General features: G+C 41.1%; 3 protein-coding genes across 4 annotated transcripts; all 3 read left to right on the top strand.

Moving 5' to 3' along the window:
* The first annotated feature begins 7,804 nt into the window (after positions 1-7,804).
* On the top strand, positions 7,805-37,231 carry SNX6 (sorting nexin 6). Of its 2 annotated transcripts, none has more exons than XM_055715486.1 (14): positions 7,805-7,911; positions 8,070-8,117; positions 13,489-13,593; positions 14,422-14,532; positions 16,086-16,207; positions 18,175-18,298; positions 19,607-19,702; positions 21,012-21,117; positions 24,145-24,220; positions 25,512-25,551; positions 26,732-26,818; positions 27,761-27,920; positions 28,964-29,049; positions 35,386-37,231. In XM_055715486.1, the coding sequence occupies exons 1-14, from the start codon at positions 7,906-7,908 to the stop codon at positions 35,437-35,439; spliced, it is 1,221 nt and encodes a 406-aa protein (XP_055571461.1). In that variant the 5' UTR covers positions 7,805-7,905; the 3' UTR covers positions 35,440-37,231. The 2 variants fall into 2 exon arrangements, with proteins under 2 accessions (XP_055571461.1, XP_055571460.1); XM_055715485.1 differs by having other exon boundaries at positions 7,850-7,911; positions 8,067-8,117.
* Positions 37,232-37,439: 208 nt separating this feature from the next.
* On the top strand, positions 37,440-43,200 carry EAPP (E2F associated phosphoprotein). The gene is made up of 6 exons (XM_055715487.1): positions 37,440-37,588; positions 38,118-38,299; positions 39,545-39,643; positions 40,006-40,129; positions 40,980-41,099; positions 42,601-43,200. The coding sequence occupies exons 1-6, from the start codon at positions 37,515-37,517 to the stop codon at positions 42,863-42,865; spliced, it is 864 nt and encodes a 287-aa protein (XP_055571462.1). The 5' UTR covers positions 37,440-37,514; the 3' UTR covers positions 42,866-43,200.
* A 2,789-nt stretch (positions 43,201-45,989) lies between these two features.
* SPTSSA (serine palmitoyltransferase small subunit A) lies at positions 45,990-50,610 on the top strand. Its single transcript, XM_055715490.1, has 2 exons — positions 45,990-46,299; positions 48,753-50,610. Exons 1-2 carry the CDS (start codon positions 46,197-46,199, stop codon positions 48,854-48,856), a joined length of 207 nt encoding a protein of 68 aa, XP_055571465.1. The 5' UTR covers positions 45,990-46,196; the 3' UTR covers positions 48,857-50,610.
* Positions 50,611-60,948: the final 10,338 nt, after the last annotated feature.

The raw sequence follows: 60,948 nt of genomic DNA, 5'->3' as shown, positions 1-60,948 counted from the left end.
AATGGAGATCCAAATGCTATTCCATTAGCCTTCGTTCCAGATTATAGCCTGGCCAGTCAACATCATAATGTTGTGCTGGCTAGAGGCTGATGGACAAGTGCTTCCATTATCTGTAGCCACGCATGCTTTGTGCAGACCTCCGTTGTGATGCAAGCTATTGCAACTGAATTTGTGCTGAGACAGCCTCAGTGTGTTTGCCCGATGGTGTGTCCTGTCCATCAGTGAAACCCACCACACTACTCTAAAACACCAAAGCGGGAGCCACATGAATTTTTCCTGGTGCACTTACTTGGTTTTCACAGCAGGGTACTTTATAGTAATGTACCTGTGGGCTCATCTTTGCTGAAGCACAGGTTGAAATAATCCATTAGTAATGCCACAAGAGGTTTCTTGATGCGTTTAAGCCAATCTAAAACTGCAGCATTGCTGAAAAGTTGAGTGCTACCCTTCATACTCTCTCTACGGTCCTATCATGCTGGCTCAAGTGAGGGGGCTGGAAACTGATCCTGCAAGAAAAGCAGGTAAATTGGGTCAGCTCCCTCAACTGCTGGCCCCTGGGGCGGCACTGAGGGAGCACTGGGGCACAGAGGGATTAGGGGCATAGGGAAGGTGTGACTTCCCCTCCAGCAGCAGCACAGCCTTTGATGGGCTTAATCAAACTGTGCTCTACAGTTGTTTCATGTTAAGCATCTCCAGATCCAGAGAGATGGTGCGATGAACCAGACAGAACGAGCCTGTCTGGAAGCATGGGCTGCAGCTCAAGCTCTGGCAGTCACACTGTGGGAATCAGCTATTCAGTGCAGCCATTACAATTGCCCTGCACATCCTGGCTGTTTTGCAGTGAGCACCATCAGTCAAACTAAGCTGCCTCAGGAGATGTTAACTCAAAAGCAGACAGCTGGAAGCAAAATTGCAGTGAAGCCTAACAGTGAGTGCTCTGTGTGGCTGCATCTTAACCCATGGCTCTTATCTGCATCTCCATAGCGGTTGAGTCAGGAAAAGAGAACTGAGAGGGTGATATGCTTGGCCCGCCAGCGTCTATGTGGCCTAAATTTTTTTTTTCCTGACTGCCCCTCAAGTCAATCCTAAGGTCTTTGGCTCTGAAGATACTACAGGGAAAGCAACACATTTGGATGCAGCATAGAATTCTTTTTGGCTGGACCGCTGGGCAAACAGGTATTTGAAGCGGTGAATGAAACACAGGATGTGTCTTAGGCTGGCTGCTGCCATGCAGCTATGCTGTAATGTGAGTATCACGATGTATTTCACCAGGAGATGGAAGCAGCTTTGTTTTTGAGTCAGTCATCAGCATGTTTGCAGAGCTGCCCATGCCATTAAATAATGCCTCAGCTGATTGTTGTTTTAATGCTGATTGATGGCACCTATTGAACTCAGCTTTTTCTCTAGTAAACCTATCAGAAAGAGCGTGTTTTGTGGTTGTTTATTTTTTCTTGCTTATATTTGATCATTTTGAATGGGACCTGTTTGGTCAGAAATTCTTCAGGATGCTGGTCAGGTAATGCTCACCTGGTAAGTGTAGGAAAACAAAGGACACCCAGTTATTTTTTTGGTAACCCTTTGAAAGTTAGTCTTAGGCAGACCAGGTTAACAGTCATCACATTCTCTCATGCTGCAAGTGATGCTCCAGTACTACTGGCGTTCACAGGATATGCCAGGAGACATCCAAGTTTTTCAGGGGAGAACTTAGAAGAGTGTAGCTACCTGCCAGATATGAAGGAGGGCAACAATGAAATTCAAGTCAGCAAGAAGCCAGCGAGGAACATGTTAGGAGAGCAGAAGACTGAATTTAAGACTGAGTGTAAGGGGCAAAAATGGAAGGAGCTGGGAGTGATTACAGAGAGGAATTTGAAGGCTTGGGAGTGAGGGGAGAGGTGTCATTTTGCCACTAGCTGGAGAAAACAGTTGCCCTCAGGCAAGACCAAAGGAAATTGGGGCATGGAACAGAGTGGTCAACAAAGAGAATGGAAAAGACAGGTTGGAAGGGGAATGAGAGATTAGGAAGGAAAAACACTAAATATTAAAAAAGAAGGAAAAATAATTGAAAAGAAAACAAAAAGTATTAGGAGAAAAAGAAATAAGGTAACAGGGAGCAAAAGACAAAGAATAATGACTAATAGTCCCCAACAATAGGTATCTACTGAATTAGGCAGAAAGTGTCATTCAGTCTGTTCTGGCAAAATAAGCAGCGTTGTGCAGTCCTTCCTGATACCCATTATTGTACCAGTGACAAGACATGACAAGAGCTGCTTTGTCTGCCCTGCCTGGTGCTGCCCTGCTGGAGCAGAGTTGGCCTTTGAGGAATGACGTGTATGAGGTCAGTGTTACCAAATCTGCTTTTTATGCTTCTTGCTCACACTTTCATCAACAAAGCCTTATTTATACTTAAGCTTTTTTCCTGAATGTATTTTACTCTTCCCTAGCCCTGACAAGAATCATCAGTGGTAGCCTTGATGAAAACACTACTGTAAATGGACTTCTGGTATTTTTACCTCAGACTCGTCAAGATCTGATGTGAAAAGAGTAATAAAACTGCTTTGGAGAAGTCTCCCATAATGCTCCTACCATTGCAGTTACTGATTGGTAAGAGTTAAGACTCTGCTGTTAGGCTGATATACCAAAGCATTCCTACTGCCCTCCACAACCCAGGTATTAAACCAGGCAGCTCTAAAATTAAAAACCTTAGAAGCATTGTGGCAAAAGAATTCTCCCTTGTTTCAGCTATGACGTCAACAAAAAGTTTTTTCTGTTGCTGCTATAATAATAAATTCTGTTATAGTAACTTAAAGGATTTTGTGCCAGTACTTGGTGTAAGTAAACCCCTTAGACTGGAGCAACGGCCAGGCCAGAAATTCTGGCTTTCTCTTACAGAAAGACATATTAAGAATTGAGAAAGAATGATAAAAAAGGATTATCTCAGAATATTCTCTGAAGTTCTACATATTTCAGCTGGCTTATAAAGGAGAAGGATCTGGAGTTTAGGAAAAGAGATAAGTTCAATGGCTTTAAATCTGGAGTAGGCAGCTGAAAAGCTGATCTGTCTGTGATTTTATTTATAAACATTTATATGCATCCCCATGTGCCAGGGAAGGAGAGGGCTTCTTCACAGATTCTTTCCTAGACGATCCTATAGGAGCTATGGGAGATGCAGTCTCCTTGTGCACCCATTTACAATGAAGTATTTGTGTAGAATGATTGCCTACAATCTGTTATAGAAATATAATGATTAGGTTAACAACAGTATGCAATCCAAAGAAGAAAAAAACCCTCAGAAGGTTCAGAGCTCAGAAGAAGTGATTTTTATCTCTATTTACTTTATAACATATTCTTTCCCTTACAGTTTCTTGGCATTAGTTCATGGCACTGGTGAAAAACGAGGCTTTGGATAGTTCAACTTTCTGCATCAGTGTAGCTGTGTATGGGCATTAAGTCATTCAAGGCAGGCAAGGACAGAATGTGTCTAGAATGCCACGTAAATGAATTTTAAAAAGGCAAAAAAAAAAAAAAAAAAATTTCTAGTTCTTTCCTAGGGAAGAAGTGTGCTAAATTGCATTACAATGTATGTGCATACATATAGTCAGCATCTGGTACAAGGAGGCCAGGATTTTTAAAACTGCAGAGTGAGGCTTTTCAGGGTCCCTGCAGTCTGAATAGAAACCCACACATCCTTATTATTTGCATGTGGCCCCATTATGCTTTGGAATTCACAGAAGTCTACTCCACAGTGAGAAACAGATAATTTTTTTTCTGATGGAAATTATTGCTGTTCGGAGTGGCTAAAAGTTACTAGGCACATACTGTACTGAGCTATATTTCACTTTCTTTTCTAGAATATTATACCTTTTTTCCCTCTTTGTTCTTTTAATCCTACAGCTCACATCCTCTTTGTGTTCCTAAAGGAATATGATCACCCTGATAGTATTTTGTGCTGTAAAGTGATCTGTCTCCATAACAAGTAAAAAGCCTCTATTGCTGAGGGTTTCAGACTGATTTTATAATAAAGTTTTGAAGCCTTTTTCTCCTTCGGACTTAATCATCTGAAAACATTGCACTTAAAAGCTCTAGTTTCCCACATAAATAAAAGGTAAATATTATTTCATTTTTTAAAAATGTAATTATCTGCTTTGCCGCAAAAAAAGCCTTGCAATATAGCTTGCATGATATTGTTCCTTGATACAGATTCAGTTAGCAGCAGTACAGAAAATTTAAATGAAGTATGTAAAGGAATATAAAATATTTTCATCTCAAAGATGAAACAAAAGGGAATCAGTCTGGCGCTGATATGGGAAAGCTGGTCCTCGTGAGCAGAGTTTGTCTGCGAGATGTTGTATTTCAGCTCCACACGAACAATATATGAGGTTGAAGGAAACTGAGAGTAATTAGGTTTACAGAAGGAAGTCAAGAGACTTCTCAAAAATGAAAAGTGGGTGAAGAATAGTTCTTCACACTTTTTAAAAATACGTATCAGCTAACAAAATATCAGAACTACAGCACTTGCATACATTAAGTGCTTGCATTCATTGAATCATTCCATTAGTCACACAGTATAGGTAGTACTATATGACATGATGCCTTGGAGTGGAAAGTCTTTAGATCTCGGCAGTGATTCCCTGATAAAAGACAAATATTTCTTAAATTGTGTGGCTTCTACATTTCCAGGGCTATCACACCCAAACACAAAGAAAATGTGACTGGTTGGGTAAACCTCAGCCGAAACGCGTTCCTAAAAATACGTATACAGCACCATCTACTGCCATTATGAGTTTTTGCAGGGGAATGTTAAAAAATCTGAAGACCTGTGGGTGACAATAGTGCAGCAGTTTTCCCATAATTAATTTATACATACGGCTCTGTAAACTCAGAATAACGATGACCCTTGCCTCAAGAGTCAGCAGCTAGGAATGAGATAGAATAAAGCACGGTAGCTGAAAAGATGATAGGGAGGAAAAAAATGAGTGAAAAAATGAGTAGCTCAGTGACTTGGAGTATATCCTCAAGCAAAAATGAGCTGTCATTGGTAAAGGGAATAATTTCTCAAGATGTCATTTCAGAGCCCCAAGACTTTCCTTTCTTCTGGCTTCAGACTCCTGCATCCTCCTCTGGGCTACAGCTTATCGGAGACAATGCAACTCACCCATCCCAGCAGTTTTCCCTCTCTTTATCCCACATAATTTTTCTGCTGGTGAAGCAGGTTGACTGGGATCAAGGTCTGCTAAAGACCTGATTTTTTAATATATATACATATATAAAATATATAAAAATATATTTATATATATAAAGTGCCTATCACCATATTGATAAACATTCTTTGGAACCGCCCTTGACAGCAAGAGTGTCTTGTCTACTCGAGCTGGTGTCAAGTAGACAGCCAGGTGTGTGGAGGAGGGGAGGAATGTGATGGTACCAAAGGGCTTCAGATTGCCCCAGTGATGACGTGTAATTTCATTCTTGCTGGGTTATATTTAGTTCATTGACCTCATTTATTATTGTTATGCAGACATAAAGGACAGTGTGCAAACACTGTGCAAAAAAACTCGTAGGTAGGGTGAGCTCAGCTGTCAAAGGAAGCTGAATGCGATCCTGCAGCCTCTCAGCCAGGTTATTAAACTGAGTCTTGACAGAAGAGCACTAAGAGGTAGTGCTCTTCTCCCACCTACTAGCTAGGATGTCCCCATGGCATATATGATCCATCTCTCACTTGCTGAGGCAGAAACAGTGTGCAGCAAGCTTTGGTCTGCCAGTGGGGAGGGGCATGGGATGAAAGTAGGGCAAGATGTGGAGCTGGGATAAGTTGATCAGGGCAGGACAAAAGATGAGTATTGTGGATAGTATTGGTTTTTAATGATTTGGTATCATTTGGTACAGACCACCTTTACAGCCACAGTACTGCTGTTGTGTTGCGATATGTCCCTCATCAGCCTCCATGTCAACTAAAACATGACCAAATTGCTCCCAGAGCCACACTGGAAAACAATATAACCTCACTTTTTGTAGATGCACCTGAGACAGTCATCCTGACAGATTCATGCCAGTCAGCTGGACTGCTTAGCTGTCTCTTGGAAAAGGGAATTAATTATCTTTTTATTACTTGTGAAGCCTTTTCTCAACTCTTTGACTTGGGATCTTTGGTCCTACAAAAATGTACTAACAATAAACATTAAAAAAGCGTGCTTGTTCTGTCACTGATTTTAGTTTTTCCAGAAAAAAAGATGTTTGCCAGATGAAGTGATAGTATGGTACTGAGCCCAGACTGTGAGCAGAACAGGATGCTAACACATGCAGGTGAACACCAGGAAATCAGTTCCCTGTGCGACTTTGTCTTTACCCCTTCAGCATGACAAGATCAGTGCTTAAACAGAGGCCACATACACTTCCTCAGTACCTTTTAAAATATTTTTACTTCTCTTGACCTGAGTAGTAGGTCAGTACTTTGGATGATGTTGCATGCGTCTGTATCAAGACAGAAACAGACAGCGTATGTGAAAATGGTTTAGAGAACAGGTTTTTTAGTTGTTTACAGTTTGCATATTCAAAGGCTTCTCTCTGCACCTGTACTAAGAGCAGTTTCCAAGAGGCAATTTCCATTTCCAAATTGCAAAGCACACTGAAGCAGTACAGAGCCCACAAAGCTTTCTCTTCACTTACCTTGAGGCTGCGTGAGTACCGTTTCTCAACGTATAGTTTCCTGATCGGCTGAGCCCTGTCTAAATCCACAATGCTATTGTGGCAAGTGGTGGTCCTGTCCCAATAGCGGTTGTGTAACTATGGGCTTGGCTGGATTATGGAGTGGACTCTGATGGAAACCAATAATTTGTTACAGGATTAATTTGCAGCTGGATCAACATCCTCATCTGTCTGACTGTATGCCCATGGGAGCGCTAATGTCCACACCTGCCACCATCTCTTGGCAATGGCACACACTTAGATCAGTTTACAATGATCATGAAACCCCACCCTGAGGCTGTTTCTTGGCTGTTCTAGCTCTGATCCAAACCAAAACGCAGTCCCAGGCACGGACTCCCCACCCTCCACGCGTATGTTCAGTTTAGCTTGTAGATGCTGGTGTTTTCTGCTGTCATTAGACAAAAGGGCCTCTAATGCCTCCATTTCTTGATCTGAGTGAAAGGCAGTCATCAATCTGAGTCAGGTAGCTGCCCATAAATCAAAGGCACATTAGAAACCACTTAATTTCTAGCACTGTGTGATTGTGTAGTGTCTTTCACACACGCTTGGCGAAGGGCTGGTGCTGCGAAGTGCGTCTCTGACAGGAACGATGGGACGAGGCGCAGGCCAGCACGGAAGCCATCGGTTGTGATTAAGGCCCAGGGCCGGCAGAGCATCTGTCCCCGTTACGCGCATTTTCGGAGGTTTTGCACACTCGCTCTCGGCGTGCCAGGCGCCCGAGCTCTGCTTGTGCAAAGCTCTCGCTTGTGCACAGCGCTCGGGGGAAGCGCTCCCCGCCGAAGCGCGGCCGCGCTGTGCCCGCCAGGGCCGCGCTGCTCGCCAGACCCGGCAGCGAAGCCCCAGGAGCGCGGCCGCCGCAGCACGGGCCAGCGCACACCCCGGCAGCAACGGGGGAAACCGAGGCGGCCGCCACCTCCCCGCCGGCGGGCGGCTCCCCCCTGCCCGCCGAGAGCCCCGGGCCGGCGGCCGCCCCCTCCCCGCCGCTGCCCCGCCCGCGCGCTCCCTCAGCGGCCCCCGCCCCGGGGCGGGGGTTAGGCGCGCGCGGCCCGCGCCCTCCGCTCCCTCGCGAGAGGTGCAGCTCCCCGCCACCGCCACCGCCCCGCGCGCCCGGGCGCCCCGCCCCACCCCGCCCCCGCGCGCCGCAGCCCCGCCTCGGCGCTGGGCTCCGGGCGGGCCGGCGGGCGCAGAGCGCTGCGAGCAGCCATGATGGTGGGTCTCGGGGCGGCCGCGGTGCCGGGGCGGGGCGGGCGTGTGCGGCCGGGTCGCTAACCTGTGCGCTTTGTCTCCCCCCCTCCCCCTCTGCCCGCCGGCCGTGCCCCTCCGCGCCCCCGCGGCCCGCTCCGCCTCCTCCCCTTCGCCCCCAGCAGGAAGGCTCGGACGACGGCCCAGATTTCCTCTCGGAGGAGGACCGAGGGGTGAGTGCCGCGGGGAGGCGTCGGGGACCCGGGCGCCGGGGCTGGGTGGGGAGGGCAGGGCTGGCCCCCTCCGGCGGAGGCCCCTCAGCCGCGGCCGGGCCCGAGCCCGCCGCGGGAGCCGGGATGCCGGGCGGCGGCGGGCACTTGGGCTGCGGGCCCCTTGCCCGCTAAGGTGGAAGTAGCGCAGCCTCTGGAACTCCTGCCGGCCTGAGGGGGCTCTGCCCTGGGTCTTTCATTGTTCTGTCACCCAAGTTTTGGAAGGGCAGTTCCCTCGGGCTCCGGAGGGGCTGCGTGTGCGCCCCCCGTGCCCCTCCCCGCACGGGTGGGACCCCCGCCCCGGCGGGGCTGTGGGGCTGGCGGGTCGGCCAGCCGTGCGGGGAGCACCGGGTTCCATCTTTGATGGAGGGCCAGGGCCTAGGTGGAACTGCTGCTCTCCCTCCTCTCCTGGGGCCTGGAGGCTCTCCCATAGATAACAATGGGACGTCTACATGGCAGGCACACGCTGCATAATAAACTCTTTATTGCAAAGAAGTTCTCTTGTTGGGACAGGATGCCACAAATTATGTTGCTTGCTGAGAAAACCTTTTTCTCTGCCCTGCTGTTTGTGGCCTTCAGTTGTCATCTGGCTGCTGCATCCATCTTTAACTTGCCTGCCTCACTTAAGCAACAAATCAGCTAATCTTGTATAACTTACTCAGACCAATTACCCCCATCAGTTAGTTTCTTCAGAAAGACTGGCTCTGGGCAAGGTAGGAGAGCGACTTCTGAGTTGGCTTAGGTTGCCTTGGCTGTTGCTGGGTAGTAAAGTGACTACATCCAGCATATTACTAAAAATACAAAATCTGAAAACCGCTCTGTTGGTATACCCCTTTGTCATGGGTGCCGTACTCAGGTGTCAGATATGATGTTAAGTACTTTTTGACTGTATGCACATGATAGAAATTCAGTGCATTTTATGCTCCAGTTTATGACTAGAAATCAAAAAGAGGAATTCTAGTATTGTATTAGGCCAATGCTGGCCACTGTAGAGCTTTTGCCTTTAATTATACAGCTACTTTAGTAAGAACACCGGTTAAAAAAGAGATATGGGAATTGTGGTCCTTTGAGTGTGTTCAGAACAAGGACTGAAGAACTTGTTAACTATGGAGTTGTATTTTACATAGGTTGTCCCTGCTATTTATGAACAGGCATTGAAGTGCAGTTGTCTTTGTCTGAAGGTGCAGGTAGAACATAGCAATGCAGATCTGATCTCATGTGAAACTTGTTGTATTGGTTGGTTATCAATTTTCCCTCTAAACCTACAGGTAGTCGGAGTTCACAGGGTAATTTGAAAGCCTTAAGAAATCTCTTAGCAGTCTTGTTTGTGCTGTTGGACAACTTACATCATCTCGGTTGGCCAAGTGCAGCCTTTTTTTTATTATTTATTTATTTTTTTCCCTCCATCTTCATCTAGCACTGAGGAATTAAACGACAACAGCACCCTTTGCCTTTCCCTAATTTTTTTAGGTTTTATTTTCAATCACTCTGAGGTTTTAATTTTTTCACTGCTGTAAATCCTTGGGGTTAAACCCAGCTTTTTATATGCATGATTTTGATTGTGATACAGAAAATCTCATCAAAAGCAATACTGTTATTCTGTTTATGAATGGATTTGCTGTGCTTTAAAAAAAAATAACTTTTTTTGTTTCTTAGTAGCAGTAGTAAAAATAAACAGCTTTTCATAAAGTGTTTCCCTGGTTCTGATTTGTCGCCTTCCTCTGATTAAAAAATGAGCAGGTCAAGCCTTTGTTTGAAAGTGTGGATGGCAACTTCTGGTTAGAGTAGTTGAGCTTTTAGTTTTGAGAATCAGTACTCTTTCCCCTCTAGAATTTAGGTATTGCTATGACAACTGCATTTTTAACTCTTCAGAATCATGTTGGTCAGCTACAGTTGTGTTAAGTTTGATGTGGGGATGATGAGATGAAAAGAGGGCTTGAAATTATGCTGATGCCACACAGAACGGTAATTCTCAAACAATTGTGTTATACCATATGGAGCCTTTTCTGAAGAATTGTAAAACAGAGCACTGAGAATCATCTCTGAGGAAGCAGCAGTGGGTGGTCTGTAGAAGGAACTTATTATAAATGGTTGGCTTAAAATGAACTTGAGGGAATTGCTTTTCTAAATCTCACTTAGGAACATAGTATTGAGTTCACTTTGAGTAACTCTGTTCCTGTTAGGCCTTTTTTTGTGCTGTCTCTAATGTAAACAATACGCCCTTTGAAAGGTGATATAGTATTGTTCTGCTAGTACTGTCTTGTGTATTTTATATCTATATAAACTTTAGAGGGCTTGGCTAATGCGCTTGTTTTACTCGCTTAGAGGAAATGAGCTATCCTTTACAACAGGTCTGCTAGAAACTTAATGCTGTGAAGATACTTTGTAATCTTGTAGAAGTATAATTTGTTTCTTTTGCTCTGTGTATTTATCTGCCTGTAAAGACCCCACTGAAGAAAGGGTCTTTTTTCTCTAACACTTTTGAAAGAGCTTAGAATATAGAAGTTACTGTTGTTGGCAGATGACTTTACAGAGGAATGTTATGTTTGGTTGTTCCTCTTGTCTCTTCCAGCTTCCTTCCACTATCATCTGAAGTATAATTGATCCTTGAGTAAGAGCTTAGGTGCTAAAGCTTCTCCTTGTGTTGTGTTCTTTTTTAATACTGTGATACTGCTTAGCCCTGGTTTTGGCTTCTGGTATTTTCTAGACCCTTTGAATAAAACAGATACTTTCTTGGTATAGCATAGGAAACTGGAAAACAGCTAAACTAAATTGGCTTTTGTTTTGCAAGTAGTTCAGCATGGGCGTAGAGTATGTATCTAAGCATAAAATTACTGTGCTGTGTTGAATGTATTAGACCTGGGGAGGGGGGAGGAGCAGGGAGGTAGATACAAAGGGACTCTATGCAACCTCCGTTTTTTCCAGAATTTAAGGTACTTTCAGTTTTCATCCAGATCAGGTTTTGTAGCATTTTATTTTTTCATTTTCCCATCGTGACTAGAAAACCATGCATTGGAGGTGGTTTTCTTTTGGAAGTAGTGATGAAGAGATTGCTTAAGTTTGTTGTGTGATGATGATGTTTGTGAATTTAATTCCCAGTAACGCAACTTGAACCGTTGTGTCACATGAATACATTTAAAGTCCTTCAACTTTCTGATTGTCTTTGACACCTTTCATAAATGCTTCATTACCATTGCAGATGAAAATGTTCCCTGTTGGCAGTCAGGCTACACAGCATAATTTAACATATGATTAGGCTCTTCAAAATGGTTACAAACTTAACTCAGTATAAATTAAACAGTCCTTTACAGTTGTATATCATGAGTGAAGTAGTCGTGTTTAGGTAGTTATTAATTTTCTCAGCACAGATAAGCATTTTGTTTCTAAAGTTGTGAGAAGTGTGTATGGCCAGGGTGTGCTGCACTAGAGACTGCATATAGACCAGTGACAAACTTGACAGCTCTTAGACTGAATGTTAGAATTTTGGATTGTACTACTTTTTAAAATACAGAAGAAAAAAGCATTTTATTAGTTTCTGTGACCTGTGAAATACTACAAAATAACCATTTAGATAATCCAGATTATTTGCTGAGATTAATGTACTCTGGAGGACCAGAGAAAACAAACAGTGCCCCCGACAATGTAACCACTAAAAACTTTTTTACAAGCTGAAAAATGTGGTGTCATGGCATAAGGCAGACATCGGTATGTCAGATTATATTTTTCTTTCCTAAATTAGACGTTAAGCACATTGGAAACACAGTAGGAGCTAAGAGATTCTGCCTCTGAGAAGTGATCTGCAGTGGATTGTTGCATGATAATATGCCTTTGTGTGAGGCAGTGACCCCCTAAACCTTGGGAAGACAAAACAAAAAGGGATTCCTGAACCATGCGTGTGAATATGTTACCCTGGTGGTTTTAATGATTTCCAGCTTTGCTGTATGGAAAAGCTTGTTACTGTTTGTGTAGTAGCTATTGAACTGCTACATTTTACTAGCCTAGCAGAATATGCTAGACTGTATGATTTTGGTTTAATATGCTAATTCTAAGATATATTAGTCTGGTTGCTGCTATGTAAGCAGCAAAGTTGTCCATGTATTGAGGTTAACAAGAAAACTAGAGTGAGAGCTGGCCACTATGATTTAAGATCAGGATTAAGATAACCTGGGAAAACAAGATGTGGCGGTTGATGCTTCTCTCCTAGAGCTGTTACAGTACCTTGCAGCATTACCTTCAAAGTCTGCTCGTGTGTAACCTTTGTACTTTGTGTTGCTGATATTTGAGCACGGACTTCAAAATTCAGTCCTGAAAAATTTTGCAGGAAAAAGTCTGTATCTTTGTATGGAAGAGCATTTCTGTACTGTAGAATGTGATATTTCTAGAAAAAAATGCAACATCAAAGAAAACAGTGTCTCACTATTCATGAGCATGACATTGAAATAATTTTTGACAATGCAGTTGGAGAAGATTTCAGTTAGCCTTAGTACTTGTAAACATATTCTAAATGTCTATTGATCCTGATAATGAAACTGTCGTGGGACAAATTGCTCTAGCACAACAATGCTGCAAAGGTGAAGGGATTTGAATTTGGGGTTTAGATGAGTTAGTTTCACCAACTACTGTTGAAGTCTTTGGCCCAGTTACTGCCAAACGTTGCAGTGCTGAGATAATCTTTCAGGTTTTTTACATTTGATCATTATCTCATTTTCTTTTCAGTGTAACTTCGGAATTATTTTGTGAGAGAGTTCAGGTTTCGTGTCTTGTGGAAAAATATTTCCAAGAGACGTAGCTCTGTGAAGTTCAGGATATCATTTTGTTTAAGCTTTTTCAGTATATCATGGGACATCTTAAACAAAAGAATAGTGTAAGACAATGTGAGTAAACCAGGTCTTTAATAGCTCCTGCTTCTTTGAAATACAGGACCACTTTTCTCCTTAAAAGTACCTTTCCAACTGTTAGTACCTTTACAAGAATGTTTACTTAAAGCAGGTTGTCAGTTCAGGGGAGTGGTGGGAACGCAGAGAAAAAACTACTGAATTTGCTGCTGTCCATACATGTACTTTGTCTTGACCATACACAGAAACAAAAATAGTGCACTAACAAGGAGTATGGTAAAGGAAATTATTTGTATGGTCATGTGTGCCATAAGGAATACTGCTGGTATTTCTTTTTCTGCTGGAAATAATGTTTTAATGTTGGGGCTTTTATAATCTGTCTTGTCTTTTAAGGATGTTCAGCATTACAGCATCAGGATTCTTCTCGAGGGATGTTAAGGGAAGTATAATTAACTTTTTGTTTTTTAAAATCTAAGCTAAATAGTTTTTTCTTTGTTTAGCTTAGAGCAATAAATGTAGATCTCCAGACTGATGCTGCTCTGCAAGTGGATATCTCAGATGCACTCAGTGAGAGGGACAAAGTGAAATTCACCGTCCATACAAAGGTAAAAGCCTGGGTTTGTGCTAAACATTTTCTTCTGCTTATTGAAAAAAGTGTAACACAATCCAAAGGAAATTAAAGGAGCATTATCTCATGTTTTAAGAGACTGTGTAGCTGCAGTGCTTAAGAAAAAGATCACTAAAAAGTTGAGGTTAAAAAACTATTTAGAAAAAGGTGATGTTCAGCTTTTTGTACTGATGTGTTGTCATGCTATTCCCATGCTTATTAATAGGCGTATTTGCAGGTAGAATTTTTAATATACCTCAGTATTCTTCAGTATATTTTTTATTAATTAGCCATAGTTTCAGATGTATTTCATAATGGAATTACATTGAAGAATCATTTCTAGCTACTGCTGGATTTTGGTTTTGCTGCTTTTTTTGTTTTGAATGTTTATTGATTGCAGAAGCACAGAATAGTTAAGGTTGAATAAAATTTCTGGAGATCATTTAGTTCCGTCCCCACTATTAAATCAGGGGGAATGAGAGCAGTTGCTCAGGACTTGTGCATTTGGGTTTTGAATATCTTCAAGGCTGGAGACTCCACAGCCTCTTTGGACAGCCCATTCCAATTGATTGCTGCACTAATCAAGATGGGTAATTACTGCTATATGAACTTTTTTTTTTGTCAAATCCTTACTTGGATGATTGGCTTATTTTTACAGGGATATTTTTGTTGTTCCTTTAAGGTGTTTTTCTTATGGTATTGAAAAACATTGTGGGTTTTTTTTCTGTTTTGGTGTTTGGGTTTGTTGGTTTGTGTTTTTTTTTGGGGTGGTGATGGTGGTGATTGGTTTTCTTTTTTGTAATTCTTACTCCTTTTCCCCTTCTAGAGTTCCTTACCAAATTTCAAACAAAATGAATTTTCTGTTGTCCGGCAACATGAAGAGTTCATTTGGCTTCATGATTCTTTTGTTGAGAACGAGGACTATGCTGGCTATATCGTAAGTATCGTGCAGCTCTTTTGGTTTGTGTACACTGTTTTCTGTTGGCTGGCTGTATCAAAAGTACTTACGAGTGCTTTTATGTGCAATAGAAATGGCAAATGTTCGTTCCTTCTAAGATCAGATCTCCAGTACTCCATTTTATGCAATTACACAAAATTAATAGTTGAAGCAAGCTTGGAGGAAAGTTCCTGTAGGTTGTCATACTTTCTTGTCTTTCACTCCCAAGGACTGAGTAGTTTACTCTGTATCCAAGTGTATTTTTAGTCCAGTCTGTTAAAAGTGTGGGAGATAGGTGAACTGTATAACTTGGTGATATTGTTTTTGCAAGCTAATGTTTAACTTGTAATTAAGTTTCATGTTGCCTTTGTTTTAGCTGGAATAGCAGAGTGCAGTAACTGAACTCTAGTGATTAGACTTTTCCAGTTTTCATTATGAAGATCAGAATCATTTTACCATCAATTAGTTGGAGGGGGAAAAAAACCAACACAAATACCATCTAGAACTACAGAGAACCTTAATACACAAAAACTTATGTTTTGAAGTTTATTTCAGGCCTCTGGGCAACAGAGGTCCCAAAATTGTCTCCTTATGATACTTCCTATTAAAAATGGGTGCTGCTGTTCATACTTGAATTGCAAATAGGAACGTTTGTCATCCTGGTGTGAAAGTCAAGTATTCATTTTGTGTTTGGGGGGATGTCTACTGACTTGGAAGGTAAACACATATTTATCATTGACTAGTGGGTACATTATGATCAATGTAATCTGTGATGTGTCATACCATTCTTGAGCTAGTCTTTTTTTTTAGTCAGAAAAGCTATTTTAAGTGACTAGACCTTCAGGGGGGTAATAACTAGTTTCAGACAGTTAACTGTAGATGCTGGATTTTTCTTTTCTTAATTCATTAATGTAATGGACAAACATCGGTGAGCTAAAATTTAAGCATATTTTAGCTTTGTTCTGTGTCCCTTTTACCGATAGCAATTCAGGATTAGCTTGAATGCAATGTTTTCTCTTTCAATGCTAATGTACTGTATTACAAGATCAACCTAGAGGCTTGTTTACTGTGTGCTTCGTTATTTCCACAGATATATCTTTAATGTGAATGGTGCTGCAAGAAAGAGCTAGTGCCTGCAAACAATATGGAATGGTTTTTTGGTTTTAAGTTTTGGGGAGTTACGAATTGTGAAAACAATTGTGAAATTAATTTGTTTTCTTTGAACAAGAAATAGTCCTTACCAAATAAGCTAAAACAAAACTAATTATAAAGTAATGATTTCAAGTTTTAATTCATTGTAATGGGAAAGCTAGGTGGTAATTAAACTACTGAAGCCACTAGTTAATACTTTAGTAATCTTCACAGACACTTGGCCAACATTGGTATAGTAATGCAGCATGTCTGACTCATGACTTTATTCATAAGTGCTGTAATGCGTGATGAAAGAGAGAGCTATATATTAAAAAGCTGCAGGCAATCTACAGTTCCTGTACTGAATGGATGTTGTTTGGCTGAGAAGATGAGCGATTAAAAAAAATGTGATTCAATTCCAGATTCCACCAGCACCACCCAGGCCTGACTTTGATGCCTCAAGGGAGAAGTTGCAGAAACTTGGAGAAGGGGAAGGATCAATGACTAAAGAAGAATTCACCAAGATGAAACAAGAACTGGAGGCGTATGTAGACTTGATTACTACTTTTTAATTGTATTTTTTTATATCCCTCAACATTTAGTGCTGTTTGCTGTCCTGTGTTTCTGATTTCACTGGAATGGTTCTCTGTGAGGGACAGGCTTGAGAATCTAGTTGTTGCATAACCAGGGTTATCTTAGTGATCATGATCAGAGCCATTAGGAAAATTGTAGAAATAATTTCATGGAAGATCTTCTGAAACAGGAAAAAAAATCAGCTTGTTCTTGAGCAATCCTTTCATAAGGGAAAAACTAGTTAGATCCTTTTCTTCACAGAACACCTGCAAAGGGAGGAGGTAACCTCTATCTTTTTTAGCTCTGGTTCCACATTTTAGAAGCATAATGAGACTTTAAGGTTTATACATACTGTGATTGAACTAGGGATTTCTGCATGTGGTTGGTACTGTAAACATAAATGCCAACTTTCTAATCCTCAAGAAATACAGAGGTTACTAGAAAATACTTTTGATGCTCCCTTTTTTTTTTTTTGCACAAGGAGAATATACTTCCTGAAAATAATATTTTTCCCTTATTGTGAATTTAATGTATATTGAAATATCTGCTCTAAGGCTTTTTTGTTCCATATTGAGTTACACAGTGAAGTTTCTCCTTGCTTCATCCACTTTCCTTATCATGCATTCACTTCTTTGATCTTTTTCCTGTCATTGGTTTCAGTTTTCAAGTGTATATTTACGCTGCTTCTAGACTGCGTCTATCAAGAGCTCTGAATTGGCAAGAAAAGTACATAGAACTCTTAGAACTGCTGCTTTCTCTCCGAACTCCAGCTGCTGTGAGCAAATGTCTTGAAAAAGCTCTGTGTTAGTGTTATGTACTACATAATTTATGGCAGAGTAGATATACACTTCATATGCAGAAAACTGGAAATTAGCAAAACACTATAGATTTTAAAGAATCTGTGGTTTTCCAGCGGCCCTGATCATGATTCTCTTGTGGTCTGGTTAGGGGTTGGATAACACAGAAAACTTTGGGTTTCTTCTACTGCCACCTCCATCCTCTGCATCCTCCTTTTTTGTCTTCACTGAATGACTACTACTCTCACTGAGATCAAACATCTCCCAACACTGGCCCTGCTGTTTTGCTGGTATGTAAATCTTACCCTCCTTGCACATAGTGGAAGCAAAAGTGTTGATTATCATTTCACCATTTGATGTCAGAATGGGGAAGAGAGCCCCTTCCTCATTTCTAGACAAGTTACGTCTTAATGAATTTGCAAAGCAAAATTAATTCTAGTAAACTTGTATTGATAAGTATGCCTTCCTCTTAATTAAATCACAAATGAGTAATTGCTTTAATGAGTTGGCTGAAATGGGCAACTATGCGATTGTCATGGTTAAACTTGATTATTTTTTTTGGTTGTACCTACCAAATGCAGCATTTAATTTCACTTTTAGAACCACTATGAAGCAAGTCATCCACGTAAGCTTCGGCCCAAAAAGGCTAGGTGCTTTAACATGGAATAAAACACAGCTATCTAAACAGCTAACAAAACTACGTGAACATTTAAATAAGTAAGGAGGGTGCAAATAGGCAAGGGGATGGAGATGGGGAGGAAGGAATTTGCACATCAGCTACATAGTGTTTAGTGACTGTAGTCTGTATCTTAATTTCTTGATTTTTGGGGTGTGGGGAAAGGACAATTAAATGAGGTTACACTTTGAGCAAACAAGTCTGTGTTAGCTAGCCTTAAAAATTAGAATGTATTTGTTGAGTCTTCATTAAAAGTCTGTAATATGTTCGGGCTTCAAATTTCCCCCTAGTATTAACATTGTACTATTTATTTATGTATATGTAAAATATTGTAGTGATAACCTCTACTATATCAACTTATAATTTTGTATCCTTACTGAGGGTCTCTAAAAGCTGCTCAGTAGGCTTATCAAACTTAATTGCTTCACGTGAAATTCTTACATAAATCTTGTTTCTTGTTTTCAGTGAATATTTGGCAATATTCAAGAAGACAGTTGCAATGCATGAAGTGTTTTTGTGTCGCGTGGCAGCACATCCTATTTTGAGAAAAGATTTAAATTTCCATGTATTCTTGGAATATAATCAGGATGTGAGTATTGAAAACTGAGTTGCTGGCAAGAAAAATCAAGATGTACTTTTATGGTAGGATGGAAAATTGATTAAGAGGGCTTTACCTCCTGGAGCAAATTGCATCAATTCCTTCATACCAGACATACTTGTATTGTAGAAGTTAGAAATTCATTTAGTCTGTAGGTGTTCATTTTCCTGTCACCTGGGGAACCAAATGCACTATGTGCTGTAGCCTCAGCATCAAAAATACTAATGTGAATCCACTGTGTTTTGGATTACAAATGTTAGCTTTTGGTGGGGATTTTGTGTGATGTTTATACTTGTCCACTCTGACTTTTTTTTTTTTTTTTTTTTTTTGTGGGGAAGGATGATGCAACAAAGATGGAATGCTAATTTTTAGGATTTGGAATGATGGTTTAAATACTGTTGCTAACAAAGCTGGAGAGGATTTCTAATTAAATGTTCTGATAAGTAAAGCCTTATTGTTAGTAATGTAGGTGAAAATTTGGTTAATTTTTTTACTAGATATTGATTGGACTAATTTGGCTATCCACATGTTACGTACTGAGTTACTATCTAATTTTGAGGTAATGGAGAGGACTCTGGATTTATAACAGCTCTTTGATGTTGCAGTTAGTGGTTGCTAATATTGTGCAAACACATTTTAATTGCTTTTTAAAATCGCAGAAATCAGCATTGAGTGATGAGGAAGTCATTGCAAAGACTGGCTCAATTGAGTACATGCTTAACTTCCAAGTATGTTAACAGAGGATCCTCTTGTTGCTCGATGTAGAAATGGTTACTGGTTCAGGAACTCAGTTTACCTAAACTGGACAAATTTAGATGGACAGGAAGGGAGTGACGAGGCTGAAGCCAACATCATCCTCAGTGCTGTGAGGGGTAAATGCTTCTGTGGTCTGAAAATCAGAGATCTGCTATTCTACACTTAAAAAAGCAAAACCTGGTTATACTAGGTTAGCTCAACAGCTATACCATGTATGATAAATACTGTATTATTGATAACTGAAATGTACGCCTTATACATTTGGTATTATCTGCAGGTGCTAGAAGGTGTGGGTTTTTTTAAAAAAATATTTATATACTGGAATAGTATTTTAGGTGATAAAGAACAGTGCAGTAAATGAGTTAGTCTGTCATTCTGGGTGCATGGTGCCCTGTCCCATTAATACAGAGTGTAAGACTACGCAGAGAGCAGGAAAATTGGTTTAGGAGTAGCAAGTTGTGGTATATAGTTCTGGGTGTTTTTTTTAAAGCTTTTCTTGCCTCCAGAAAATGAACTAACTTGATAAATGAATTTGTTTTTCAGTTGAGTGTTCGTGGGAAAAATAAGAAAGAGAAACTTGAAGACTTCTTTAAAAATATGGTTAAATCAGCAGATGGTGTCATTGTTTCAGGAGTAAAGGTGATTACTGCTTAACATATCAAGATCTAAAATGTATTAACATTGTTGTCCCCTTTTTTTAGTGAAAAAGAATTTTACATAACTACAAAAAAGGGATTTTTTTTTTTGTATTGATATCTAGCTTAAGAATTAGAGGCAGAGCATAGGAAAGGACCTGTGGCCCTGGATGCGAGATAACTGAGAGGTATTAGATTGTTTCTGTGAGGGAGGGCTTTCAGTACTTTTTTTATGAAGTTAAGCATTTTTGAATCCATACGTAATTGATAATCTGTTTTTTGTTCTAGCCTGTCATTTTATATAGTGGGAAGGTACACTAGCTTTGAAACTGCTGCAGCTCAGAAGTTGTGAACAGTGTAAATATTGGCCAGCCTTGTAGTATGCTTCTACTGTTTCAAAGCTAAGAGCAGCAGTAGTGGTGATACTGTTTTTCCCAGTAGGTGCCAGAATGTAACTGAGACCAAGAAAAAAAAAATTAATGAAAATTCAATTTCATTTTGACTTTTCCAGAAGTCGAAAGACTATTTTTATAACAAGCATAAAATCTGCAGATGATTTTGATCTCCTTTCTTTCTAGTGGTAACTTTACAATTGCAAGCAAATTAGTGGAGCTAAAGTTTCTAGTTGTAAAATCTTGAGTCTTGAAACTGCTGGGAAGTGGGTATAACCATGCATTAATTATGACTTGGAGAAAAATACAAACTCAACATAACCAGCAGTTTTCCTAAGCACATTGTTCAAAGCTCATGTTGTAGGCTATTCTGTGGTATTGAGCATCTGTGCTATTTTAGAGGGGTTTTTAAATAAATACAAACCAAATATCTCATTGTAATACAGAAAATATTAAAATTTACCTATGTTTACCAACTTGAAAGAAATCTGTCATCAATATCAACATTTCTGAGCTAGGTGTTCATACTGTCTTTGTTGTGTCTGCAGCATCTGTGTGGACACAGGGTGTCTGTCTTCCCCCCCCTCCCCTTTTTCTAGGTAGATGTCTTTTTATTTATTCTGTTTTTCTGTCACTGAAGTGGTAGTTAGTAGTGAAATTATTTCCTTCACTTCAGGTTTAGTTATCTAGACCTTTAAGATGCTTGTTACGAGTTCTTAATTCTTACGAAATTCTTCGTAAAACTTCAGATTGTGATAAAATAAGTGAAGTAATCAATTTACAGAAATGGCATTTTAGACAATAAAAATAGATTGTATTTCATGTTACAGCAGTATAGGCAAATTTACTCTGCAGTTGCTCTGTACAGAGTGAGTGAAATCCTGGGTTTTAAATTGTTCTTTTTTTTTTTTTTTTTGGTAGGATGTGGATGACTTCTTTGAACATGAAAGAACATTCCTTGTAGAATATCACAACAGAGTCAAAGATGCCTCTGCCAAATCTGATAAAATGACAAGATCACATAAAAGTGAGTTTTTTTATAGGGTGAAAATAATACTAGTTAAAGTGTACAGAAGTGGTTTGTGGGGAGCAGTAATTTTTAGTTTTCTTCTTGCATGCAAAAAGGGAATTAATTTCTCCAAGTGTAGTCTTTGGATAGTCTAAGTTTTAATCTGGCTTTCGAAGTTTAGCCTTTGCTGCAATAGACTGGATGGAGTAGGAAAGCCTAATGTGACACTGAAGATATCTTGATTCTTCATGCTGTCTCTTTGAAGAGGAACGCGCTTCATGCAATATTTTTTTTTGAAGTCTGACTCTTAGTTTTTAAAGTGTAAAGATAGGTAATATAACAGTATATGTGATTTTACTCCTAACAAACTTGTTCTTGATTGGATGAGCTTGCATTCATCAGGGTGCAATTTCTTGGCACAGTAGGCATTGCATTACCTTGCTGAGCAGCAAACTCCTATTTGGGCCATTAGTTCTAGACCGGGAAGCCAGGCTTACATTTTGCAGCCTTTTAGAATGAAGACTTGGAATGTGTATGTTGCTTGATTTGTGGGTTCCCTTTTCTTACTGAGGTGAAATTTTCCATTTAGCCATTGATTTCTCCTCCTGAGCTGAGTGCTAACTAACATGATTTCTGGAAGCTCTGGATAGTTTTCTCATGTGCAGTGCATTTATTTGAGAAAATGGAAAATCTTTGGTTTAGAATTAGTGAGTTTTGAGAAGCTCAGGAAAAATTTGACCTTTATTGCCCATGATTTTAGGTTTTTGTGCCCAGATAAGGCAAAATTGAACTAATAGATTCTGTCTACTTTCTTGAAGTTTCTGTCTGATTCACAGAGTCTGTCTTTGCTATCTACAGTGTCCTGGTTTTAGCTAGGATAGAGTTATTTTCTTTTCAGTAGCTGGTGCAGTGCAGTGTTTTGGATTTAGTATGAGAACAATGTTGATAACACACTGATGTTTTCAGTTGTTGCTAAGTAAAAGTCAAGGACTTTTTGGTTGTTAAGGCCCTGCCAGCGAGAAGGCTGGAGGGGGAGAAGAAATCGGGAAGAAATATAGCCAGGACAGCTGACCCAAACTGGCCAAAGGGATATTCCATACCACAGAATGTCATGCTGAGTATATAAACTTGGGGAGTTGGCCGGGGCCTTGGGATCGCTGCTCGGGGACTGGCTGGGCATTGGCCGGTGGGTGGTGAGAAATTGGTATTGTGCATCACTTGGTTTTTTTCCTTTTTGATTTTGTTCCTCTCTCCCTCTCCTTTTCCTTTTCGTTACAAATGTTGTTGTTACCATATTTTGTTTTATTTCAATTATTAAACGGTTCTTATCTCAACCCGTGAGTTTTGCCTTTTTCCCCGTTCTCCTCCCCAGGAGATGGGGGGAGGCGAGTGAGCAGCTGTGCAGTGCTTAGTTGCTGGCCAGGGTTAAACCGCGATATGCAGTAATGTAGTTCACACAAAACCAGACCACAAACCTTTTATGAATCTCCATTGGTAAGGACTGTAAAGTGGATATTGAATGACGTATTAAACCAAGAATTTACTAAGCTCTCCAGATGCTTCTCTTGCTGTTGTGTGAAGAGTGAGTCTTTCGTAGCTTTAGTATTTGTGGTAGGAGATGGAGGGAGTCTGTTATGGCTTAGTGAAGTACTAAGGGACCCTGTGTTGTCTTCATTCGGTTCCCACCTGAAATGGTTTCTGGTGTTTGCTTTCTTAAAATGAAAACTGAACTTCATTCACAGGTAGTTAGGTGCCAGAATTTAGGCAGTGAGAAACTTTCACGTTGTAGAACCCAGAAAATTGTTAGAAATTAGGTTGTAGAGGATCAGATGGGAAAGGATTGATCAAACTCATGACAAAGCTTTACTGGTTTTCAGACTCAAATCGCCTAGGATGCTTATTGACAACTTTGATATTATCAAACAGCAAATTGGGACAAATGGCACCTTTTGAAATTCTGGCTAGGGGAGTAGAGCAACGGCCTGGGAATCCTATTTTGGAAATGAGCAATCTGTAGTTTATGGATAACTTAGGCCTGACAGAGAGCTGCAGGGCTCGCAAAGATACTGACTTCCTATTTCCGGCAGAAAATCTATTTTTATGTCTAAATGGGAGGAATAGAAGGGGAGGCTAATGGCTTTCTAATACCATTCACTGTAACCAACTGCACTGATTCCCTTGGGATGTATGGAGTAATTAATTGGTTGGAAGGTGACCCGCTTATCTGTTAAAACAAGGTTGTGGTACTTACAAAAAAAACCCCAAACTGCTTAAAGGCATATAAACTTCAAAAATATTGAGCAAATATATTTTCCTGTCATTGCGTGGCTCTGTTAGCATTTTCATCTTCCACTTGAGTTTATACTAAATGCTTTTTAAAAAAGCCATGAGTGCAAAGATTTTATTTTTATGATTACTATATAGCAATACCTCACCGATCAAATTATGCAGCCATCTTTATAAACCCTGCTTCTTATTTCATTGTTTAAAATGCTTGAACACTAATGCTGCTTCAACCAGTGACCGCTTGTTGATGAGGTAAGAATTTCCTGAAAATCAGGTGTGTGCTAGAAGAGGTGTTGTGCATATAGCACTGTATTTTTACAGTTTGGATTTTGCATTCAGTTTTCTGCTCTCAGGTACACAGACTTATCCTTTGTTATTCTTAGATTGTGGGTTTTTTTTCCAAATAGCTTTAGGCTTTAGAATCAGATGTCTGTTCAGACTTCAGCCATCGAGTTTGTACACCTTTCACCAAAATAAAACATAAAAGTTGCACAATAAATTTACCCAGCAGAAGCAGGTGCTCATTATATTAAATATTTCTAGATAAATTACGGACTTCATGATTTGGTGAGAGCACCACATTTATTGTGTGAAGTTATCCTTCATAATAAGTGACATGATTGAAATTTTATTTCTGCTTTTATGTTAAAGCATATTCCTTTTAGAAAAACATCTACTCTTGAAGAAAGAGAGGAACTTCAAAATTTTCAGGAATAAGAGGAATGAAATAGTAAAACAAGTGCTTTTTTGTTCTTCTAGATGTGGCAGATGACTATAATAGAATTGGTTCTTCATTATATGCATTAGGAACGCAGGACTCCACAGATATATGCAAGTAAGATACTGTTAATAACTTATGGGGGAATTTGCTAAGTAGCAGTCTTAATGGTGACATGCTGAGATTGGTAGCTCTCTTGTTATGAGAAAAACAGTATTTATTATAGTTGTATCACATTAAGAGATTTTCTTCTTTAGTATTTAATTTCTGTAACTGTCTGCTTTAATAATTTTGCTTTAACATTTGTCTGGAAAAAATGCTGTTTTCTGCAGTTTGTAGAAAATTACACAGATAAGGTGGAGCAGTCCTCACAGAACAAGAAAACAACCCAACTCTTTCACCAGCTGAAGTGTTTTAAGTGCTTTGACATGTGCAGCAAGAACAGGTCTCAGCCCGAGTATACTGATTTTTGTGGGTATTCCCTGTACCAACATCTTGAAAAATAGTTTTGCTGTTCTGGCAATTTTACTGCCTTTAGGAAAAGAAAGAAGTCTACAGAGATCCCTAAAATTTTGAAAATAGAAGAGGTTCTGTATGTACAGGTGTTTGTCTTCCCACCTTTCCGTGATTTGCTTGACTATGAAGCTTGGTGTATCTGAAAGTAGAATTTAGTTAACTAGCTTAAAGATGTTGATGCTTGTGAACATGTACACTTACTAGAGTTGGTGTGATGACAGGTAAGAGAATAGTATGAAAGTTAACTTATTTTTATTAATTTACCTGAATTACAGTGATATACTTCCAAATGTGGTGATAGCTTACATATCAATTACTTTGATTATAGTATTGAGAGTCGATGTAGTTTGTTAGGGTCCATCAGCAATTGCGTCTGTCTTGTGTCACCATGGTACGACTTGACTGTAATTCAGGCTGCTGTTACGCTGAGCCCTTGTATTGTCTCCTGTGGTGAAGATGTGCCACATTGTTGCTCAGCCTCCCTGAATTTGAAGTAGGGTACGCGTCATGTTTATTGTGTGAAGTACATTCCAATTTGAGTGAAGGATGCTTGATAATAGTGTAAGGACTGTTACATTAACCAGAGTGGTGGTGTTTGGAGTTTAATTCACAGAAGCATAAAGAATCCCTGAGGAGCTGTGCCGTTATTCTTTAGTAAAAAACATCCATCCATTATGCTTGCTTTGTCCCTTGCCTTTTCGGAAGTTGTACAATTCCCTGATGTTTGAAGTGCTACAATTTGAAACTATTATGTTGTCTGAGTTGTGTGAATCACAAGTCTAAGCAGTGGCTTTACAGTCTTTATTGCCAGTCATAGATTATATTTTGAGTTCTAGAAAGTAACGAGACTGTTCAAATTAATGTTTTAATATAAGCTGTTTCCTTTGTGCAGGTTTTTTCTGAAGGTGTCAGAGTTATTTGACAAAACAAGGGTATGTACTATGAAAACTTTTTAGATAAGTTTTTTGTGTACATCCCGGAAGTGGCAGGACATCTTGTGTCAACTAGACATTAATATGTGGATGTTTTGTGGATGCTGCTCTATGAAGCATCTGAGCAGTGTATGGTAGGCAATGAAAAAGCATGAGATTTCAGTCATCTGATTTGTAAAATGATAGATCTTTAGGAGCTTTCAGTCTACTAAACATTTCTAGGCAGTCTTCCTGTCTTCTGTGCAATACACTAGTAAAGTTGCTGTTCCTCTAAAATGCTTGGAGGCCTTCCATACTTGTTACTGGGTATCACAGAATTTGTTACGGAAAAAAGAAATGAAGAAATGTAATCCTCAATCCAAAAAATGTCAGTCATGAAGCTTTTTTTCTGGAGCCAAGATCTGTTTCTGCAATTAATTGGCTCAGAAATACTACTGCTGATGTGCCTAGCCAGATTTTCAGATATTTTGTCTCTTCTGCCTTATTTGTTTGGCTTGATAGAGCAGAAGATGCATGCCACACATATCAGGAAGAGTTTTGAATTAAAAACGTGTGCATTTCATAAATGCAGGCAGTTGTATCTGCATAAATATATACTTTAAAGAAAATTAAGTTATTGGAACTTCTTGCTTTGACCTAAAATTTTGCCTTTTAGAAATTTTATTAAAAATTAAGATTTAAAAAATGCACTTGCAGACTCTTTCTAAATTCGTATACATGTCTGTTTCAAATACAAGCAAGTAACTTTATTGATCTTTTGGACCATTTAATAGATGCAGTTGCATAACTGTCCTGCGAAGGTGCCTTAAAAATGTGTTTTCCTTTGATCTCAAAACCAACACAACTTCTTGTGCAACTCTTTATACTAGATAAGTTTGTTTCTCTGCAGTTTTTGTAATATGCGATACATATAATTGAAATTGGGAAGAAAGTGCTGTTTAATGTAGAAGCTAGTTCTCAATTACTGCTCGCACAGTAGGTTATTGCTTACATTTTAATACAAAATTCTAATACTGTTTCTTATGATCCATCTTTAAGTATTCTGTCACAAATGATCTTAGTTTTTGAAAAAGAATCTGTCATGTACTGTTGTATATTTTATGTTGTATTTGCATCATACAAACGAATACCTAAAGTCTAGATTTTTTTAAACTGATGCTTTTACTTACTGTTTTACCAGAAAATAGAGGCCCGGGTATCTGCTGATGAGGATCTTAAACTTTCTGATCTTCTGAAATATTACTTAAGGGAATCTCAAGCTGCTAAGGTGAATCTATGGGGTTTTGTTCAGGGAAATAATGTTTCTTTTTTAAAAGAGAGAGAGAGATAAAGGATCATATCGAGAAATACACAGTAGATAGGTTAAAATGCTGCCACCTTTAGCCTGCAGTTTCTCCCTCAACTGTATTATACTGTGTATGTATATATACATCTCTGTTGTATGTAAGGAGTAACAATGCAGTTGCTGACTGTGGGACTGACTGGAACTGTGTGATCCACTTATCAGGCCAAATTGTGAAGCATGATTAGAAACAGTGGAAGAGCTGTTGGTGAATTGTTCATGTGTTTGCAATGTGTTTGCTGCTTGTAGGCTGCAAACAATTCTACCTTTTTTAAAAAAATTAAAATTGGATACTCCAGATGACTTCCAAGTGCTGATACAAACACACATGGGCCAAATTCGTTATTCTATACCTACAGAAAATTCCATTCTTAGTGTTGTTTGATGTAAGATGATAAAGTGACATGACAGAATGAGGAAGTGTTTGACAGAAAATGTCTGTAGTTAGAAGATGACAGCAATAACTGTTGCACAAAAAATGCTACTGCTGGTTTTTGGGCCCTGTGTGTATTTCAAATACATAATATAAACATAGTTTGTTTCTAATCTAAGAAGCTGTGAAATTTCCCGTGATTGCCTCTTTGTGTAGGCTTTTTGGAATATCATTTAAGCCATCTGTTGCTAGTCTCTGTCAGACATGATGCAGCCTAAACAATATTATATTGCGAGTCTGATCCAGTGTGGACATTCCTGTGACTTGCAGGATGAAATAAAAGTGAATTCAAATAGTTTAGTAAGAACTCAAATACAGCAGGAAAGACTAAAATGAATCTGATATTTCTTATTTTTTTTATTACTTTGTATATACTAAAATCCTTGGATAGATCCTCGTAAACTCTATACATCCTTTTATGCTTTTTTTTATAGGATCTCCTTTATAGAAGATCTAGGTCACTAGTGGATTATGAAAATGCTAATAAGGCATTGGATAAAGCAAGAGCAAAAAATAAAGATGTGCTGCAAGCTGAAACTACTCAGCAAATATGCTGTCAGAAATTTGAGAAAATTTCTGAATCTGCAAAACAAGGTATTTGGGTTGTCTTTGATCCTACGTTACTGCTTGAAAATTAACAGATTTTAGGATATTTTTAACGAAAACAGATTTTTTGTTCCATTTCCTAAGCAGAACTATTATCTTTTAAGCAGCATTTACTTATTTTGGAAAGTTCCAGTGATATTTTCCTTTGGCTTCTCATAGCTCCATTAGGCAGAACAAAGTCGAAATGCAAATTACTTGTTAACCACTTTCTTTTATATGCATAAGATAGGATACAAAATTATAATTGCTATCAGTAAAGGCAAACCTAATCTTTTAAAGTATTGTTGAAATTTCTCCTTCTGGTTTTATGCATTCTTCTGCGAAGGCAGCAGTCTGTCACAGAGATGACGCTACATTAGAAAAGGGAGAGATCATGAAATGAGATTTCACTGAAGTTGCAGAGTTACAATAGTTCTACAGAAATAGAACGTTATTTACATGTTGCCTTTTTCCTGGAACCTTACTCTCATTTTTTTCTTTTTTATTACACTAAAATTGTTGTGAATTAGTAGGAATCTGACTCATTTGGAGCAGATTTGTTCAAGGTTTAAACAGAGTGCTCTTCTGTTTTTATCATTTAAGAGTTTTTTGACTCTGTAAATCTGGCTAATGATTCCTATTAATGAGACAGTGGAAAATGAATGATCCTATTTAGTCATAAAGGTATATGCATAATGCGTACTTGTTTTCTCTGTTCTTCATTCTAGTTTTAACTTGGCATCTTCCCTAAAGACTTTCACATATCAGCCTAGAATGAGCAGTGCACATAGAATAAGAGAATTAAATGTTTAAGAGCATCCACATTACAGTCTTTTCTTTCAAAAGAGCTTTGCTTCCACAGATGCAATGGTGGTTTGTTTTCATCCAGTGGTGTAGCATTATCTTTGAGCCTGGAATGTGCTGAGATTATACTTGAGTTTTTTTCCTGTTGCCTTCTTTCACCCTTTAGCTCTTCCATCCTGAAGGAAACTGTTAACAGTTGAGGGCACTAGCAATAATACTGTTAATGAATCCATTTTTATTTTCTACAGAACTGATAGACTTTAAGACAAGAAGAGTTGCAGCATTCAGAAAAAATCTGGTGGAACTAGCAGAACTGGAATTAAAGCATGCTAAGGTAATTGTGTTGCTTTTTGGTCTGTATTTAAACTGATTTTAAATATTATATGCTTGCATAACTAGAATGGCTGCATTTGTTGTGTGATACACGTTTCACATTCAGGAGAACTTTGAATAGTAGAGGGGGGGAAAGTACAAGTGAAGTATCTCTAAGGGACTAGTGTGCTTGAGGTGCCTTTGGAAAAATCTTGAAGACTATTTTGGCTTCAGTTTTGTGTTTATCTAGCTATTTGGTATTCATAGCTGCACATCTTGCCATTTTAGTGTGAGATAGGAAGTAGTTTCTCCTGTCATGCAGATGTTGGGGTCACTTGATGTATAGGATAGGCTAACTATTAAGCATGAGATCACACAGGCCTGTCTGAAGTCAAAGCAGTGTTACTCTGAGTAAGGTTTTTGAACCTTTTTACCTTTAAAGTGTGAAGTGCTAACAAAAGAAGAATGTCACAGAGTCTTTTCAGTAAAATAATTTTTTGCAGGAAAAAAACTTTTAAAGGGACTGTACTGTCCTTAAATTTCACAATGCATTTGATTCCTTTAATCCATGAGATGAATGGTTTTGGTTAAATCAAACTACCTCCTCTGATTTCATAGACAACAGTCTTTTACTAACAGCCCTGTAGCAGGAGGTAGTTTTCTTTTAGAAGTCAACTCTAGTATTTCTCATTCTCATCACAAATCTGAAAGTGTGTTAACTACTAAGCTTTGAATTTACACGGAATAGATCTGTTGAAAAGACTAGTTAAGAGTTGTATAGTGTTGCTCAGTTAACTTGTTTTGCTACTTTACACTCATTTCAGTTGTGTTGATGGTGTCATTCTTCATTCTGCCAAACCCACTGTTTGGAAAACTATTGCACCGTAAAAAGGGCTGGTTTGAGGACCTTTTTTCTTTCTTTTTTTTTTTTTTTTTTTTAATCTTTGAAGGTATAAGTTCAGTTTGTTTGGACATTTAGCTGGTAAAGTAATCAATAAAGTCTGGAATACTCCTTTTCAGATGTACAGTGCTTGCTTTAATGTGCTGTATCAGAAATTCAGCTGTATTTCCCCCAAAGTCTTAAAACTTCTCGTAATACATTGGCACTATTCAGCCTTCCTACTTCTCTGTGTGTAACAGCTGTCTATATCCAGCCCTGCGTCTCCCAGAAATGCCCATGTTTGGTCATGAATGTACTGGTTACAGGTTTTCCTGTCCTAACAGTCAAACATGCAACAGGTTTTATTGATTTGCCATATCATGCTTCAATAAGGGAACGAATCCACAGCACTTCTGTCCTGCTTCAGTCACTGACTCTTCATCATCTCTTGTAAGTGACCCTTGCTGAAGTCCCCACATGCCCTGGAGTGGAATGCTTAAAAAAAAAAGTCTTTATCTTCTAAAGTATCCTTAAAGAGTCAATTGTATTAACTCTCTGTGCAAATCGAAGTTATGTATTCTCGTGAATTTTGACAGCTAATAACTCTGGAAGATGGGGAAAATGCTTAATTTCTGTAGCTTTCAACTTACTTGATAGGTATTTTTTGGTGTCCTCAGTTTACCTGGAAGAGCTTGAATTTTTGTAGCCACTCTTCTTTGTCACCACAGCCCGTGTTTAAGACAGTTCTTCAGATGGTCTGTTTCAGTTTGTGACTTACCTTGTCTTAGTAAATTCACTAACAAGTAATAGAAACTTTGAACTGTAGTCCTGTTTTTGAAGATGAACTATTTTTTTCCTGACCCTTTTCACCTAATTTTATCATGGAACACTGTAAGATTCACTAGACAGTTTGGAATATTTAAAGCTTTACAACATAAAAGGTCATTTTGACTGAGGGTGACAGTTCTTGAAATTTTAATAAATGTTGTGACTTGCCGAATGAAAGGGTATTTTGTTTCTCACTAGGTTTGAAAGTTCTGTTTTTTCAAAGCCTGTGTTTCATATTTATCAAAACAAGCCACCACAGATGGATCAGTTTGGTTACTGTGCTTTTATTTCTACAATTCCTACAAGTGCAATAGATCATGTTTTTCAATTTTATATGATGGGAAATTTTCTTGTTAATGCTATAAGCAGTGTATTTGAGGATAGTCTTATGGATAGGTTTTCATTAGTCTGTAGAGAGTATTGAAGGATGAAATGGTTTGGTGGAAACTTTCTGAGGTAGTTCTGTCAAAGGAAGATATGAAAAGACATGGGATTTTTTTTGAGAGAGAATTGTGCCCTGATGTGTGAAGAGCAACGTTAGGGAGGAACATGAAGGTTTATGCTTGTCCCGGAGGGGATGTTTTTATAGTTGTTGCAATGCAAATCATGAGCAATGCACCCATTTCAGGAAGGCCAAGTAGCCCTGCTTTTGGCTGGGCTAAACTGGGATGTTTGTAGACACCCAATCCCTCTTGCAGTAGAGCCAAGAGGGTTGGCAGAAGCAAAAAGCAAGCTACTTTTTCATGTAGGCAGGCAATAAATTAATGAAGTCAGATCAAAACCCCCCTGCTTTAAGGTTCTGGACAAAGTGCTTAGCCTGCTGCTGTGTCAGTCCCTGTCTTCATGCTTTCGCAGCTACTGGAGGCAGATGACGTTTTAGCAGCCCCCAGCTGGAAATTGCTTGGCTTGTCAATGGCATGTGGTGCACAGCACTCCCAGACTTCCTAACAGGTTGTGTTACTCAGGTCTAAGTGCTCTTTCCAGCAAAAATGCTGGCTGAGGGCAACAGATAACACTGCTGCAAGACTTGCTACAAGCCTTCTGTTGTGTGGGTTTTGCTGGCACAAGTGCCTCCAGACTAGATGGCATGCAGGTGGATCTGTCTGTGAATCAGACTAGCTGTGTGTCTCCTGGATGTGGAGTGGCCTGGCACAGAAACCACAGGGGTGAAATCTGATGCAGCAGTGGGTGCTGCACTCACCTGAGAGGCTGTCTTTGGGAGGAATTCAGCCACAGGGAAGGCTGCTGAATTTCTTACTGTTAAAAGTTATTTGCTCTGTGCGGAATGAAAAACACAAATCCCAAAACACAGAGATCGCTGCATTGAAGAACTCGGAATGCCCAGTGGATTGAGAGACTGTTCTGAGGCATAGCTTCAATTTCCTGAGCTGTATCTGGCCGTGTGGCTCTAGAAGACTGAATAAGGAATCAAGATAGGGAAGTCAAGCTTTTAGTAGATCAAGGACACTGTATATACAAATACTAAATACACTCTCTCTGCTCAGGTACTACTTCTTTACAAATACTTGTTTTAATCTGCTAATATTCTCTTATCCTTTCCTGGTTGCAGTTCAAGTCTTTTGAAAAAGCTAAAAATTAGACTGTGGGTTGAGATTGCTTTAAGTTGATGCAAGTATACACTACTGCCAGTAAGGATGATGATGCATGACTCTCCCTTTCCCTTGTGTTGGCATTATTAAATGTTCAGCTGCGTAGTAAGGTGGAGCTAAAAATTGCTCTGGGTTTTTCTGAGCTTTACTTTCAGTCTTGTTTTCACAGCATCCCTTGTGTCAAAGCACACAGTTTTGGCTGGGAGGGTGTGGGAATAAAAGAGAGCTGCCACTTCATCAGTAGTGTGTACCCTAGATTTACTTAAAATAGCTGCCAAACTGCAACTTTAGATTCTGCGTGGTCTCTGACCTATACTAAACAGACTGATGTTTCTTTTTCTATGGCCGTTCTGTCTGATTATCCCGCTAGGTAGTGTTTAGCTTCTCTGTTGCTCGCTTTGTGTTTCTTCATGACTTCATGCAGCTGTAGCTAACGTAAGACCTGATTAAGTGTGTGGGCATTTAGTGCAGAGGCTGCATTTAAACCTATTCAGTATTTTAAACAGTGGATTTTGAGGTGTTCCTGTGTTGGACTTCATGTTCAAGAAGGGAGGTTTTATAGTTAGTGAAACTGCTAAGGTTATAATCATATACTTAAAGTATTTATAACCTTGGCTATACTTTCAGAGTATTTTGACATATGAATTGTAACTAAGACAGCCACTTCCTCAAAAAAAACCCAAAATCTAAACATCTCTTTCCACAAGTAGTAATATGTACGTTCTTGCCCCTCTGGGTTTTTGTGGAAAAAGAATTTGTTGCATTACTAGCAACAGATGTCTGTTTGGAACTGACAGAAGAAGGGAGTAAGCAAAATCCAGCGCTAAGGGATTTGGTTAAATGCTTTGTCAGTAATTCTTTCTTTCCTGGAAAGGATGTTTCTGTCACCGTGGTTCTGCCAAGAACTGTAATTTCCAGAGCTTAGGAGTCTGAGCTGGCAAGAAACACTTTCTGAATCTGAATTTATAGGATTTTCTCGAGCTATGCTGATCTCAATCAAATGTCAGATGTTGCAGCCAAAAAGAGTAACGGCTCGCAGCCTTTGTGGTCCTTCATTTATTATAACTTAAATAAGGTTGTTCTTATGAACTTTGTAAATTAGATTTAATGAAAATGCATGATATGCCTATTTAGAAAATTTCAGTAGACTGGCAGAGTCTGGTGTGTAAAGGACATCTTTGGTACCACATAGTGGCCTGTGAATTGCAAGTATGCTTCACGCTGCTGATGGGCTGCAAGGAGATGACCAGAAGATTACTGTCACACTTTGTGGACTGCATGCATGTTACCTGCAACAAGTGTACTTCAGACTGAAGTACTGCATTTGAAGATTGAAGACTGAAGCATTCCTTTTTGTTCATTACAGCCAGTAATCAGCTGTTCAGTAACGAAGACCTTAAATTTATGAATTCTGTACACTACAAAGATGGGCCACCAAGTCTATGCATCTCACATATACTGAACTTCTTCATATCACAGAATTACAAGCCATCTAAATAGCTTCTGACTCTCCTCTGCCAGTATAGGCATAAAAGGGCAAAAAAAGCAGTTGAAGCCATAACTGAAGTCATTGTCTCCTGGATAAGCCTGAAAAGGATTCAGTAGGCACAACTGGGAATCTTCTGCTTTGAAGCCTTTAATTCAGTTAATGGTTTAATCTGGATTATAAGAACCTTATATGAGGGATAGAATTACAATTTCTTACCTTTGTGGGCTGAGGGCTGAGTGTCTTTATGCCTGTATACCACAGGTCACTTAGAATGCTTTCAACTGAAAAAGTAAGAATTACAGATTCTTTAGTACTTGTGTAGACTATTTGTCATGGACATGCAGATCACAGCTACTGATACAGTTTAATTACATACTTTTGTCTGTTTGAAGTTTTCTTTACATGTTTCTTTTTTGATCCAAAATTTTTTTTTAGAAGGAAGCAGTTTCTCCCATGTTTGTAACTGGGCATTCGGACTGCTTTGTTCTTGCATTTTGTCTGAACCTGATAGGAAGTACTTTTAACACTGTTGACAACCTCTAACGTTGTTTCTTACACCGAAATTTCAGATTTGGGAACAAATCTAGTACAGCTCTTTCATAGTGAGTAGCCAATAGTTTAAAGTTATCTAAGCATAAAGGAGTGCACAAAATAATGTGAATATCAGGTTGCTTTTGGGGTTTTTGGTTGGTTTTGTTTGTTGGGGGGTTTTTTTGTTGTTGGTCCCGTCCCCCCCCCCGTCCCCCCCCCCCCCCAGGGAAATCCTGTCTTACTTGTCAATCACATTTGCTTAATTCACAAGGTTGTCTTTTTAAAGTGTCAGTTCTGTAAATTCATTCAGAAATCTGAAAGTCAGCCTGTATGTTTTTATGGTAGTTAGATTGCTTTAAATAAGATTAAAAACTGACGTACAGGTGTTTGAAAAGAATGGCAGAACTTGGCCTTTAGAGATAAGGCTTAGTTAATGATCTGATAATCACTTCTGTAGTTCCAGCTCTAATGGCTAAGTGCCTGGCTAAGCATGTAAATCAGTCTGTTGCCTTTCAGACAAGGCCGGTCCTTGAACAGAGCTAGGAGCTTAGATGGCTGCTCTAGCAAGGAGATCCCGAGTGCTGTCAATTGGTTAACACTTCTTGATGAATTCAGTATTCTGTATAATATATGAATACTTCTGCTTTGGGAGTAATATTCCAATAATGCCAATACTGTATTAAAAAAGGAAAACTTTGTAACTTTGAACTTCATTGCTAAAAGGGTGCTCTGCAGTGAATAGTTTTTATGGCCAGGCTAGATCCTCAGGAAGAAATGTGGAAAGGGTACTAAATGCTTATTTTTGAATCTCAGGTTGGCTCCATTTAGTTCCATGACACAATGCTCCTACATGCCAACAACTCTTTGAGATAAAAGTTACTTACACAAATATTTCTACATAAGCTTAGTACCTGCCTGTTCTCCTTTAGTGGTGCCACTGATATTTAAAAAGAACATCTTTTTATCACAAGTGTGAAAGAAAGTAGGTAAATGTGGTCATATTTTTCTTTATTTTTACAGGGTAACTTACAGCTGCTGCAGAGCTGCCTGGCGGTGTTAAATGGTGACACATAAGCTACACTCCATCCTCCCACTAACAAGGGCTGCCCTCCTCTGGATTTTGTTTTCATGACTTCACGTAGGCATTTACAATTCACTGGAGAAAACATTTGACAAAGTGCACATAAGCAAGCTCCTTCTTTCAAAAGAATTAAAAAAACCTTCTGAAAGTAGCTCCAGACTATATGAAGCAACAGCATACTTGTTATACATACATATTCCTGTTTATTTAATCATTATATGCTTTCATTGTTCAGAAACCAAATGCTCTGGTTTTGTGAAAATAGCCAATATAATTATGTTCATGTTATGAATACTATGATACGGCTACCAACCTTATTTACCTTTGTAAGTAATTTCTGAAGTTCACCATTTGAAGCACATTGTTCAAATGGCCTAAATATTACCATTAGATATTTGAATATTGTTACTATAATGGCATTGTATACACTGTCTTTAGGTTTTTTTCCATGTACTGATATCAAGAAACTTAATCTTTTTTTCAATTGTGAACATTTCTTAGAAATTTTGGAGAACTTTGTGTAACCTTTATAACTATGATTTAAAAAGAAAAGCAAATGCATTAGTATGTTTGCCTTAACTTGTAGACTAATCCAATTATTGTAAAATAAACCATGAAATTGATGATTTTTCTAAAATTATGCAGACATTGTATCATCTGTAAGCTTAATATTTTCTAGTAAATCAGATTAATTAGCTTTTTCTCTAGTCACCCTGTAAAACCATTGAGTAAGTATTGGATTGGTCTGACACTTCGCACCCAGTAATTTTTCACTTGCATTCTCAGGTTTATCTGTTTGTCTGTTACTTTCCTACCCAGTGTACTTAAATTGTTTTGAGCTTGGTGGCTGACTCTGCAATTTCCTTGGCAGAAATGCTTTTCAGAGAACTTTTTTGGTTTCTTTTTCCAGAAAGGGGAAATAAAAGTAGCGGAAGGGAGTTCAGAAGGTGCATAAAATACCAATGAAATGCAATACTGCCCCATGTGGATACCGTTAAGAAGCTTTGCTTCGGAAAAAAAGTTAAGGTGTCCCCAGTAAAGGAATGCCCGAGAAGGATCTCATTCGGCTAACTAGACTTAAAACTTAGAGCTCTGGATCCAGTTTTATTTGTTGTATTGCTTTGTCTCTCTTACTTGAACCTTGAAACTTTTCCAAGAGGTGCTGTCCTGTTGTGTAATTTCAAGATGTCATAAAATTAGGTTTTACTTGACAAATTGCTCTTCACAGTGGGATTGCTGCTTCATATGGGTTTGTGGCCCTCCTGCGGAGCAGCAGGATTTTGGGTGAATGGGATGTTTGGAGGTGCAGATCCACGTAAGTCAACGCCTCTGATTAACAGACTCCCCATACTGCCGCACAGAGGTGTGTGCTTTGGGTTTTGCTTTTTTTTTTATTATTATTTTTTTCCCCTCAAGTAGGGTGAATTGCACAGCGCGGTGTCCTTCCCCTGGTGCCTTGTGCATCAGAACATTTCAGAGGCAGAGAAGTTTCTGAGCTGACCAGCCGCAGGCTTGGAGCACCAGTGCCAGGTGGCTGTTAGCAACTCTCCCAGCGCATAAAATGTTTTCCATCAGTGGCTGCTACGATAATGCTGTGCTGATCGTTTTCCAAATATAACAGGTATAATTCCTAAGGAACTCATCTATAAATAGACTATAAGGGACAAAGATTACAATGTATATACAGTGAACAAAATTGTAAATATTTTAAGTAGGCCGTGGGAACAGTTTTTAGATTAGTCCTCGCTGTTCAGTGTTACTGGCTCATTAAATTTTTTCCAAGCCTGTTGGTATCGGGTGTGTCTCTTAGCGCCCGCCTCCGCAGCCGCGCAGCGCGATGGAAAACGGGGTCCGGCGGCAGCAGCGGGACCCCCCCGGCGCTGGGGCAGAGCGGGGGGCGGGGCCATCCGGGGGGCGGGGCCATCCGGGGGGGCGGGGCCGGGCGCCGTGCCCCTCCCCCTGTGGGGCGGGGCGCTGTGCCGGAAGCGGGGCTGGCAGTGGCGGGCCCCTCCCCCGGCGGGGCGGGGCGCTGTGCCGGAAGCGGGGCTGGCAGCGGCGAGCGGCCGCCATGAGCCGCCTGCGGGAGGAGGACGACCCGTACGTGGTGGAGGAGCCCAGCGACGAGGAGCGAGCGCTTAGCAGGTGCCGGCGGGCCCGGGGCGGCCCTGGCGCTGCCGGGGGAGGGGGGCTGCGCCCTGGCGGCAGCGGGCCGCCGCTCCCCGCCCTCCTCTGGCCGGGGCCCTGCGGGCGGCGAGGCCGCAGTGCCTCCTCAGACCCCCGGGCTGGGCCGCGCGGTGCCGCCGAGGGTTGCGGGAGAGTCGCCGCCGGGAGCCGCGGCCATTTGCTGCCTTGGAACCGGCGCGTTCCCGCTCGTAGCCCTGCTTTCGGCTGTGTGTAAGTGGGCCCTGCTCCGCACGGAGCCGCGCTGGCAGCGCTGCAGAGGCGCCCTGGCAGGCCGCAGCCGGCCGGCTGCACCCCCTTCGCATTAAAACCAGCGTTTTAACATCAACAAGCTAATAAAACGTTTTAATAAATACGTTTCCCGTAAATACATGAGCAAGTGCTGCCTCGTGTACCCACACAATTCAGATGTACGTTTTCCAAGTGACTCCATCCATGTTTTAAGCTGGTTGTAATAATTAGGCATGTAACGCTTAATAAATATTTGTAGCTCAGAAGATGAGGTCGACGTGCTCTTACACGGCACTCCGGACCAGAAGCGGAAGCTGATACGGGAGTGCCTGACCGGGGAGAGCGAGTCTTCCAGTGACGATGAGTTCCAGAAGGAGATGGAAGCCGAACTGAACACCACCATGAGGACTATGGAAGTCAAATGGAAATCACCAGAAATGGGTAAATCGCGCTTAACATCTGCTTGGAGGTGAAATTGCGAGTTAAGTGGGGTCCAGTTAAGGTGTGAAGTTGATGTATTACTCTCATGACTGGGTATTGTCGGGGTGGTGGTGACAGTTGAGTGCTGTCTGAAGCCCACCGAAATATCTTCAAATGGCTGATCATATCTGCAGAAATGGTCACTAGCTGCCGCTTCAGTGAATGCACCTGTTAGATCAGTCCCCTTTTGTTCCCAGTACCTCTTTACGTGGTTCTTTCACCTGTATTTAGAAGTCTTTTGAGCAGGTTGTGGTCTGTGAGACTTTGACTGCTAGCTCCAGGTGGCTATCAAGATTTGGAGCCTTTGAAGAAAGGAATCACATATGGTAGATTGAAATCCCAAATCAGCTGGGGGAAAAAAGTTACGAAAAGTATTAATCTCTTCCATACCTGCTTATGATTGTTACACCAAGTACTAAAAGTATTAAAGATGCATGTTCTGGAGTTTGTGGATTGCTTTGGTATTTGTAGAGCATATGTTCTTTTTAGCTATTACAAAACACCTAGCGAAGTGTCCTTAATTTCCTGGAGAATCAATGTAGTAGGGACTTAACTCTGCGTTCAGCGGGTTTATTAGTTTCATCTGCGTTAGTGGGCAAATCTGATCTTTAGGTTTCGGTTGTGCAATTAAGATGTAGTGATACTTAAACCACCGCACCCACCCAGCACAGAATAGGATTTTTGGTGCAGAAGGGCTGTGACACGTGCTTGGCAATTCGTCTAGATCTTTTTTGAACTTCTGCAGCCCTGAAATTTTGGGGGAATTTTTCGGTGAATGTTATTGTAGTCAGATTTCATGAAACAGTGTGCCACACCTGTGTTTCTGTCATGTGACTGAAGATTTGTGGAGTGTCTGAGATTGTATGAATTATGTAAGGTTGAGGCAGGTATATTTGATGTGGTGTCCTCTGTGCCTAAAGGGAGTTTACCCTGGGAGAAACTTTCCTTTAAACTATACCTGAGGCTCATCACAGAGCAGGAGGGAGCAGCTTTACTCTGAGAGAGCACCTGTAAATGAAATAACAGAAGAAGTGTGGGTGATCAGCACGTTGGAATAAATTGGGAGAGCTGTTACTATACATACCCAGGTAAAGTAGAGCACTTTTGGATAGAGTGACTTGAAAATGAAGGTTTCTTCTGGGCTGTACAATCACTGTCCTTTTGGTGGGCTGTTATTACCACTGCTCTCTCGAATTTCACACGTAGGCACTTCTTCAAGTACTGGGCAGACTGGACCTGCCACCACTACAAAATATTATGATGACATCTACTTTGATTCTGATTCAGAGGATGAAGACAAAACAGGTACATGTCTGAGGAGAGGAGAGAAGAGGACATCTTTCCAGTAGCACTCTCTCATACCCTGTCAGATCCTCTGGGGGGGGTCAAGGGGCTGTTCCTGATGGCGGCCTTTTGGGGGGGGCTACCAGCCTATATAATCAGAGTGTAGTCCCCTCAACTTTATGGTGTATCCCAATGTATGTAAGGTGTGTTAATGCTTTGGGGTGGTACATTTGGAGGAGAGATGAGCTAGGCCTTTATGTTTCAGTTTTGATTTATTGAGAGTATGGACAAGGAAGACTGAAAAACTGGTATTTTTTATTATTTAAGTAGAGTGTCATCACATGTCTGATGGATGTAACATGTGCTTGCACAAATCTTGCCAGTTACACAGGACATCCGGAAAAAAAGAAAACAGCAGCAACGTCAGATTCTCTCAAATGATGAACTGCTATATGACCCAGAAGAAGACAGCAGAGACCAAGAGTGGGTAGACTCACAGAGGAGGGGGTAAGAGACCGTAAGCATTTGAAGTGTAGGATGCTTAACATAAACTGAGAAATTTAAATGAAAATGGTGAATATAGAGGAAAAGCCTATGCTGTCAAGTCCATGCAGTGAAAATATTTTTTATTTAGGATTTACAGCATATGAAGCTTCAAAGTCTGTAAAATTTTTATGGGTGTGTTATGGAAGTTAAGTCTTCAAAATTACACAAGTCTAAAACTTGCAGTTTTAAAAATCAAATTCCTAGTTCTGTAAGCCAGTTTTGTCTGTAGATACCATCTAAATAACCGTGCTGTGGCTGAGAAAGTTGTGACATACTTTGATTGCTAAATTAATGTCTGTTCCTGCTAAATACTATATTTCTAGTTTTTGGAAGCTTTGAATTTAGCAAGCCACAAAATGTTCAGATAAAATAGGAACAGCAAAGCTGCTTTAATGAGGAGTTTTTGAATGGTGAATTAGAAAAGTGGTTGTTGCAGCAGAGGTAATATTCTCCATGTACATCTGTTGAAAGGGATAATACTAATGTACGTTGCCTGCAGAGATAGCACTTGAGATACCTGCTTCATCAGAGGAGAGGGTTATTAGGCACAAATTCTCATGCCAGATCTATTTGTCTGACCAAGTGAAAATTCTCTGTACAAAATAAGATAATAGATACTAGTATGTGGTTTTTTGCCCCCATTTTATTTATTTATGTGCTTTGAGTTACTGAAAAAGGTGTCAGGAAGGAGCCAAATATTAACCAGTGTATTTTAATATAAAAAAGGTTTGATGGTTGAATTGATATGCCCAACAGCAAGGGCATGTAATTTCACTTTCTGACTCTCCTTCCTCTTTTCTTGAATTGGTAGGTATCGTAATCAGAGAAGAGTGCCTCAACAGCAGCGGACAAAACCTTCAGCTGTTCCAAATAGTGATGCTGTTTTGAATTGCCCTGCTTGCATGACAACATTATGCCTGGATTGCCAGAGGTAATTAGTGAACAGTAAGGGGTCTCTTTATAATGTCTTTTTTTTCAGTCAGTAGTATTGTTAGTGTAATCCTTGATCAATTGATTTTATCAACTGTCTTGCAAGGTGGTACTAATAAAGAGAAGGCAGGTATATGTGAATCAGATTTATGGGTGAATGCTGGTTTGTAAGAGTGATGATCAGTTTAACCTACAACGTAGCCATGAGGAAGAACAGAGTAGAACTGTAGCATAGTGGAGAACGTAAACTATTTTTTAAAAAAACACAAACTCACGGATACTAAACAGGCAGTTCAGGCTGATTTATTTTTTTATTTAAATATGTTGGCTTGGTGTTTAGAGGCATTAAAATTAATCCAGGTTATTTTTGTGCAAAAGTGCCTTGTTTAGGCGAGGATAAAGCAAAATCAATGTAGCATATTCTTACTTGGTTTCAGTATTAGCAGTGTGGGTTTGAGTATAGTTACATTTGAAAGTGCCTGGAAATCATTTAGGTGAAAATCTAGTGTGTTTTGCAGCTACCCAGTATCTAAGTGTACTGCAAACCTAGTTAGTACTGCTAGCCTGTACTAAGGAGAGGGCTCTTGAACTGGGTGTAAAGGAGAAAGAAATTTTGTGAAATGAGGAGTAAACTACCTCTTGTTCATTGAGTATTATTGGTGATTGAGGATGAAATTCCACAGCAGCCTGAAATCATCAAAGTATTGGTGGTGTTTCTCACTCTCTTCCCTTTGCTGGCTTTGGTACTCCCTGACCCTGTTCAATAGGGAAGTATTTCAGTTTGCTAAGCTGACAGAAGAGCATCCATTTTTATTCTCAGACTGGTCTTTTGTGGGTTTAATAAACTGAAATAGCTCAGCACAGCATTATGCAAGCAATAAAGCCAGCAGAACCTGAGATGGGACTTCTGCAGCCACCTGTTACGTTGGGTTTGGCTGCTGTGAAACTGCTGCCCGAGGGACATTGTGTTGAATTGAACAGCAGCTCTGAATTTTGCTACATACTCCAGCTACACATTTGTTACACTGATGACAGCTGAAAATACATTTTATATTTTATTATTGACTTGCTTTTTCAAGTGTGATGTGTCAGTGCTTGTTATTTATAAATAAGGAGTTTCAACCTTGCAAGACATTTTAGGATATCAATGCAGTAGTGAGTCATTTGCACTCAAAACTTCATGATCTTTTGTCTATCATCAGCTATATGTAGCAATGCTTAATTCTGTATCAATACCATTGTACTCCAGGGTGTTTATTTCAGCGAGAACCAGTGTTTTTTTAAAAAATGCCTTAAAAACAATACACATGGCTACAATTCTAATTTTTTTTTAATTAGGATTTTTGTAGTTGTGACTTCTATTTATAAAACTTTATATTTGGCTTTCAGCCCTCTAGCATGGTACTTCCTATCTTTAATTCCATTTCCAGTGACAGTAATGGATTTTTTAGCAGCAGTGTTTTACCAATTGCATGACTTCCATTTTCTCGTCTTCTCCACAGACATGAATCTTACAAAACACAGTATAGAGCAATGTTTGTGATGAACTGCATCGTTAACAAAGAGGAAATTCTGAAATACAGAAAGAAGATAAAGAAAAGAAGTAAGAAAATGAAGCACAGCAAAGAAACTACCTCTATACAAGCTAATCAAGAAGAGGAGGAAGTGTATCATCCAGTATTATGTACTGAATGTTCAACTGAGGTGGCAGTAATGGACAAAGATGAAGTTTTTCACTTCTTCAATGTTCTAGCCAGCCACTGCTGATGTGTAAAGGCAGGAGAAAAAAATCATGCACTGTTTTAAGACTGAAGTGTCAGAAATGCAGGCATGTTAGTCTTTTTCAAATACAGTCTTTTAGTGTACGTTTTCATCAGAGAAGTTTTTAATGATTGGTATTTTGAAAAGTTTGAACAGAGTACAGTGCATTTGAGAACAATACTCTTTTCACACCATCAGGTGGTTGCATCACTGAGGATTTAAAATTTTGTAAATATAATGTATTATCTGTGTATTCTGCTCCTTCCCTGTATATATGCTATCCATTATCTCAACGTGTATTAGAACTGCTTAGAATAAATACTGTATAGTAACTGGTTCTACATAGCTGCACTGGTCATTTCTGTGGCACGTGGTAAACAACTCACAGGATGTTGGGCTTCTTTAGACTGGTATTCTTGGTAGATTTGCACACAGGTGGGTATGATGAAGGAATCATATTTGGGGTTTGGGCCTGTTAAGATCTCAAAAATGGAAACTTCATACGAAGTGAAAGATTAGCTTATATCAAGTTTTCTGGCATGGATTGTTTAAATCTATATATTAATGCTTAGTAGTACAGTTAAGAGTTTTAAATGTGAATATGTACATGAAGCAAATATTGGACTTTTCTATTGTCCTTTTTCCTTATGATGATGACACATTTTAAGAAGAAATCTGTGGTCAGATCTATGACCATGAAGCTGGTTTGTATGCTTTTTTAGTTTGTTTACAGCTTCTTCATAGAAGCATAAAGAGTTTCTGCTACTTGGTACTTGGACTTCTTGCTTATTCTATGAAACCACTGCAATGTTAACAATAGATTTTCCCTCTTTTCCTCCAGGTGTGCTCCCAAGAGGTGAACTCTTGTTTTTTATTAGCAAGTAACATCTCCTTTTTATAGCCTGTTATTTTTTTAGCACTTCACTTTGAACAAGGGTGTATCTGAAAAAAATCTCATCTTTATGCTTTTTATTTTAGCAGTGCTAGGAATAATTCGTTGTATGTGCTTTGAGGAATTGTCAAAAATATTTAAATTTAGGAAGTAGGAATCTGGAAAACATACTACTTCTGTGCTTCATATTATAATAAAATCTTATGACTCTTTGGTTTACCTTTTGTAGTCCCTGGCGCTGTATATTACTAACTCACACACACTCATTTTATGCAGTGTTACATGAGATTGGGAAGAAAAAAATAGGTTGGTTCTTCTGTCAGGGTTACACAAGGAAAACATGGACTTACTATTTTCAAGTCAGCAGCAACTTAACCTCTGCTTGAGAAAGTAGAGAACTGTTGAGGCAACTGCTGAGCACTTGGTTGGCTAGTATGGTATATCTGCCTCTGCACGTGCAGCCTGCAATCAAAATTGAGCCATACTTGTTTTAAGGCTTGGGATCTGCCTGAGGTAAGGTTTTTCTACTTAGATACAGTCAGACTGATTAGTGGAATGTCTAACTTGCATACCGATAGCTATGGGATCATCTAGAGCTGGGTAACTGTGCTACGAGTCCAGAGGTGTATATGGAAAATTTTTAACATACAAAACTGTTTCTAAATAGAAGCGTGGAGGAGCAGACGTGATAGAGGATACTGTCTGTGCTGTAGGGCATGCTGGCCTCAATGTGGCCAGGGTCTTTGCATCGAGCTACTGGAAACAGGAGTGTGCAGGATTGTAGTTCAAGGACTCAGGTGTCAATGCGTGTGGTACAGAAGGAACAACTGGTGGTGGCAGTCCCTAAGCAGGGCTAGAATGGAGCTGGCCAAAGAGGGGAAACTATACAGAGGAATGTTGTCAATTTTCTTAAGGGGCTGATTAGCCAAAAAACCTGTCTCATGAATGTGCACCATACTGAAAAGGTGTAAGGGGCCTGGTTATGGCACCACCTGGTGGGTTAGGGCAGATGTGGTGGGAGATTTTGAAGCTGGCATGCCTCTAGACATTACTGTCCCATGAACTTTCTTGCTGCTGCTTCTTGCTTGCCTTATCACATGAATTGCAGAGCTTCTTGTTGGGAAGCATAGGAGCAGCCAGGGCTGGGCCTCGTTTGTCCCATATTGATAATGTTCTTGCAGCTTTAAATGGGAGTAATGCTTTCGTTGCGCTGATTGCCCCTCTTGTCCTTGAACTTTGTACGTGCTGACATAGAAAGGCGGCTTTCATGATTACCACTGCTTTTTCAAGCAGAAACCAACACAAGACTCCTTCGGCAGTGAATGCAACAAGCAACAGTAGTCTTTGATAGGGACAACTGTTCCTGTATCCAGTTGGGTGAGGGTATTAATAGCGTAAATGCTCTCATTTCCTCCTCTTGTGCTAAAATAAATCCGCATAGATTGTGTCTAAATGTCTTGTTTGAATTAAATCCCTTTTCAGATTTTAGTACAGTCCTAAGTTGTCTCTGCCTCTAAGCAGGTTTTATTTCTCACAGTTATCTCCTGCTACCGTCACTGTATTTTGCAGCGGTGTAACTAACTTGGATGCGCATCCTCCTGTGCCTGCGTTTCCTTGTGTTTCACTGTACAGCACGGGAGAAGGCAGGGGTGGGGTGGCTGCAAGCGCAGAATCACACTGCTCAGGAGCACAACTGCGAATGGATTTACCGAGCAAGGCGGGTCAGTGCCGGTTCCCAACCCGTGGTGTGTGCGCTTGGCGCTGGGCCTGGCCCCGGTGCCCGGGGGTTGCACCTCATGCTCCGCTCGGTCGCGCCCAGCCGGTCCCCAGCCAGGGCCTGCCGGGGTGCCGGCCTACGCTGCCGGCCCAGCGGCCTTTCCAGCCCCGCAGGCCCAGGCCAGTCTCTGGGAATTTCTCCTTATCTCAGGCCAATCTGCAGCCCGGCCCCAAGCGCCTCAGGGAAGCGGGAAGCTAGCAACGCTTACACTAAACAGTTGACATGTTGCCTCATTATTTTTCCTGTTCTGTGCCATTAATCTCGCCAGGAGCTGTCTGCTGTTACGGTCCCACACAGCCGGGCCCGCCCCCCGCCGGCTGGAGGCACCGAGGGCCCCGCCGCGCGGCGCCCAGGCCCGTCCCCCGCGCCCGCGGCTCCCCCGCCACGCCCGTCCAGACGCCGCCGCGGCCCCCAGCCGTCACCGGGGCCTCCAGCGCGCCACGGGTTCGCGCCCAGCCGCGGGCACGACCGGCCCCGCTGGGCTGTGGCGGCGGTACCGCGGGTGCGTGTCCCCACCGTGCGGCTCGGGGTGGCGGCGGCCAGGCCTCAGCGCCTCCATTCCGGGGGACCGCGGCCGCCCGGCGCGGGGCGGGGCCCGGCGGCGGTGAGGGCGGGCTCCGGGCTGCCGCCGCCCCCCGTCTCCGCTCGGCCTGGGCCCGGCGCAGGCCATGGCGCTGGGCTCGGCTTGGAAGCAGATGTCGTGGCTGTACTACCAGTACCTGCTGGTCACCGCGCTCTACATGCTGGAGCCCTGGGAGCGCACCGTCTTCAGTATCCTTCCGCCCGCGGGGCGCGGCGGGGCGGCCGTGTCTGTGGGGGGTGGGGGTGCGGGGGGCCGGGGGCTGCGCTCCCCCTGCCGCACCGGGCCTGGCGCTGGCGGCGGCTCCGGGGCTGCGCCGAGGCCGCCGGACGGGTGCGGCGCCGAGCGAGCGGCCCGGTGCCGGGGAAGCGGCTGGGCCGTGGCCGCGCTGAGGAGGGTGGCTGGCCGCCGGGGTGAGGGCCGAGGGGTGGCGGGAGGAGGGCAGGGCCGGGGCGGCTGGCCTGAGGCGCCGAGCGCGGCCGGTGCCCGCGGCGGGCCGGGAAGCGGAGCCCCCGCTCGGCCCCGGCCCCGGCCCCGGTCGGGCAGGGGCTCGGGCTCCTCACGTTGGCTCCCGAACGCGCCGCCCGGGCTCGGTAACCCCCGCGCGGTGCTGGGCCGCCGGGCGCGGCTCTCCGCGGGCAGAAGTTTGCATCTCGAACTTACTTCTTTAATTTTTCTTCTCTAGAGTTACGGTAGTTCTTTCTCCTGGCTTTTGCACCGAAATCTAAAGCTCTCTGTGCAGCACGGGTGTCTTTAATGAATTCTTCTGTATTTTTTACCTAGTGGAAAGTAAACATGCATGCTGCAAAACCTTGCAAGCTTACTTTTGCACGATACTTTTTACATGATTTTTATTAAATGAGTATTTAAATCTCTGGTAAGTTTGCTTGGCTCTTTTTGAGTGGAAGAATTTGATGGATGCTTATGTGAAGGCATCTGTATAAAGACGATTTAAGGTTTGCTTCTTTCCCGAGCCCTTCCATACAGGGTTATGTTCTCCCAGGTGTTGCTGCATTGCAAGTATTTTTCTTTTAAGTGTGGCTGTTTTGATCTTGACTTAAAACGATGTCTCATATGAATGGCCCTGAGCCATCTCCAATTAACGTTGAGAGGCAAAGAGAGAAATTAACCAAAACATTAACAAAGAGAAGGGTGTAAGTGGTAGTGAGGAGGTTTTACTGATACTCCTCGTTTTTGCAAAGGAACTCAAATTTGTTGCAGAAAAGTGACTGCCCAAGTTACAGCTGTGCAATCAGATTATTATTTTTTTTCCCTGTATAAAGTCAGTAGAGGTGGAGGTAACTTACTGTTTATCTTTTCTAGTATTTATAGACCTACTGTGCACAGTTGTTTAGGTAGGGCTGCATAGGTTCATGATGTTGTGTTCCTTGCTAACATACCTTCCTCTTTATGCCATAGTTGCATTGCTGAGAAACTTCATCTTTGCTTTTCCTGCAATTCTGTTAATCATGAGTTTGGTTTTTTTTGCTTCCGTGTTAACCATGCAGCTTTTTCACTTGTTCAAGAGTATTCAAGTAAATGAAAGTGTGTGTGCATGTTTACTTTTGTAAAATGCTCATATTGCAATGAAGTAGTTGCCACTTAACTTACAAATGTTAAGAGTGGCCCAAGTATCACTTGCAGTCTCAGGTCAGCAAAACTGGCTTTTGTCCTCGAACTGGGTGCGTTTGCCATAGGTGGGCCAGGTCTGCCAGGTGCTGCACGGATGCAGCGCAGACACAGTGGCCTCGGGAACCAATGGTGCGTGGCTCTGCTGTGTGTCTTGCTGCTGCTTGTGCTCCAGAATCAGAAGTGAGCGCTGATACAGAAGCGTGGATCTGTGAGTTGACCTTCATTTTAGTAACTTACTGTGTAATCTTCCGGGACTAAAAATACATCAGGCAGCTAGTATGCTCTAATAAGCACAACTAATAACCTCTGCTCTGCCACGGGAAAGTCTGTCATAGAGCATTTGTTACATGTGTGCTGTGGTGACTTGATTTCTCAAAGATGCAAAGCATGTGCACCTTCTTTGGTTTCACCAGTGGAAACTTGAGTACTGCTGTCCAGTGTTATCATGCTTGTTATCTCCAGTGCTTTTTATAGTGTTGCTGTCCTGGGTTTACTGAATCTCTGCAGGTAGTTGAATGAAATCAACAGGCTATTATTAATTTCAGGTGCTTTTGAATTTCTGAAACTTTGAATTTTTAAAGGTGTGATCTTTTAGTAATCTGGTGCCAGTATTTCTGTAGGTAAAGCTTCAAGAACCCTACAGCTTGACAAAAGTCCGGTTGTAGGAGGATGCATCTGAAAACTTGTATATTCCCAGTGCCTGTTTTCTGTTCCCCCAGCATGCTTCTCATACTTTGGCCAGTTCTCTTGTGCTCATGATGAGGCAGTAGATAACCGGTGTTACACAGGTAGTTGCAGGAATCCTTCTGTAATTCAGCTAATCGCTCCTACCGCTGTGTTCTGTTTTTCAGAGTTCAGTTGATTCTTCCTGTAGCTGTAACTGCTGAATAAGGTTGACCCTGCCTGATTTAAAAATGCTGCAAGATAGTTACCAGGAAAGTTTTAATGCTCTAGTCATGCGATGTCTGATGCGCTTTCTCTTTCAAACACTTTTTCCTCAACTGTAATTCAGATTCCATGCTAGTTTCCATTGTTGGAATGGCACTGTACACAGGCTATGTGTTCATGCCTCAGCACATCATGGCAATATTGCACTACTTTGAAATTGTGCAGTGACGAAGAACGTGTCTGCAAGAAGTGATCGGGCTTTGAAATCTGGTCTATAAAGAAGAATGAACCTCTTAGTTTTAACAAGACTTCTACTGATGGCAGAAAGACACAATTACGACTCTGAAGACTAGGAAATGAGATATGTAGAGCAGGGACGCGAGATGTCCCCTATGTTGTGTTCATTCCTTTTAATTTTACAAGATACGCCCTTGTATAGTAGTTTTGTCTACTTTAACATTGTGATTGTACTTTGATATCAGTATTTTCTTAACTTTGTGACAGTTTCAATATTGCACTGTGAAAGCTTTTCTTAATTGTAATTTTGAGTAAATCTTAATTGCCTTCTATTTTTAATCGGAAAGTCATCTTATTAAATGGGGCTTAAAGCTTTTGCTATTGTATGGTATGTATTTGCCTGGGCATTTCTATTAATGCGTTTTGTAAGAAAATACATCTAGATTCATATTAGAGACCTGGATATATTCGTCTAACGCTATTTACAAAGTTAGTTTGTATGACTGAACTCAGGTGTACTGTTTGCTGTCCAAGCCTTGTTCAACAGTATATTTGTGCATATCACCTAAATTTGGAATTGGCAATTATTTCAATTGTCTGTATTCCACCTCTTGGAGGAGGGTGGGGGAGGTGAGGCATTGAGGCAGAGTGAAGGCTGCATTCCTTATCTGTGGAGTAGTGTTGTGGTTCTGGGCTTCATCTTGTGGAGGGGAATGGACTTTTCTTTACTGATGTAGGCCCACATAAGACTTTGGGATAGCACTTTAAATCGACCCTGTTTTTCTAGCTACCAGTTCAATTGTACTTTTACAAGATGCTTTCGTAGGTTCCAATGGTTATTGTTTTTGCTAATTTTCACTCAACAGTGTAACTATGGTTAGGTTTTACAGGGGTTTTCTATTGCTGCTAGCATTCCAAACATGTTCTTGCTACAAACGACCAAAACATAGGGGTTTAAATGGACTTGAGTTACAACTACAGCAATAAGTAGCTGAATACTTGGCTGAAGTCCTGTCTTTTTTTTTTTAATAGGGATTTTTTTCAGTTTTGTATTCTGATATTTAAGATGGTGATAACTTTCCTAAGTGGAGGATTTTTTTTTTTGGTTGTTTAAAAAATAAAAGCTTTAAAGCAGAACTTTGATGTAAAACTTTATTTGGGAAGTTAATGTGTTTCTGAATGCTGTTTGCTTTTCTCAGAACTTTCCAAAAGGGTAAAAATTATACTTGACCAAAGAATTGTGATTTTTTTAATGGCCCAGTAATAATGGGTACTGTTAGATCTTTTATGCAACTTCTACTGAAATCAGGAATTATACCCAAGTTATACAACTCAACTGGTCTCTGAACATGCTGTCTTTTAATTTTCTCAGATGCACGCTCATGAGAAAAGGGTGTTTTCCTCCCCTGTATTTAAGAACTTCATGTGTATTTGATTAAAAACTCCGTTGTCATCTTGGGAGCTATAAACAATAGGGCTTAAACTTCTCAGCCGAACCCTAGCTTTACTGAAGTTGGTAGGAGTCTCCCACTAAATTAGTGCCTTCCTTTATTAATACCTGGCTGTCTAAACATAGGTAGGGTTTTGGGGTGGTGGTTTTTGGTTTTGTTTTCACGTCTCCAGAGTTGTATGTGGGTATTTTAAGTATATATGGAGATAATGATAAGTTAACATACTCTCTTTGAAGTAATGTAGCACAAATTCCTGCTGTTCATGGATTAAATCATTACTGTTATGTTTGTGGACTACTGCTATAATTGATACACATCGATGGTTGAAAAGGGTTTAGTTGCATGGGGGGGCGCACTTCTGTGTGGTGGCATTAGGAACATTATGCGTGATTTTTAATTGCGAAAGGCTTTATAGAAGGGCTTTGATAGACAGCTTTTATTAGCTGCTTTTTGTTGACACCCCCCCCCCCCCCCCCCAAATAATCATAATCTCCAATCAATTGTGTTATGTTGGAGTGGGCTTGATTGATACCATACTTGAACTCAATTTGCTAATGTGACTACAGTCTTTTTCAGCATTTCATTTTTTAATTATAAATCAAAAATCTCAGTCTTGGACTGTTCTTTTAGATTCTGGATACTTTGTTAAAGATGGAATAATTTCCTTAATAAAATACTATATGTCACTAGAGTTTGAATTTCTAGAAGAAAGTTTCTGCACCGTGTCCTTTTCGTAAAGTGGATCTAGTGAAGAGATGGTTCAAGGGCTAATAATTTTGAAACAGAGTAAGCTTTCTTTTTTAAAGTAAGGGTATTGGTAGGGATTTAATCATAAAATTTGAATAATAAATTAATCATAAGGCTACCAGGTTGTTTTCTCAGTGCAGTCTCCTTTATTGCCATGTTAGCTGGGGGGATCATACCCTCCTAGTGATAGAACCGTAAGCTTTTCCTGTGCAAGCTGGAGGTGGAAGGCAGTTTAAATACCATTTGGAGGCAGCTGGTCAATTATGCTTCTGTTTAAACTGGGTGATAATAATTGAGCCATCAATAATTTAAATAAAGTTGGAAAAAATAATCGTGAGAAATGAGAAAAAAAAATATCTGAGCGCCCTGCAAGTGGTTTTTTGTTAGTCTTTTAATAGTAATAGCTCTTGGGGTTTGGATTGAGTCATCAGAAATAAGCTTTTAAAAATGCATTAACTGTGTTATAGCACGAGGGATAATACCATTTCCATCAGCCAGCCCCCGCCTGTGGCTGGCACAAGGTCTGGCTGGGCTGGCTGTGCGGGGCGCCCTGGCAGGAGCCTGCGTAGCCTGCGGCCCTGCTGGCTTCCAGAGCCGGCTCTGCGGGGGCACCTCGGCTGGCACGGGGCGGGGGTGCTGCAGAAATAACCCTGGGAAACCTCTGCCGTAACCTGGAGAGGAGCTGCCGTTACCAGAAGAGCAAACGGGCACAGCGTTGCAGAAAGGCAGTCGGGAGCCCGGAACAGATGAAGAACGTGTTTGCATGCATGTACTGGATCAGTTATATTTTTTGATATATATATATACACACACACGTATATAAACTGTTCATTTCTTGTCAGAAATCACTATGTAGCAATTAGTTTGGAGACAGAGGGTGCAGTGTTTTGGGTTTTTTTTCTGGTTTCTTAACTACTCTATGAGGAAAAACACCAGGGGATCCTAAATTGAGAGCTTCTTGGCAAAACTTAGCAAGAAAAGCATTTGTGCATTTATGTAAATATTCAGTATTAAAAAGAAATAGGTGTGAAAGGAGCATAGCACTGTAGAGGTGAATCGTGCATGACAGATGTGCCTTGTATTACTGCACGTTGGTGCAGCTGGTACGACTTTGCTCTGTTTCATTCAGGTGCAGTAATGAAGTGTGCATCACAAATGCTGAAGAAGGGGTACCTGCAGCTGGCTAACAACAAACAGAGGTTATATTGAGGTGAAGAGACACAGCTTAAAGGGATCTGATACCATGGGATTAGTGGGCTGTGCACAATGCTGTGAAGACAGCAGCCATCCTCTTGACAGATCTGAGCTGGAGTTGTGACCCCAGGCAAGGTTTTCAGTGCCAGAAGATCCTTTCACCTGCTAATTTGCCCGTATTTTCTATAATGGCTACTGTAGGAAAACAGTTTCTTTCTTCCCCTCTTGCTGACATGTTATCCTGACACCAGCAGGGTTTTTTTTGTTTTGCTTTGGGTTTGTTTTTCTTTTTTTTTAAAAAAAGACAAAAGCATGAAGCTTTCCATGTGGCTTGCATTGTTTCTCTGTTTGATCTGCTAGGTCAGTGTTAAACAGCAGTCATCACTGACCATAACAGCTGCTGTCTCTTCTGCCTTTTGTTTGTGTAATGATAGTTTAAGGGGAAAATCTGGCATCATAGTCCAGAGCTGGATCCAACTTCCCCTCTGTGTAATAGGGAGAGATGACACTGTACGTCCGATGTAGACCCCAGTGTGGTATTTCAGGAGAAACTCCTCTGCTTTTAGTAACCTTCGGTCTATCATCACAAGATCCTCAGTCCGTCTAAACTGTCCTTGCATGGCTGAAGACTAAGAAATTACCCATATCCACTCCCCGAGAGTTTAGCCAGGTAAGAGTGGAACAGGACTTGATGTAAACCTGACCCAAAGGTTGATCCGATGTATAAAGCATTGCTAGAAGTTGAGCTTTTTCATCAGTGATTTTGCAATGGCAGCAGGTCTCTATCTCAAATGTTACAAGTACTTACGGTTAAATAAAACAGGGAATTAGGTTACACAATACCTTATTGCTAAATGTTTAACACGATGTACAAAAGCTGGGAGGTGGCCTTGGCTGGAAGTCAGGCTGTGCCCAGGTGTTGCTGCTGCACTGCCATGCAGTGCCCTGTGCGCTCTGTGAGCGACCCGGCATGTGCACTTCACAGCGTTCACTGTATTCGTCGGTGGACTTCTGGTCATATTAAAAAAAACCAAACCAAACACCAATCCCCACAAACAAGCCCAAACCAAACTGATTTTAAGGCCTGGCTAGCACTTTATTTCGTAGGTAGGTATTGCTTATTTTAATAGTGAATAAGATGATGATGCACATGTACAGTTTATAAGCTGCATCTGTTTATGGATTGGGTATTTAGACTTTGTAATACGAATGTACAGAAGCATGCTTTATTTTGGAAGGAGCCCCTTCAAGTACTGGAGACTTGTTTTACACTTACAGTGGTTCCCCGTGTCTTGCTGTCGCTAAGATTTATGGACCTGGAAGCATGTACCTCCTCGGCATTTTGGAGTCCATTAAAGAGATTCCACTTTCTGGTGTGGAAAAGACCCTCTGTTAATGGCATTCTTCATTCTGGAGGAATTTTTAAATGAGATACAGTGTTTCTAATCTCAATTTGGTTCATTATGTGAAATCAAACAGCAGGTGTATAAAGTGGAATTGATACCAAGGAAGAGAGGCTGGAAATGTTCATTTTGTTTGTCTTTGGACAGACAACAGGATGAACTGAGGGATGAAAATTCTTACAGAAAGCCTCTGGTTTCTGTGAAACCTAAACCTTTATGAAATGAGTTTTTCTGTTTTGAGAAATGTAGGAGTCATTTCCCTAAACAGAAAGTGTAGCCTTATTTTCAAATCTGAAGCTGATACCTGTGCTAAACCCCAAAATGTTCTAGACAGAAGAATGTAAATATTTCATGTAAATATAACATCAAGCTAGGAGCCTTGCATTACAGAGGGGTTGGTTTAAGGGGTGAGAGTACTGCCCTGGTAGTACGAGTGTGGATTTAGACTGGTTGGTTGGAGCATGTGAACCCGTGCTTTCATGTGGGTTGGAGATCCTTCATGCCATAAAGGCACCTGCTAGCACTGGTAGGATGTGATGGTAATTATTTATTTAAAGGTTTGGAGTGATGGTGTTTGGGATTAGAGATTCAACGATCATCCTAAAAGCTTTACTATTATATCTTGTGTTACATAAACGGATGTTTTGATGAAATAAACTGATAGAAAACCCTGCGGCCTCAACACCTGTCTTAAGCTAGACAGATAATTGTGGAGCAGTAATCGCCAAATTGGATATAGGATGTGCCAGCTGCAGACAGATAATCACGGAGCAGTAATTGCTAAATTGGATATAGGGCATACCAGTTGAAGCTACAAACCAAACGTAAGAACCTCGGGAAAGATGATGTGTCTGTGCAGGGAACAGCCATCCTCCGTGTCGGTGATTGGGGTGGTGATTTTCTGCCACAGCCTGTTACTGGCTGAAACATGCTTTTGTAGGGTAACAGAAGACTTCTCCACGGCCTCCCCCCCCCCCCCCTTTAGTTTTCTTTTCTTTTATTGCTCTCCCTTAACCTTGAAGGGTGTGTGGTGTACAATATCAGTCTGGTCACAGCAATAAGTTTCTTTAGGCTGGACTACGTTGAGGGTGTTTTAATGGTGAAACGTTGACTGATTTTGTTGGTGGCTCTTCCAGTCTTTATTGCTTGAGTTTTGGAAATGAAGCATGTGATTAATCAACAGCTTACTGCTATCTGCCCACAAAAAAAAGAATCATAGTATTTCTTGTATTTAATCCTATTAAAGAGCTTACCCAGATAATGTTTGACGAAGAAGCCCAAGATTCAATTTGCCGTTGTAGCTGGTTGCTTTCTCATTAAAACTGACAGTTCTTGGAAGTGAATCTTTGTAAGCCTGAATGTTTCTGTACAAGCTCCTTGCTCTAAGAGCTGTCTGATAGTTGGAACTAACAGATGATCAACACTTCACTGATATCCATACAGTTATGACCTCATATCTGACGTGTGTGGGTTTTATTCATGCCCATATCTGCAGGTGGAATTGTCTTGGCATATCTTGCATTTTGTGCTCCCTGCATTTTGAGATGGACAGCATATTTCATGGCCATGTTTCACGATGACAAGATGATGTACTACATAGCCCCCCAAATAATTTTTTTTAAAAAAATTTGTCTTGACAATGATTGATCTTAGTTTTCTTTTCTGTGACTTCTGTTTGCTTGTTTTGGGTCTACCTAGGGAGAAAAACTTAAGTATTTATGATCACATAAGAACTGAAACCGAATATCCTCTTGCTGAGGTTTGTGTTCCTCTCTAGCTTCTGTAATGATTAGTTGTTGTACTCTCTTCCATTTGGATTGTTTTTCCTCCAAGATGTTCTTGCTTTGTATACTTAAAAAAAAATCAAGAAAGTGATGCCTCAGAAAATGTTTTTCAGTGTTGTTATTTAATAACACCATTAAGGTTATGAAATTCTGGAAGACATCTTTGCGTAATATTCTTGCTGACATAATAGCATTGTGCCCCTAGATCATCTGAGGAGTTACCCAAAGGCACGCTTGGTCTGAATTTGAGTATCTAGTTACAGGTGCCAGACTCGTGACAGCTTATTCTTCTGCTTATGTTCTGTTACCGGCTCAAAACTAACATTTTGGAGAGAAACCCCCCTGTATCACATCTCAAGACCTGAGAATTTTATATGCTTGGGTAATACTTGCTGAATTTTAATCAGAATTAGCAGATAATTCCCAAACTCAGGATTGAATTAGTGGGTGATTATATGAAATTATTTCTTTGTCGTTAGCCTTGTTTCAAAAAAACCCCCAAACATCTGCAGACCCCCTCCTGTGTGTTTGTACAGTGCTCAGATCCGAGTGACCGAGGATAACATGCCCAGGCTGTCTGTATTAGACCACAGAAACAGGGACCATATTTAGACAGCCTGCTGCATTCCTGGCGTCTGATCAAATGGTTAGGTGGGCTCCACTGGAAAGAGATCAAGGGGCTGTCTATACCCAGAGAACAGGACGCAGCTGCTGTGGGAACGAGGTGCTCTGGGTCAGGACGCAACTGCAGGGTATGCCTGCACAATGGGATGGTGCCTAATGCTAAGATCCAAAAGTACCCTGCAGAAGGGCTCAGGCAACTTCCCTGCGTTTCCTTCCAAAGAGAGTTACGTTAAGGCATGCTTGCATTGAAAAGATTGGGAATGCTTGTGAGGAGTCCTGCACAAGCTGGAGCACCCAGAGATGCTGGCTCTGGTCTCTGCACTGCGCTGCATGGCAGAAGGCAGGCAGCCTTGAGACATTGCATGGCATCTCAGTTTTCAGTGCTGTGTCTGCTCCATGTGATGTGCATGTGTGAGCACAAACGTTCTGTTTTGTGCCTTTTAAAAATCATAATGCTGGTTCGGATGAGTGGCCAGCGTAGTTCAAGCCTTCCATTCCTCCTTTGGCTGGCACCTGCAGTCTGGGGAGCAGATGCTGCACTGATTGGCAGTCTCTGAGTTGATAATATTTATTTAAGTTGATTGATAATATTTATTCCTTTTAAAGCCAACATACATGCATCCCATGATATACCAGTGTTATGGATGTCTTTACCCACTGCAAGAAGCAGTCCTGCTGGGAAAACCTCCTTTGCCTGATACTTCAGCAACATTCGAACTCCCCATACAGGTACTGACAAACCCTTTGCGTTGTGCATTAGAGTGGTTTCAACCACTGTATACTTTCTTACAAAGTTTCAGTTCTAGATTAGAAGGATGGTTGACATAAGAGGAAACATAGCCAGGAGGAACAGAAACAGCTCAGTGTCCATTTCGTTTCACCAGCTGCGTTACCACATGTGTCTTGCCAGCGGGAGACTAGAGTTACCAAGTGTAAAGCACGGAGTTATGGTAACAAAGGAGAGCAACACATGGAAAGTAACACTGGTGATGCTGTGGCGAGGGTCTGCTGTGACCTCCTGCCTGTGAGGGTGAAAAGAATTAATTTATTTTGCAGAAGGCTTACCTTACGTGTGTAAACGAGGAGCTTGTTCGTGAGCTAGGAGGCCAGAAAAGAGCGTGGAAGCAGAAAGAAGTAAGGGCAGGCTACAAAGGAGATGTCTAAAAGCATTGCCTAGGCAAGCAAATGATGAAATGACCTGTTACGTGGATGAGGGCAGTGGTGGATATTCTTGTACCTTGACTTTAGATTGGTTTTTGACACAATCTCCCACAGCATTTTCATCTGGACCAGGGGAGGTATGAGTAAAGCCAGTGGGCTGTTTGCTGGTTTGGACTGGTCGGATCACTGGGCTTAAATCACCTGCTCAATGTTCATTTGTAAGGTGGCTGAAAGTGGAGTGCTCTATAAGGTGACACTGGGGCTGATGTTCAGTATCTTCATAGATGACCCTGATTATTGGACCATGTTCATCAATGAGGGAGGGAGTTAATACGCTGAAAGGTAGAGCTTGGCTTCGGGATTTGTCTGGCAGAACCTCATGCAGTTTGACAAGGAGCTTTGCTGAGAGAGATCCTGGGAGTTAGTGGCGTGTGTGGAACATGAGCCAACATGAGTTCACAACATAAATGTGGCAGCCTGTATGCTAGGCTACAGTAGGAGAATGTGGCCACCAGATGGAGGGAAACAATTGTCTTCTTCGTGCTGTTGAGGCTGCAGCGGCAATACTGTGTCTGGTTTGGGGCTTTTTGGTTCCAGAAAGATGGTGAGGAACTATCTGGAAGAAGCTGCAAAGATGGTTAGGAGTTAGGAACGGGTTCCTAGAGCAGTTGTGAAATCCCTGTCCTTGAAGGTTTTCAAGGCTTGGCTGGGCAAGTCCATGATTAAGCTGATAGGAACTGCAGCTGGCAACAGTCCTGCTTTCAGTGGGAGGCTGGACTAGGTGATCTCTGGAAGTCCCTTCGAACCAGCTTTTCTGTTCTTCAGGGACTAAGGGGAAAAAGTTGGGCGAAGGACGTAATACCAAAGAATTCACCTGGATCATAACAGCAACTGAAGCAGTAAGCATTAGGAGAATTATACAGAACCCAAAGCGTTAGAAACTCATAGGATGACAGAGCGAAAGTACAGGGAAGGTGCTGAGATGACAGTAGTGACAGGGGCCCAAGATGATCTTTACAGCAGCATTGCATTTCCCTCAATGCTATTAGGCAATAAAAAGTTATAGTTAACAAAACTGAAAACAGCATGGAAAACACTGCTTTCTGAGCTTGAAATGAGAAAAAGAATCAGGAGAGGCTTGTGCTGCAATATTTCAGAAGTCTGTTTCCTCCAAAACGGAAAAGTTTGTGAGCTGAGCAGAATTATTACCCTTCTCATGAGCTCTCTTTTCAGAATAGGTGTCTCATGGACTTGTCCCGTACTTTGTTGTTGTTGGTACAGGCACTTTAATGGTGTGGGTTTTTGCCTTGGAATGCATGTCCTGGGTTGTCTTCTGGGCTTAAAGGCTGATTCATCCTTATCCACACCCGAGGACTTTTGTACTTGAGACTTAACATGTCATAGTCGTGAATGACTTTGCTGCTAAGAAATCAAAATGCCTCATCTCCACTTTCTGTAAAGTATTGTTCCTGGAAGGGAACAGAAAAAAGAATCTAATTTCCACTAATGCAGTTTAAGGCTGTTCCCTGTGGAACTTGAAAGTAGCTTATTTATGGGAGCTGGTTGTTCTCACGAAAGGCCTGAAACTATAAACCAGGGAAAACAAGCCTGTTTTTGCAGTCAGTATTTACAGAGTAATTTTTTCTTCCCTTTTGGTTATTATAGAATTGCTGTTGATTTTTTTTGTGAATTCCTGAACGCTGTGTGGTTAAGAATTGTTAAAAAGGAATGCTTTGTTGTCTCCCAGTCCTAGATGTTCATCACAAAGAAAAAAAGCACTTTGTAATGAGCTTTTGTTGTTGTTGCTGTTGTCAGAACACTTAAAAAGTGCCCCTCAGGTGCCTTCAGTCAGAGACTAGACCTTTATTTTGTGTCATTTTTCAGTAGTTGAAAAGGATGGGAGGGAGTTCGTGCTCTTGGAGAGGTGACTTTTAGCTTCCTTGGACTATAAGGGCTCTGAGATCTTGGCAAAAATGAGGATCTGTGTCACCTGAATTTCTCTTGTTGCTGTGTCTGGTTCAGTGGTTAAGAGATGTGGTTACCCTTGCTAGCCGAGGGTAGCATCAGCTTTACTGACATAGCTGAAATGCATGATCACTCCCCCGGGGGAACCCAGCTTCCAGTCCTTGCTTTCACATCCAAATGAATTTAGGAGAGTATCAGGGAGACTGTAGCATCCTTACTAGCACATGTCTGGGCTAGGTATCCCGTGATCTACACTATGTGTTTGGCCCCAAGTGCATTAGCTTCCAGCCTTTTTTTTATACCTGATTGAAAATTTCACTCCTGGAACGAGACAGAGATTTCCCACTGACAACTCAATTGATGTGTCAAGATAACTACACCTGATCCCTGCAACCCTCCTGGCAACAACTTGTTTTAAGTGACAGCACTCAAGGAATTAGAGCTCACCTCTGTGGTGTGGGTGAAGCTTGTGAAAACAGTCCCTGCTCTCCATTTAATTAGCTTGTTTGTCATACCAGCTTGATGTACTGGTATAACAAGCTAGAATGTCAAGTGGATTGCAAGCATCAAACAACTGCCATGCTTTAAAACGAGCTGCAAGTTTAAGGTTTTTAGTCGAATCAACCTTCTCACAAAGCCATCAACCAACAACAACCTCCCAAGAATTATCCTTTGACGAGGATGCTGTCAGTGAGAGGGCAAGTTTGCACTAGTGAAAAGGAAACGGCATCTGTCTGGAAGTGGCTGATTCCCCAGCTGTTCCCAGCTGTGTGCTTTTGTAGAGCTCTGTTCCAACTGGGAATTCGTTCTGGGGACTGCTAGCACAGCAAAAAGCAGCGCATGGTTTTGAAGAGAAGGGAGTCTATTCTCATGATCAGTGGGGTCATCCACAATTCTGGGAGCCAAAAGGTTTTCTGATTGTTCTTGTCTTTACATGTCTTTTCAAGATGCTTTTTGGATGTATCATATGCTTGTACAAATAAAGGAACAAACCCAGGTAATCTGTTGTGGGGTGGGGCTGTTACCCTTCGGATTACAAAGATTTTTTTCTCATTTCTAACCATAATCCTGCTTCCATGTATTGCTACCTGTCCTGCCCACCGTGCACAAAGATGACTGTTCCTTTTCTCTTTGCAACAGGTTTTTGTATACTTGAGGCCTGGAGGGATGAGGTGGGGAATTAACAATCTTCTTTAAGTTAAATTGCGCCAAATCTTTTCTGAAGCTGGATGTTCTCTCATCTGAGGCTTTATCAGTGCCAACTAAAGTCGAAAAATTGCATCCTGAAAGACACATCCTGAAAGAATCCTGTTCATAGATCCCTGTCGGATGTCTGCCTTTTCACAAGGGCATTCCGTTGACTTGCCTTGGCTGATACCTGTGACCTCCCCCTCGTCTCACCAGCTGTTACCTCGCCAGCCATCTCCTGTCCCAAAGTCACTCAGGGGGTGTTACTGTGAAAATGCAATGCTTGCCATCAGCTTCTGCTCGTTTTGCCTCCTTTTCCCAACTGCTTCTCCAGTTCGTTTATTTTGAACTCTGTTTGCCATCCAGTATACTTGCAGTTCTCCCTACTTTCTCACGTGCAGATTTAATAAGCTGGTTTATTCCATTGTCCAAATTATTAGTGAAGGCACTGAATGACGTTGGAAGTGGTGCATTTATCCATGAAATATCCACCTCAATGCATCTTTCCTATTTGACAGGGAATTACCCCTTAGGAATAGTTTCTGATGACTTTTGCAGCCATCCTG

Source organism: Falco cherrug, chromosome 7 (genome assembly GCF_023634085.1).
Source record: "Falco cherrug isolate bFalChe1 chromosome 7, bFalChe1.pri, whole genome shotgun sequence".
Classification (NCBI taxonomy): domain Eukaryota; kingdom Metazoa; phylum Chordata; class Aves; order Falconiformes; family Falconidae; genus Falco; species Falco cherrug.
Note: the sequence above shows the minus strand (reverse complement) of the source record. Positions and strands in the feature narration are given on the sequence as shown.

What these genes read in the sequence shown, in the direction of transcription:
- EAPP (XM_055715487.1), top strand. Translation starts at nt 37,515, where the DNA reads ATGAGCCGCCTGCGGGAGGAGGACGACCCGTACGTGGTGGAGGAGCCC. An exon ending in AGAGGATGAAGACAAAACAG is followed by an intron (nt 39,644 to 40,005) that starts GTACATGTCTGA and finishes AAATCTTGCCAG; the next exon opens with TTACACAGGACATCCGGAAA. An exon ending in TTATGCCTGGATTGCCAGAG is followed by an intron (nt 41,100 to 42,600) that starts GTAATTAGTGAA and finishes TCTTCTCCACAG; the next exon opens with ACATGAATCTTACAAAACAC.
- SNX6 (XM_055715485.1), top strand. An exon ending in TCTCGGAGGAGGACCGAGGG is followed by an intron (nt 8,118 to 13,488) that starts GTGAGTGCCGCG and finishes TTCTTTGTTTAG; the next exon opens with CTTAGAGCAATAAATGTAGA. An exon ending in TGGAATTAAAGCATGCTAAG is followed by an intron (nt 29,050 to 35,385) that starts GTAATTGTGTTG and finishes TTATTTTTACAG; the next exon opens with GGTAACTTACAGCTGCTGCA.
- SPTSSA (XM_055715490.1), top strand. Translation starts at nt 46,197, where the DNA reads ATGGCGCTGGGCTCGGCTTGGAAGCAGATGTCGTGGCTGTACTACCAG. An exon ending in CTGGGAGCGCACCGTCTTCA is followed by an intron (nt 46,300 to 48,752) that starts GTATCCTTCCGC and finishes ACTGTAATTCAG; the next exon opens with ATTCCATGCTAGTTTCCATT.